Raw genomic sequence first — 72,089 nt, 5'->3', positions numbered from 1 at the left:
AACTTTCCTGAAGTCAGGGATTGTTGGAGCTTGGAATCAATTATAAAGCAAATTCCCAAGGTCTGTGCCTCTCCACACCCAAACACCCCCATCCCCCACTGCTTCCCCTCAACCCCCATTTAACCATCAAGGCAAGGATAGTACTGGCTCCTGTGAAGCGACCGGACTTTGTTGCTTTAAAAACACAATGTAACTATGTGGAGACTTCTTGATGGTGGATCTGTCACTTCAGTAGAATGTAACAGATGGAAATGGATGACTGGCCGGGATCCGCACGGCAGGAGTTCCGGAATCAGCCGGCACCAACACATTGGCTGACCTCTGGAGCAAAGGACTGGGACGAATGTCCATTCAATCATTCTCCAGACATTAATTAGCTGTCAATTACAGCAAATTAATCAACTCCTCGCCTAATTAAGCAATGTCAAGAGGCGGGCAAGAAACAGGCCTTTGTGTAAAATGCATGAGAAAGCACTTGTTGGCAAACTCACTTTTCATCAGCAATGCATCTCTTGCTTCATTTAGCATGTGGAACTAGGACTCAGTCTGGGGGGAGAAAAACAAGGAAATTAAAAATAATGCCCAACTGCATTGGCTGTGTTACAGAGCATTGAGAACACACTGCCATCTGTTTAGTCAAAGCTAAAATGATAATTTAAATCCCTGCAGGATTTCTGTATGTATGTATAACTTATAAAGGAAGTCTCTATTGTCCCAGCAAGTTTATCCACAAAGTAGTTGAACCGCTACAGACCCGTAAGTCCGCAGCTTCAATTTCCCCTTGTCCGAGCTGAGTTGGCTATTCCCGAGGCTAAATCCCAGAAGGAGGGGAAAGAATTGGACTCAGTGGAAAAATTAGCAGCGTTTCCACTCTTGATCGCTGTCCAGACACCTCCTGACGGGAAAGCTTGCCTGTGGATGAGCTCTTGAGCCAGTTTCACTGCAATGCCTTTCATGTCGGATAGCCACCTGGCTTCACAAATGGCAGAGCAGACGGCAACCGGCACCCATGTCTCAGCATCGCCATGTTTCTCAATAAAATGACAAAAACTGCAGAGGATAAAAAAGAGAGAATCTTACCACAAGCACCTCATTATGTAAGTCTCAGCATGGTTTTGGTCATTACCATAGGATATCCTGTTAAAGATAACGGGCTAGAAATTGGTGTGCACTATTTTGTGGTGTGGTAATCATGATTTGTGCCCTGCCTGTTGCCAAGGAGATAGACAGGATGCAAATTTCTTGCTGCCTGTCCATTTAAATCATAGGAGCATGAAACCTGCCGTGGCCCATGCTGCTGGCTGCATGCTCAACCTGGGGCTTAAGAGTATGCAAGGTGAGCACATGTGCCATTGAGCCTCCAACTCTTAAAGGCAGTCTGTCCCTCTTAAAGAGAAGCCGCACTAGATTAGAGAGCACTACTTTTGAATGACGTAAAAAATATTGAATGGTATAATAAAATGTTTAATATAATCACAGATTCTTTACACACTTAGAGAGGAGAACAGGAACACGTAATTTAGTTTTTAGGATGGTGAATTGTGGGTAGAGTTGGTCAACTCAAGGGATTTTAACAGATATTTGACAAATAAAATGTGATGATGGAATATGTGCTTTTTAAAATTCATTCATGAGGCATGGGCGTCAAAGGCAAGGCCAGAATCTATTGTGGCCCCCACCCCGGCCCTAATTTCACTTGATTAAGTGATGGCAAGCTGCCTTTTTGAACCACTGTGCTCCGTGTGGTCATGATACTCCAATAGCGCTGTGAGGTATGGAGCCCTAGGAATTTGACCTAGTGACAATGAAGGAATGGTGATATACTTCCAAGTCAGATGGTGCCTGACTGGATAGTTTTGGAACTTTGGGGTCTGCTCTTTGCACTGTAATGGCCTCTTCCAAGCCAGTATAATCCTGAGTTCCTACTGGAGTTAGCTTCTGCTGCAGAATGAAAGAGGAAATGATCTGAGATGAAGATACTGCAAATAGGTCACTTATTTAATAATCCATAGAAATCCCAACCTGCTCCAAATGTAATCCTCAACTAAGCACATTATTTCCTAACAAACTTGCCTTCGTCATCTGGATTTTATTCCAGGAGCCCTCCTCTGATCATTAATCTATTACTCTTGGAGTCACTTCTGACACTTCCTAATCTGTGAATAATACAAAAAGCTTCAGTTAGCTTTTTTTGGGAACAGCGAACAGTCTTGGATGGGATGACTCCATGTTGGATTTTCCCTCCTTTCTTGCAGGCAGTGCTCAGGTTCCCTTTCAACACAAAAGTCTCCAATGCTTTAGCATGAGTTGGAATGACATTTCTGTATTGCTGCGTTTGTTTAGGTGAGACATGTTATAATTGGGGAATTAAAATTTTCCCACTTTGACAACGTATTGCATTCTACTTGGTGCTGTCCAATAGGGAAGCACCATCTCTCTGATGTGATGGACTGAAAATCCCTTGGCACTAACTGAAGGAGAGCAAGGAATTTTTTTCTTTGTCCCAACAACCATTCCTCCCTGGCCAACAAAATAAACTTGCCACTCATTCATCTTATTCCTGTTTGTGAGATCTGGCTATCAGCGAAAATGTCCACTGTATTTCTCTGCCTTTCAAAATAATCAACTGTAAATAGTAAGAGGTTGGGCAGGGGTAGATGCTGAGAGGCTGTTTCCCTGGCTGGAGGGTCTAGAACCAGCCTATTACCAGTCTCGGGATGAGTAGTCAGCCATTTTTGAGATGGGGAGAAATTTCTTCGCTCAGTGTTGTGAATGCTCTAACCCAGAGAGCTTTGGATACTCAGTCCTTGAGTATAAACAAGACTGAGATCGATTTTTGGGCATGATAGGAATCAAGAGATAAGGGGATAGAGCAGGAATGTGGAGTTGTTGTAGAAGATTAGTCATGATCTTACTGAATAGCAGAGTTCATATGGCCTATTCTTGCTCCTATCTTTTATGTTCTTATGAAATGTTTTGAGGCATTTCTGAGATTTGATAAAATTATATGTAAATGCAAATCTGTCTTTCTTTCCTTTTCTGTTGTCACATGAAACATCCCAAGTGCTATGTTAGGACCATGCAACCTATGAAATTGCACAGGGTCCCAAAAGAGTAGTCCTGACCGCATCCAGTGCTAAGTTTATCTGGTACAATGTACGAGGCACTAAACCAGTGCTTTTCATTGCAAGATCCTCGAGCCAGTGTCAGCTTCCATTGACACCAAGGGCGGCTCCCCGACTCCATCCATCCATCCATTTTCAGTAACCCTTTATCCTCAGAGTGTCACGCCGAGCGGAGCCCAACCCAGCATTTTATTCCTATTTATTTTACTTTTAACATTAAAAAGTGTGCACTGGGCCTATCAAAAGTCAGCCTTCTTTACATGTCACATTGACTACATGATACAATGTGCGCCAATAAGTATATCTAAGTATGTGCATTGTTTAGTAACAGTTATATTCCAATGGCAACCATAAGTGTCGTGAATTTTTTTTAGCCCAATGAGTTACTGGAGTAATAAGCAATGATAATTTAGTCATTGATGTTGCTCTCACACTGCCGGTTTTTTGCCAAAGTGGCCCTTGCTTGAAAAATAATGAAGACAACTGCAATAAACAAAACATTTTCACAAGGTCCCTGCAAGACAAACACAATCCCGGGGTTAGATGCATACTAAAGGCATACCTCGCACCAATGACATCAGTATCACTTCCGTACACCCTTCCTACAATACCTTCTGTGACCTATTTATGGATGCATTGAAACTACAATTAGAACATTGATTCTTTGCACCAACACTTATAGAAAGAACTTGAATTTATATAACTTTTCACATCATTAGGACATTCCCAAGTGTTTCAAAGTGAATGAATTCTGTTCCGAAGTTCAGTCACTATGCTATTGTCGGAAAACTGGGCAACAAATTCACACAACCAGGGCCTCCAAATAGCATTGAACGAATGCCTGATTAATCTGTTTTTTTTTGGTGGTGTTTATTGCAGGATACTTTAAAGCTTTGTCTACAACTCTAAACCAGTCTACAACCAGCCACCGGATGAGGGGTCAGCCATTTGAGTACAATGTACAGGGGCCTAAACCAAACATTTTTACAAGGCATCTGCAAGACAAACACAACCCCTGGGTATAACTATACTCATCTCCATCAAAGGTGCTTAATGTATTTCTGAATCTCTTATTGTTTCAGATCACTGATATGATGATGCACACGTGTTGCCCCTATTGTTGTTGCTTTGTGGTGCTATATGGCTACTCTATGTGCAACTGGGGTGAGTGTACTTTTTTTCATATGGAATGAAAAACTTCTCTTTATATATATCAAAAATGTCCAAGAGTCACCACAATAAATTATTATCTTTACCTTGCATTAGAAGGAGATGTTGTATTTTCATGGTGCAGAAAATCAGGACACCCGGAAACATTCAACTAATGAAATATATTTGAAGTGTAGTCACTGTTGTAATGTTGGAAACATGGCAGACCACCTGCACACAGCAAGCTCCCACAAATGGCAATGTGTTAATGTCCAGATGATCTGTTTAAGGGATATTTAAGTGATAAATATTGGCCAGAAAACCAGGGAGAACTCACCTTCTGTTCTTCAATATAGAGCTATTGGATTGTTCACATCGACATGAGAGAGCAGTTGGGACTATCGGCTCCTGAGGTAAGTTTCTGAGCCAGTTCCCCTGCAACAGGTAAGATATTCAGCTCCAAAATAATACAGAGACTGTCTGACAGAGGTTAGCTTGGAATTCAGTTTGGTATTGAAGTTCTTAATCCTTCATTGGACTCAAATTAATTTATCTGAAATAAACCTTTTGTTTTCAAAATGAAATATATATTAAAAGAATTAGGGCAACTAAAAAAATTAATCTTGTAATGAAAGCAATTTCAAAAATGAAATTACAAAGTGACGCAGCCAAGAATGGAAGTCAGGAACAAGAAGGGGAAAGGAACGGAAATGGACTTTGAAGAGGGTTACCACCATTTTTGGAGTGATTGAGCCCAGGTGAGGACAACCATACTTGACAGGACAACCTAGTTTTTGAGTATTGTGTCTGGAATGATCTAAAATGAAAATTTGGACATCAAATATTTTTTCTTCGTCCACAGAATGTGGGTGTCACTGGCAAGACTATCATTTCTTGCCCAACCCTAATTGCCGTTGACTGGGTGGTGGTGAGCCACCTTCTTGATTGTTGTAGTCCCATGTAGTACAGAAAATCTCACAGTGCTGTTAGGTAAGGAGTTCCGGGATTTGGACCCAAAGGTGTTGATGGAACAGCCGATATATTTCCAAGCTGGGGTGGTCTGTGTGACTTGGAGGGGAACATGGAGGTAATGATAATCACATGCATCTGCTACTCTTGTCCTTCTAGGAGGTAGGGGTCGCTACTCTTGTCCTTCTAGGAGGTGCTGTCAAAGAAGCCTTGGTGAGTTGTTGCAGTGTTTTTGTAGATGGTACACACTGCTGCCACTGTGCACCTGTGGTGGAGGGAGTGAATGTTTAAGGTGGTGGCTGGAGTGCCAATCAAGTGCAGCCTTTGTCTTGGATGGTATCAAGCTTGAGCTGCATTCATCCAGAGGCAAAGGGTATATTCCAACATACTCCTGACCTGTGCCTTATGGATGGTAGAAAGGCTTTGGGAGTCAAGAGGTGAGTCAGTCTCTGCGGAATTCCCAGCCTCTGACTTGTTTTTGTAGCCACCATATGTATTGATGTGGATGGTCCAGTTAGGTTTCTGGTCAATAGTAAACCCCAGGATGTTGACAGTGGGGAATTCAGTGATGGTAACGTCATTAAATGTCATGGGGAGAGGGTTAGAATTTCTGTTGTTGGAAGTGGTCATTGCCAGGCGCTTCTGTGGTGCAAATGTTACTTGCCACTTAACAGATCAAACCTAAATGAAGTCCAAGACTTACTGCATTTGGACATGGACCGCTTCAGTATATGAGCAGTTAGAAATATCACTGAACATTGTGCAATAATCGGGAAACATCCCCACTTCTGACCTTATGATGGAGGGTAGGTCACTGATGAGGCAGCTGAAGATGGTTGGGCTTAGGACATCATCCTGAAGAACTCTTGCAGTGATATCCAGGGGCTGAGATAATTGGTCTCCAGGAACAGCTTTGTGCTAAGTAGGACTCCAGCCACTGGAGTGTTTTTTCCTGATTCCTATTGACATCAATTTTGCTAGGGTTCTTTGGTGCACACTCAGTCAAATGCTGCCTTGATGTCCAGAGTAGTCACTCTCAACTCTGGAATTCAGTTCTTTTGTTAATGTTTGGATCAAGGCCAAATAACCCCAGTGAAACCCAAACTGAGCGTAGGTGAGGTTATTGATGAGTGAGTGCTGCTTGATAGCACTGTAGATAACCCCTTCCTTCACTTTGTTGCTGATGGGATGGGGATTGGTCAGATCAGATTGAACTTGTCCTACTTTTTTTTGTGGACAGGACATACCAGGGCAATTTTGCACATAGTCAGGTAAATTCCATTGTTACAGCTGTAATGGAACAGTTTGGCTAGGGGTGTGGCTAGTTCTGGTGCACAAGCTTTCAGTACTGTAGCTGGGATGTTGTCAGGGCCCATAGCCTTTGCTGTACTCAGTGCATTCAGCCACTTCTTCATATAATATGGAGTGAATCAAGTTGGTTGAAGGTTGGCATCTGTGATATTGGGGACTTCAAGAGGAGGCCAAGATAGATAATTACTGTTTCTGATGTATTTCTACCACCCAAACTCTGTGTTCCCATCTAATTTTTGATTTGGCAAAAGGTAACTGCACTGCATCATTTTCAGCATGGAGCAACTTGAAAAGGACATTTTCTGATGCAAATGTATTATTTTGAAATTAATGATATAATTACATAATCAAATTAAACAGTGGAAAGATCTTTTGCGACTGCCCTACAGGGATAATGGTGCTCCTTTTAAAAATCTAGGATAGACTCCCCCAGTTTCCTTGTGGATTAATGTGCCAGCCATTGCAATGCAAAGATAAAGGAAGCAGAAGCTGTGGAGTTTTGTTTCGCTGGTTCATGCTGAGATACCTCATTACTGAAATAGTAATTGTTGGGGGATGTACAGTTGGATACAGCCCTCCAGAGCTAAAGAGGGAGAAGGTTGGCCAGGATTACTTCTCCTATTCCTTATTCAATACAACAGCTTGCATTTATATAGCATCTTTAGTGCAGTAAAATGTCCCAAAGCACTTCACAGGAGTGTTACCAAACAATAAATTGACACTGAGCCGCATAAGGAGATAACAGGACATGTGACCAAAAGCCTGGTCAAAGAGGTAAGCCTTAAGGAAAGAGAGAAGTAGAGAGGTTTGGGGAGGGCATTCCAGAGCTTAAGACTTCAGCAGCTGAAGGTCTGGCTGCCAATGCTGAAGCAATGAAAATCAGGGATATGCAAGAGACCAGAATTGGAGGACTGCGGAGTTCTTAGAGGTGGTTACTTAGATAGGTAGAACAGGCCAAGGGGGTTCAAAAACAAGAATGAAGATTTAAAATTTGACACATTACCACACCAGTAGCCAATGTAAGACAGTGGCGATGAGTGAATGAGGCTCACTTATGCAGTGTCCTTACCTGGAAAGTGAGTGTATGTCTCCATGGTGAGTGAATGTGAATAGGACTGGATTCACCCTAGGATACTTTCTGCAATTGCTTAGCCCACAACATCTCATGCCTATAGATGGCCCCAAAGGATGTTCATGATCTTTGGAATCACTAGTGAGGCCAGCATTTGTTGTCCAAACCTAATCACCTTGAACTGATTGGCATGTTAGGTGATTTCAGAAGGCATTTAAGAGTCAACCACATTGCTGTAGGTCTGGAGTCACATTCATGCTAGGGCAGATGAGGATGACAGATTTCCTTCCTTAAAGGGGCATTAGTGAACCAGATAGGTTTCTTATGAGCATTGATGATAGGTTTATGGTCACTATTACTGATTTTTATCAATTTTAGATTGAATTTAAATTCCACCAGCTGCCATGGTAGGATTTGAACCCATGTCCTCAAAGGTTTAACCTGGGCCTCTAGATTACTAGTCCAGTAGATGTTATCACTATTCTACCATCTCCCATTACAGCAGTGACTACTCTTTAGGAAGTATTACATGGGCTGTCAAGGATTTAGGGGTCATGAGAGGCGCTAAATCAATGTAAGTTCTTTCTTTCTAAGGGGCCAAGAAGGTTTCGCAAGGGGCACTATGTGATTTACTTTCACTGTCTGAATTCGGAGTGGAGGGATTGTAAAGATTAGAAAGTGAAGCAATGGTAAAAAGCCGAGGGCACACGTTTGGGGGCGGGTTAGTAGCAGTATCACACTGGGCTCAGGCACTGCCGAAGCCGTGAAACCAAACAGGGGACACTGCTGCTTTAAGTGTCAATGAGGAGTTCGAGACGAGCTGCGTCAGTGAATAATTTGTACTGAAGAACTTTCCCTAATAACGATTAGAAAGCCGATTTAAGAGTAGACGGATGCTGTAGGATTGCAATGTTAATGAGACTCAATAAAAAAAAAAGCCACGGAACAAAATCGAGCAACAGCTGTTTGGTTTTTAATCTCTAATGCTTAGATCTGCCCTGGAATAGGATAGAACAGCGTGCAAACAGCGGACTAAATCTTAGCATAATCTATTATTACTGCATCCTCCTTATGCATGTAAATCAAGAACAAGTCATTTTAATTTCAGGGCGGAGTGTTTAAAATCAGCCATAAACTTTCAGATCAGATTAGATTGGGATTTAATCCCCGAGCTCTGCGTCGTTAACCCTGTGACTGCCACGGCGCCGCCACAAACAAACCCATCACCTCTTGAGCGGTGGACATTGCTCAGGATGCATCAAGGGCTATTCCAGTCTCACATTGTCAATGGGAAATCAGACAGCCGCCATTCGAATTTCACTTGCTCGGTGTCCTTTTGATTTCATTCTCCTCACTCATTACCCGCTGTAGTATGTGTGTGTGTAAATCTGGGCATGTATACATATATGTGTGTATAAATGTTTGTGTTGTGTGTGTGTGTGTGTGCATGGACATAAGAACATAAGAAATAGGAGCTGGAGTAGGCCCTATGAGCCTTCAATCTTGCTTCACCATTCCATATGACCATGGCTGATCTTTGACCTCAATTCTACCTTCCCACTCCATCTCCATATTCCACGATTCCCTTAAAGTCCCAAAATCTATCTGTCTTGGCCTTGAATGTCCGCAAGGAAGGAATATCCATGGCCCTCTGGAATAGAGAATTCCAAAGATTCACAACCCTTTGAGTGAAGAAATTCCTCCTCATCTTAGTCCTAAATGATCAACACCTTATCATGGGACCTTTCCCCCAATCCACTACCCCCCCCTCAATTTCTAGACTCTCCAGCCAGGGGAAACATCCTCTCAGCGTATACCTTATCAAGCCCCCTCAGAATTTTATATGTTTCAATGAGATCACCTCTCATTGTTCAAAACTCCAGATAGTATAGGCCCAATTCACTCAAACTCTCATCATAGGACAACCCTCTCATCCCAGGAACCAATTGTGACAATCTTTGCAACGCTGACGACAAGTCAAGGATATCTTTCCTTAGGCAGGGAGATCAAAACTGAGCACAGTACTCCAAGCGTGGTCTCACCAAAGCCTTGTACAATTGTCACAAGACTCCCTTATTCTTGTATTCTTTGAAATAAAGGCCAATATTCCATTGGGCTTCCTAATTGATTGTTGTAGATGTAATTTATCTGGATTTTCAAAAGGCCTTTGATAAAGTCCCCTTTAGATTAATAAGTAAGGTCATAGAATGTGGACTCAGGGGACAAGTGGTAGAATGGATTGTGAGCTGGCTTCGAGATAGAAAACAGAGAATGCAAGTAAAGGGTAGCTATTCAGAGTGGCAGAAGGTAGAAGTAGTGAAGTGCTGTTCCATAAGGAGCCAATGTTGAGATCACTGCTGTTCACAATTTACATTAACAATTTGGACTTTGGAACCCAAAACACAGTTTCTAAATTTGCAGGTTACACCAAATTGGTGGGCTGTGGGTGTGGAGGGTGGGGGGGAGGGGTGTGGGGTGGGGCGGGGTGGCGGCTGAGGTAATGGTGGGGGATAGTCAATACTGGGGGGGACTGCAACAAATTATAGGAGGGTATTACTACAATTTCAGAATGAGCAAAAAATTGGCAAATGAAGTATAACATAGATAAATGTGAGGTAGCACATTTTGGGATGAAGAATGGGGGTGTCACTTATTACTTGGAAGATGCGAGTCTAGGTGGAGTAGAGGTTCAAAGAGATCTCAGAGTACAATTACGCCAATCACTAAATGTTTATCCACAGGTTAGCAAAGTTATTTTAAAAAAGCAAACCAAGCATTAGGTTTATTTCTAGAGGAATAAAATCCAGAAGTAGGGAGGTTATGCCAAAGATGCATCGATTCTTGGTTAGCCCACACTGGGAGTGCAGTTCTGTATCACCATATTGTAAAAAGACACTGGAGAGTCAGCAGAGAAGATTTGTAAGGATGATACCAGATAGTGCAATCCCCACAGAAACTGATAACTTTTAATAAGATATTTGAATTTCCAGTAACTGTCTGGAAGGATCACACAACAAGATTTCAAGTTTTAAGACTTTTATTGTACCAAACAACTCAAAATAACATTGGATAAACAATAAGATAAAAGCAAAATACTAATAATATGGATGCTGGAAATCTGAAACAAAAACAAAAATTGCTGGGAAAACTCAGCAGGTCTGACAACATCTGTGAAGAGAAAGATAGAGTTAACGTTTTGAGTCCATATGACTCTTCTCCAGATGAAGAAGGGTTATACGAACTTGAAACGTTAACTCTGTCTCTCCACAGATGCGGATTGACTAAACAGTGTTTTTGTAGACAACTTAAACTCTAGACTACAGAAAAGTTTCCCCTATTTAATTTTTAAAATGACCAGAAGCCCCTTGCCATGGTTATACATTAATCTGTCCCCTAAGTGGACAATTCATTCTCCAGAAACGTGTCCAAAGCTATTGCAAACTCCCAAAAGCTTGCTTCCTCTTTTTCTTTTCCTGCCAGATAATTTCTAATCCCCAAACTGATTTACACAGTAAGGGTTAGCCTGGAGATTTTCCCCTCCAGCCAGAGCTAAGAGAATCTTCCAGCCTTGTTTAAATCCTCATGATCTTGACCTTTTCAATCTAAACATGAGCTCCCGCCCCTATTCTGCATGGTGAACAATGGAGACTGGCTGCCTCTATCTCTCTGCTCTCTCTCTCTCTATCTCTCAGGTTTTTGCAGACCGCCCTATCTGTGAGGTTCAGGGATGTCTTAAGAAAACTCTGTAAGCCAATATTACAATGGCTTTCTATGGCCTGTTTCTCTCTCAAAACCTATTTCCATGGCAATGTGAAACACATGGGCCATTTATCCAGGTGGAAATGCTGATTAACTATCTTCTAAAGCCCCAGCTCCGTTCTATCTTAGAATTAAATATACAGTTTAAAGTATACACTTTATAAAGTCAAACATTCCTAATATCTCCCATTGAGACTTAAAGACCAACAGTCTACCCAAGGTCAACACAAATGTTCTCCCTAATGTCTACAGGTGTGAATATCTTGCAACTAGCCAGTAAAACAACCTTGTCCTCCCTGTTCCAATAGCAAACAAGCCATCCAGTCTTATTGTCAAGCAGGATTTGAAGTAGTTCACATGATCCTCTTCACTATTCCATTTTAACTTAAGTTAAACAGACAGTCAAAAAGCATCAACTTATAAACTTCATATTTGTGAAGTATACATAGCAGGAAAGGATTCATGGCATGGGTCTTGTCTTTTGAAAAAGTAAGGCCAATGAATGACATAATAAAGGTTTCCTCTTGTGGAGAAGAGCATAACTAAAGGTCATCAATATAAGATATTCACCAAAAAACCAAAAGGGAATTTAGAAGAAACTTCTTCACCCAAAGAGTGGTGAGAATGTGGAACTGGCTATCACAGGGAGTGGTTGAAGTGAATAATATAGATGAATTTAAGGGAAAACCAGACAAGTGTATGAGGGCGAAGGGAATAGACGGTCACAATGGTAGATTTAAATGATAAAAGACTGGAGGGGGCTCGAGTGGAGCACAAACACTGACATGGACTGGTTGGGCCGAATGGCCTGTTTCTCTGCCTTATCCTATGCATGTATGTATACACCTGCATGCTACCTTTCTGTATGACTACAACCAAATCTCTCTGAGCAACAACACTTAAAACATTCTCACCATTTAAGAAATATTATGCTTTTCTGTTCTTCCTACTAAAGTGAATGACCTCACATTTCTGCATATTTGACTCCATCCACTCCATTTACTCAACCTTATTGCACACTCACTTACCCTGTCATGTCGCTTTGCAGCTTTTTGGCTCCTCGCAACTTACTGCTCTGCCTAGCTTTGCATTGTCAACAAATTTAAATGTATGACTCTCAATACCTTTTTCTAAGTCATTAATGTAATTTGTAAATAGCCGAGGCTCCAGCACTGATCCTTGCTGCACCCTACTAGTTGTAACCTGCCAACTTGAAAATGCCTTCGCTCTGCTTTCTGTCCATTAACCAATCCTCTATTCATGCCATGATGTGGCCCTAGCCCTTATCTTCTGCAATAATCTTTTATGTGGCACCTCATTGAATGCATTTTGGAAATCTAAGTATAGTACATCCACTGGTTCCTCTTTATCTGCCCTCTAGTTATGTTCTGAAAAACTCTAGTAAATTTGTCATCCATGATTTCGCTTTCATAAAACTATGTTGACTCTCTTTAATCATTTTATGATTTTCTAAGGTCCAGATTTTCACTCCCGAGTTGGGTGCACAGAGATGGAAGAATTCCCAGTTCTGCAAGCCTGATCTTTAACAGTTGCGGCCCATAGTCCCTATTTTTGTTCCGGGGATGTAGGCTGAATTAGAAGTTGGGCCCGCTGCCCCTGAAATGAGTACAGAGGCTGCTTGGGGCGGAGGTGGGCTGGGCAGAAGACCCGCCTCTGTGCTCCAGTACTTAGTTGGCTTTAATTTACAAGTGCTTAAAACAAAATACAGCCCTCCAACCCTCACCCCTACTTCCCCTCACAGCCATCATCCCCACACACTCCCCGTGCCCCATCCATGCCAACCTATGCCACTTCATGCACCCCACTCATTCCCCCATGGCCCCTCATACCAGCTATGTCAACATATACCCCTCTACCAACCCAATTCCCCCTCATTCCCCCATGTCACCCTAAGCCTCCCCACTCATCCATATGGCCCTTTATAGTCCCTATTCCAATTTAGAGTCAACTCATGCCCTCCACGCACTACTCTGCCTTACCCTCTCCATGCCAACTCACCGGGTATCCACCATAGGCAAACATTAGAAGCCATACTGACATAAACTAAAGTTATATGTTTGTGGATGATGTCACTATTTTAAACAAAAAACATCCCCATTGATCAAAAGAAACATTTAACACGTAAAAATTCCTTCGACTAGTCTCTTATGAAACCCAACTTTTCTATTCTGTAACCACTTGGAGCTGTCAGTCAAACTGCTTACTTAACAGGCACTTCACTGTGACATTAGGTTAGTTTGCAAAATCAATCAATGCAGCACGAATTCTATAATGATACCCCTCAGGCTTATATTACCAGACTGAATGAACTATCAAGCATTTCTTTCCAAATGTAACACCTAGCAGAGTTAAACCCCTTGACAATTTGACAATTCCAATGAATTTTTACAGTTCTTTGACAGTTTGACAGGTCTTTGACAGCTTGACAGCTCCAATGAGTTTATGTATTTGTTATGCACAATCATGTTTACACTTAACAATCCCAAAGGGTGCTTCACCTATCCCAAAGGCATCACAGGAACATATTCAAAGTGGTAGCCTGGCTAAGCAGATGACTCCACCAAGTTCAGACCAGCTCTTACCTGGCCTAATCTGCACATGCCAGGCTTCACACCCCTGCCTACCAAAATCCCACTTCAGTGGAGGCAGTTAATGATTTAAATGGCCATCTGCCTTCATAAACCGCGCATGTGCAAACTTCAGCCTGACTCCAGGCCCTCCCCGGCAAAAATGGGAAATGCCATGTTCAGGGTGGGATTTAGGATTTTTTGCCATTTCTGCAATTTTTGCCATGATGGAGTGCCTCTCCACCATGGCAAAAATTTGGGCCTAAATATCTTGTTAGCATCTCCTTAATGTTAGATCCCAGCATTTTCCTGATGACAGGTGTGTGCTAACTGCCTTCTACTTCCCTTGTTTCTCTCTCATTTCTTTCTTGAATATCAGTGTTACAGTTACTGTCTTCAAATCCACTGGGTCTGTTCTACGATCTCAAGAATTGTGATAATCACAACCAAAGCGTCCACTATATCTGCAGCCACCTCTTTTAGAATTCAATATGTAGGCCATCAGGTTGAGGGAATTTGCTGGCTTTCAGTCCCTCTGGTTATGTTCTGAAAAACTCTAGTAAATTTGTCATCCATGATTTCGCTTTCATTAAACTATGTTGACTCTCTTTAATCATTTTATGATTTTCTAAGGTCCAGATTATCTAGCTTATCTAGCACTTTTCCTCTACTGATATTAATTACATGAAGTTCCTCACCTCATTAGCCCCTTGGTTCCCCATTTTTTGGTATGTTTTTTGTATGTTCAACTTAGAAAAGAGATGCAAAATATTTGTTTAATGTCTCTGCCATTTCCTTATTCGCCATTATAATTTCTCCAATCAAAGACTCTAAGGGATCAAAATTTAATTTTGCTATTCCCTTTGTGTTTACATACTTGTAGAGCTCTGACAATCTGTTTTAATATTCCTGGCTTGTCTACTCTCATTCTATGTTTTCCTTCTTTTTCAATCAATTTTTGGTTTTCCTTTTGTTGCTTTCTAAAACTCCCCCAGTCTTTAGGCTTACTATTATTCTTCACAATGTCGTAAGCCTCTTCCTTTATTCTAATTCTATCACTTTTTTTTAAGTCAGCCACAGATGCATCAATTTTCCTGTGGAATTTTGTTTACCAACGATATGTATTTTTGTTGAGAATTTGGAATTATTTCTATAATTGTTTGCCACTGTTTACCTACTACCATATCTTTTGATCTATTGTCCCAGTGAACCTTAGCTAACCAGTCCCTCGTACTAATGTAACTGGGCTTATTTAAGTTTAGGACTTGTTACAATTTTAAATATGTTGTTATCAAATTTAATTTGAAATTCTACCATACTTTGATCACTCTGCTCCATAGGATCCTTTACCAAGAGATTACTAATTAGCCCAGTCTCATTTCACAATCCAAGATCCCTGATTGGTTCCACAAGAGACTGTTATAGAAAACTATTTTGAATGCATTTTATGAACTCATCTTCCAGATTACCTTTAGCAATTTGATTTGTCCAGTCTATATGTATATTGAAGTCCCCTGTCATTATTACAGATGAAGAGCCTTTAATTTAAATTTATTACCATTTTACCCTGTTTGGACCTTATTTGCTGACGCACTATTGCCATTAAACTTTATATTCCTTCCTTCCACACTCTACTTCTCTTTACCCAAATGGCTGCATTGATCTATTGCCTTGATTTTTCTCTTTAGATTTCTAAAGTTCCCTTCACCTGAACCCACCTCTCCCTTTTTAGTTAAAACATTTACAGCCCTAGTTATTCAATTCACATGGACATTGATCCCAGACGATCTAAGTGGCGTCCATCTCAATGAAACACTTATCTCTTTCCCCAGAATTGGTCCCAATGCCCCATGAAGTGAATCCCCTTCTTCCTAGATCAGTCTGTGCCACATATTGAACTCTTGGATCTGCTTGACCCTATGCCAATTCACTCTTGATCCAAGCAGCAATCCCGAGATTGAGGTTCCAGTTACTAATTTAGAACTTGCTTCTCAAACTCCATCCACAAAACCTCATTCTTATTTCTACTGATGTCATTGGTTCCTACATGAACCATGGCAACTGGATCTTCCCCCACCCACTCTAACTTCTTCTCTAGCATCTTCTCCTTACCCCTGGCACCAGGCAGGTAATACAATCTTTGGAACTCCCATTGGCTGCAGGAGAGAACAGTATTCGTTCCCCTGACCATACCAACCCTACCACTAGCACAGAATCACAGAATCACAGGCAGAAGAGGCCCTTTGGCCCATCGAGTCTGCACTGATACGTGAGAAACACCTGACCTACCTACCTAATCCCATTTACTAGCATTTGGCCCATAGTCTTGAATGTTATGACATGCCAAGTGCTCATCCAGGTACTTTTTAAAGGGTGTTCTGCAACCCGCTTCCACCACCCTCCCAGGCAGTCCGTTCCAGACTGTCACCACCCTCTGGGTAATAAAGGTTTTCCTCACATCCCCCCTAAACCTCCTGCTCCTCACCTTGAACTTATGTCCTCTTGTGACTGACCCTTCAACTAAGGGGAATAGCTGCTCCCTATCCACCCTGTCCATGCCCCTCATAATCTTGTACACCTCGATCAGGTCGCCCCCTCAGTCTTCTCTGCTCCAACGAAAACAACCCAAGTCTATCCAACCTCTCTTCATAACTTAAATGTTTCATCCCAGGCAACATCCTGGTGAATCTCCTCTGCACCCCCTCCAGTGCAATCGCAGTCTTCCTATAATATGGTGACCAGAACTGCACACAGTACTCCAACTGTGGCCTCACCAAGGTTCTATACAACTCCAACATGCCCTCCCTACTTTTCTAATCTATGCCTTGATTGATAAAAGCAAGTATCCCATATGCCGTTTTCACCACCCCACGAACATGCCCCTCTGCCTTCAGATATTTATGGACACACACACCAAGGGGACCCAGCACAGATCCTTGTGGTACGCCACTGGACACTGGCTTCCAGTCACTAAAGCATCCTTCTGTCATCACCCTTTGTCTCCTACAGCTAAGCCAATTTTGAATTCACCTTATCAAATTACCCTGTATCCCATGTGCATTTGCCTTCTTTATAAATCTCCCATGTGGGACCTTGTCAAAGGCTTTGCTGAAATCCATATAAACTACATCAACTACACTACCCTCATCTACACACCTGGTCACCTCCTCAAAAAATTCAATCAAATTTGTTAGGTATGTTAGCACATTCCTTCTTTTCTCCTCCTACTTGGAATGCCCCCTGTACCACAGTCCCATGGTCATTTTGCCCATCTCCTATAGTCCTTGTTCTCATCCACACAGGTAATAAATACTTTGTACCTATTGGATAAGTTCAAGGGTCAAGGCTCCTCCATCACTACATCCTAAATCTCCATAACTGCCGGACTCGCAGTCACACCCTTCTATCCCTGACCAGTGACTAACTTTAATGTGCCCAAAGGATATGCTTGTCTCCTAGTACAGAGTGTCCAGGTGACTTTCCCTCTTTCTGATGCCTTGCAATGTCTACAGCTCAGATGCCAGTCCAACAAATCTGAGCAAAAGTTTTCCTCGAGTTGCAGACATTCACAGCAGATGTGGTTGTTTGGGATCTCATGGTTCTCCACCAACTCATTCATTTTGCATTACAGCACACCACCTACCTAGCACCACACCCCACCGCAGCCCCCCCCCCCAACCCCACCACCACCCCCACCCCCCACCACCAGGTCAACCTAACTTTATTTTATTAACATACTTAGTTAAAATTATTATTTGTATAATTATATTAATTAATTAATTATAATTATTTACATGATTGATTTAATATATTTTCTCAGCGTTGAGTTTAAACCTCTTCCCTAGTTTAGACAGCAAACAAAGCTGTAATAATTGCCAACCAATCACTTGCCTGTGGCAGCACTCTGTCATTTATATCTGTTGATTTGGAATTTGCCACTGCACAACTTCCTGCTCTCACTGCTTAATCCCAGTTCCTGCCCTGACTGCTTAATCCTAGTTTTCTGTTCTTACTATTTAACCCCAGATTTTTGCTCTCACTACTTAATCCCAGTTTACTATTCTCACTGCTTAATCCCAGTTTTCTGTTCTCACTTCTTAATCCCAGTTTCTATTCTCACCGCTTAATTCCAGTTCCTACTCTCACTGTTTAATCCCAGTTTTCTGCTCTCACTGTTTAATCCCAGTTTCCTGTTCTCACTGCTTAATCCCAGTTTCCTGCTCTCACTGTTTAATCCCAGTGTTCTGTTCTCACTGCTTAATCCTAGTTCCTGCTCTCACTGTTTACTTTCAGTTCCCACTCTCGCTGATTAATCCCAGTTTTCTGCTCTCACTGTTTAATCCCAGTCTTCTGTTCTCACTGCTTAATTCCAGTTCCTGCTCTCACTGTTTAATTCCAGTTCCTGCTCTCACTGTTTAATCCCAGTTTCCTGCTCTCACTATTTAATCCCAGTTTTCTGTTCTCATTGCTTAATCCCAGTTCCTGCTCTCACTGTTTAATTTCAATTCCTGCTCTCACTGATTAATCCCAGTTTTCTGCTCTCACTGTTTAATCCCAGTTTTCTGTTCTCACTGCTTAATCTCAGTTCCTGCTCTTGCTGCTTAATCCCAGATTTCTGTTCTCACTGTTTAATCCCAGTTTCCTGCTCTCACTATTTAATCCCAGTTTTCTGTTCTCATTGCTTAATCCCAGTTCCTGCTCTCACTGTTTAATTTCAGTTCCTGCTCTCACTGATTAATCCCAGTTTTCTGCTCTCACTGTTTAATCCCAGTTTTCTCCTCTCACTGCTTAATCCCAGTTTTCTGTTCTCATTGTTTAATTCCAGTTTTCTCCTCTCACTGCTTAATCCCAGCCCTGCTCTCACTGTTTAATTCCAGTTCAGCTCTCACTGATTAATCCCAGTTTTCTGCTCTCACTGTTTAATCCCAGATTTCTGTTTTTGCTGCTTAATCCCAGTTTCCTGTTCTCACTGTTTAATCCCAGATTTCTGTTCTCACTGTTTAATCCCAGTTTCCTGTTCTCACTGCTTAATCCCAGTTTTCTGCTCTCACTATTTAATCCCAGTTTTCTGTTCTCACTGCTTAATCCCAGTTCCTGCTCTCACTGTTTAATTTCAGTTCCTGCTCTCGCTGATTAATCCCAGTTTCCTGCTCTCACTGCTTAATCCCAGTTTCCTGCTCTCACAGCTTAAACCCAGTTTCCTGCTCTCACTGTTTAATCCCAGTTTCCTGCTCTCACTGTTTAATTCCAGTTTCCTGCTCTCGCTGATTAATCCCAGTTTCCTGCTCTCACTGTTTAATCCCAGTTTCCTGCTCTCACTGTTTAATCCCAGATTTCTGTTCTCATTGTATATCCCAGTTTCCTGCTCTCACTGTTTAATCCCAGATTTATGTTCTCACTGTTTATCCCAGTTTCCTGCTCTCACTATTTAATCCCAGTTTTCTGTTCTCACTGCTTAATCCCAGTTCCTGCTTTCACTGTTTAATTTCAGTTCCCGCTCTCACTGATTAATCCCAGTTTTCTGCTCTCACTGTTTAATCCCAGATTTCTGTTTTCGCTGCTTAATCCCAGTTTCCTGTTCTCACTGTTTAATCCCAGATTTCTGTTCTCACTGTTTAATCCCAGTTTCCTGCTCTCACTGCTTAATCTCAGTTTTCTGCTCTCACTATTTAATTACAGTTTTCTGTTCTCACTGCTTAATCCCAGTTCCTGCTCTCACTGTTTAATCCCAGTTTCCTGCTCTCACTGTTTAATGCCAGTTTCCTGCTCTCACTGCTTAATCCCAGTTTCCTACTCTCACTGTTTAATCCCAGTTTCCTGCTCTCACTGTTTAATCCCAGATTTCTGTTCTCGCTGTTAAATCCCAATTTTCTGCTCTTACAGCTTAATCCCAGTTTTCTGTTCCCGCTGTTTAATCCCAGTTTCCTGCACTCACTGCTTAATCCCAGTTTCCTGCTCTCACTGTTTAATACCAGTTTCCTGCTCTCACTGTTTAATCCCAGATTTCTGTTCTCGCTTCTTAATCCCAGTTTCCTGTTCTCATTGTTTAATCCCATATTTCTGTTCTCACTGTTTAATCCCAGTTTCCTGCTCTCACTGTTTAACCCCAGTTTCCTGCTCTCACTGTTTAATCCCAGTTTCCTGCTCTCACTGTTTAATCCCAGTTTCCTGCTCTCACTGTTTAATCCCAGTTTCCTGCTCTCACTGTTTAATCCCAGATTTCTGTTCTCACTGTTAAATCCCAATTTTCTGCCCTGACAGCTTAATCCCAGTTTTCTGTTCCTACTGTTTAATCCCAGTTTCCTGTACTCACTGCTTAATCCCCGTTTCCTGCTCTCACTGTTTAATTTCAGTTCCTGCTCTTGCTGATTACTCCCAGTTTTCTGCTCTCACTGTTTAATCCCAGTTTTCTGTTCTCACTGCTTAATCCCAGTTCCTGCTCTCACTGATTAATCCCAGTTTTCTGCTCTCACTGTTTAATCCCAGTTTTCTGTTCTCACTGCTTAATCCCAGTTTTCTGTTCTCACTATTTAATCCCAATTTTCTCCTCTCACTGCTTAATCCCAGTTTTCTGTTCTCATTGTTTAATCCCAGTTTTCTCCTCTCACTGCTTAAGCCCAGTCCTGTCCTCACTGTTTAATTCCAGTTCCTGTTCTCACTGCTTAATCCCAGTTTCCTGCTCTCACTATTTAATCCCAGTTTTCTGTTCTCACTGCTTAATCCCAGTTCCTGCTATCACTGTTTAATTTCAGTTCCTGCTCTCGCTGATTAATCCCAGTTTTCTGTTCTCACTGTTTAATCCCAGTTTTCTCCTCCCACTGATTAATTCCAGCCCTGCTCTCACTGTTTAGTTCCAGTTCCTGCTCTCGCTGTTTAATCCCAGTTTTCTGTTCTCACTGCTTCATCCCAGTTTCCTGTTCTCACTGCTTAATCCCAGTTTTCTATTCTCACTGTTTAATCCCAGTTTTCTGTTCCCACTGTTTAATCCCAGTTTCCTGCACTCACTGCTTAATCCCAGTTTCCTGCTCTCACTGTTTAATTTCAGTTCCTGCTCTCACTGATTAATCCCAGTTTCCTGCTCTCACTGATTAATCCCAGTTTTCTGTTCTCACTGTTTAATCCCAATTTTCTGTTCTCACTGCTTAATCCCAGTTTTCTGTTCTCACTATTTAATCCCAGTTTTCTCCTCTCACTGCTTAATCCCAGTTTTCTGTTCTCATTGTTTAATCCCAATTTTCTCCTCTCACTGCTTAATCCCAGTCCTGTCCTCACTGTTTAATTCCAGTTCCTGCTCTCACTGCTTAATCCCAGTTTCCTGCTCTCACTGTTTAATCCCAGATTTCTGTTCTCACTGTTTAATCCCAGTTTCCTGCTCTCACTATTTAATCCCAGTTTTCTGTTCTCACTGCTTAATCCCAGTTCCTGCTCTCACTGTTTAATTTCAGTTCCTGCTCTCGCTGATTAATCCCAGTTTTCTGCTCTCACTGTTTAATCCCAGTTTTCTGTTCTCTCTGCTTAATCCCAGTTTTCTGTTCTCACTGTTTAATTCCAGTTTTCTCCTCTCACTGCTTAATTCCAGCCCTGCTCTCACTGTTTAATCCCAGTTTCCTGCTCTCACTGTTTAATCCCAGTTTCCTACTCTCACTGTTTAATCCCAGTTTCCTGCTCTCACTGTTTAATCCCAGTTTCCTGTTCTCACTGTTTAATCCCAGTTTCCTGTTCTCACTGTTTAATCCCAGTTTCCTGTTCTCATTGCTTAATCCCAGTTTTCTGCTCTCACTGTTTAATCCCAGTTTCCTGTTCTCATTGCTTAATCCCAGTTTTCTGCTCTCATTGCTTAATCCCAGCTCTGCTCTCACTGTTTAATTCCAGTTTTCTGTTCTCATTGCTTAATCCCAGTTCCTGCTGTCACTGCTTAATCGCAGTTTTCTGCTCTCACTGCTTAATCGTAGTTCTCTGTTCTCACTGTTTTATCCCAGTTTTCTGTTCTCATTGCTTCATCCCAGTTCTTGCTCTCACTGTTTAATCCCAGTTTTCTGCTCTCACTGTTTTGTCCCAGCTCCCGCTATATATGAGTATATGTGTGTAAGTGCGTGCATTTGTATGAATGTGTGTGTATGATATGTATTTGTGTAACTGTGTGGGTTTACATGTGTGTTTGTGTGGACGCATGAGTTTGAGTGTTCTTATGGTGTGTATATGTGTGTGTGTGTTTATGAGAGTGTGTTTATTTGTGTGCATATGTGTCTGATTGTGTACATGAGCTGTGTGTGTGTGTGATGTATGTTTTTGTGTATATTGGTGTGTGTATACGAGTGCCTAAAAGTATATGTGTGAGTGAGTGTGTCTATGTGTGTTTGTGGTGTGTACATGTGTCCGAATGTGTTTGTATCTGAGTGTGCATGTGTGTCAGAGTTTGTGCGCACGAGTGTATGTATGTGTACGTGCACCGGTGTATGTGTGCTTGGGCGTTTATATGAATGTTAAAATGTGTGTGTATCTGTATATATGCGACTGTAGGCGCTGAGTGTATGAATGTGCCTACATGAGTGTGTGTATATGTGAGTGACAGTGTGTGTGTGTATTTATTTCGGTTGTGGGGACATTGGGTATCTGCAGTGCGGGGTATTCAGTGCGGAAATGAACACTTCCTTGTTCGCAGTGCCGCCGGGTTGTCTAATGATTTACTGATTCTCTGGCATCTGGTATCCACCTGTTAACGGTGTCACTGCCGTTTGCTCCCTGCCCGTTGCCTCCATATCACCTCCAAACTGCAACAGTCGGCTTTCTCTTTCTGTAGCCAACCTTGTGTTAATTTCTCTCGTCCTCTCTTGCACATTTTCTCTTTCACTGCCTCCCATTTGTTTTTTGCTTCCGTTTTCCTTCCCCCATCTCTCGTTTTGTGGCCTCATATTCTCTCTGCTTTTCCCCTGGTTCTTTTATTCGCCTTATTGCAGTATGTTCATATAATCTGTTAAAGATTCTATTGAAATGCCTGTGTCCTTGTTAAATGTTATTTAAGTATTTCTTTTCTCGTCTTTGGTGACCTTTTCGACCCCGTTCTCATTAAAAAAATATATTTTATTAGCTCTGCCTATATTTTTTTATATTTCCTATTTTGTGTCATATATTCACAGCGCCTTTTGTCTATTGGTTATTCGACCTTTATTTTGATACATTAATACTTCGGTCTGTGATGCACTCTTCCATCAAATCCTTCCCTGGATTACTCTTCCACCCCCCACCCACCCCGACAGACTTGCATCTCTCCCCGTATCCCCCTCCATCACAAAAGCGGGATTAACAAACAATCCTAATAAAACCATCATGGACACGGAGTTGTGCTAACCAATTATTCGCCAACGATTTTAGGGGAGAAAAATGGAAGATAATGTAATAATTACTGATTAGTGGGGATTATTGTGATATAACTGGAGGAACTGAACATTCCCTTCATTGGGGTTAATCTCTCGCAATCCGGTATAATCATGAAAGGAAATCACCCGTCCTCATGTGTAGATTTCACTGTCTCTCATTTCACTCCATCTCTCCCTTTTTTTTTGTCTCTTTCTATCTCTCGCTTTGTCTGTTTCTTTCTGTCCTTTCCATCTCCTCCTCTATTTTTTCTGTCGACCTCTTTCCACTCATTCCCATCTTTGTTTCTATCTTGTTTTTTGATCTCTCTAACTCGTTTTCTTCCGTATTTCTCTCTCTCTCTCTTTCTCTCGCTACTTTTCCACTCTCGTCATTGTGGAGAAGAAATTGGAAGATTCCCCGTCAGGAAGCAAAACTCAAACGACATCATCCACCCCCTCCTACCCCACCCCAACCCCGCCAATCACTGTGCCCGACAGCACGTCCCGTACCCCCACCCTCCACTCCGCTCATCTTCAATCAAGAACCCGTTTAATTCTTCAAAATAGGAAATTACTCAGTAAATGGGAGCTTTAGACAGTAATTATTTATTTGGCTAGGAAAATCCTTCAGAATGAAGGAAGGGACGAAACCAGTTCGCATGTTGCACCCAACAAAGCAAATGTAATATCAAGCAGATAATTTGATAGTCAAATCCACCAGAACGCCCCCTTTTCTAAACTGTAACAAATTACTACAAGATAAGCTGATTTACTCATAACATTTAGAACGAGGAATTTATCCGATATAAAAAATCCCTCCGAGGAACTGATGTCAGGATTAACGTTCTTTGATTAGTAGAGAGAGGAAGAGAGGGAGAGAGAGGGGGAGAGGGTTGAGGGGAGGGAGGTGGGGGGGGGGTGGCGGGTGGGGGGTTGGTATTCTCTACGGGGAAAAAGCGCTCTGTGAAAGTATGGATCTTATAACTCGCGTTCATTTTTGTTTGTGGATGTGTGTGGGGAGGGAGGACAGTCAAAACATAAATGGCTCTGTGGAAAACAGGCTTAGCGATGGTTGGGAGTGAAAGCGAACCTTCAATCCTTTTCATTTCATTTCGAATTCAAACACGTTCACTACCAGAAATGGCCAAAAAAAATTGCAGCATTTTTCAAAGGAAAAGTAAATGCGACAATTTGAATGAAATTTAATTTTGCAAAGAATGCAAAACGAACAAACGTGAAAGTATATTAAAATCTTTTTTAAAAAAATTGATAGCGAGCGATGAAGCTAGGATTACACTGATTAATTTTCACAATTAACTAAGTATGTTAACATGGTCAAGCATATTCATATATTTAAGTATGGGTGTGTTAATATAATTATTGATTTACTCATGTAATTATTAAATATTAACTATTTTCGTATAATTAATCATTTCTACTTTCACTTCATGAGTTTCTGTGGCCGTTAATGTGAGAATTCGGCGGCCCTGACTTGCTAACAGATATCATTAAGTGTCGAACCTGGGATTCAGTTCACAAACGGAACTTTCTCGATACGAGAAAGCTGAACGAATAATTCGCTGCCACCCTTAAAATATTTTTTGATTTTTGTTTATTAAAAAGGAGACAAATCCAATCACTCGAATTTGACTCAAGTCTCCATCCACTAGCAATCCGTCTAAAAATTCCCGAGCGCCCGTAATTGCTGCTGTTGCTTGCGAACCCATTTAACCTTGTGCCGTTTATACCCGGGGAATGTAAATCAGGCAGAAACAAGGCAGGGAAAAGACGAAGAAGAATCTCTTCCACCAAATAAAACAGATAAATAGGAGTGGGGGTGGGGAGTGGTGAATGCTAATGAATTCAAATAGATTAACTGGACGGAAGCCCAGAAAGACTCCAGCTCAATTTAAAACAAAATCTTGCGAAGAGACAAATCGTACCTTAGATGCAGTTTATTTGCCACATCAGCCTCCCGGGCACAGGACTCAGGTTCAAATGAAAATCATATTTTGCAAGGATGACGACCTGAGACCTGACACATTGCAATTAATGTGTGTTTCAGTGGGTATTGGCGTGCCTTGTGATACAGTGAATGTGCGAAGATTCGTTGGAAAATCTCCTGAGATAGTGAGAGAGGGAACGAGTTGTTCTGGAATAATGATGTCTACCTCCCCTTCTAAAGCGCACACTCTTCTCTCTCTCCCCCACCCGCCCCGTCCATACATTATACACATGTGCATGGGTGTGTGTAAATATTTACTCCTTTGATTTCGTCTGCACCCGAGTCTTTCCCGCCCTTCATCAAATCATTTTCATTCCAATTGAAAGATCGCCGAAGAGCCTCGATATTTGCCCCACTGTTCTCTCACTTTTAAGGTTTTTTTGGGGGGGGAGGGGTAAAAGGGGGGTGGGGTGAGGAAGGTTACAAATTAATACTGCAGTATAACAGGTTAGAAATTATTCTAAGGCTTTTGGATAATACTGCAGGGGATGACAAGAGTTGAAAGGACCCGCGCAGGTATATATCCTGAACGAGAAGAGATCGACAGAATTGAACTCGTGGAACGGGGGGAAGCGAAAGAAAATAATATAGAAAGCGTAAAGGGAAAGGGCCCACCAAAAGTTGTTGAGAACTATAGTGAAAGGGGTGCTGAAGAGATTTAGATTCAGTGTTTAGATTCAGTGTTCAATATGTTGGTTCGACACCTTAAAGATATCAATATCAACAGTCAAAGATACAAAATGCATTGATATTTACACTGGGGTCTAAAGCAACTTTGTTAATAAGCGGTTGTTTCCTATAGAGCAAGACAGGCTGAAAAAATGCTAGCTGCAAATGTTTGGGCTGTGGTGCTCGAGCGACATAAACAACCATGGTTCCCTCCCCTTCCCCAACACGTACACACACACACACACACACATAGCTTGTTTGCATTCCTGTCAGGCTGATAACCAAACAAACAAACCAAGTGCTTGAAATATCGATCGGGATGTTGCAAATTTTTGTTTATTTTTTACCCCCCCCCCCTTAGAAGAAAATTCTCAGCACGACCAAACGCGCCTGGGAACTTAAGGGGAAGAGAGGAAAGAAACGGGGACATTGTCATTTTCTTTCATCCACCCATACCGCCCCCCCCCCCACCCCCCGAACAGAAACTCAAAGGCAGAGATTTATGATTGGAGAGAGATGGAGAGGTTTCCTTATGGTGAAATGAAACAGATTGAGTGAAAGCGGGTTCTCTGCCCAGGAGAGAGGGAGGGAGAGTATTCCTGGATTCCTAATTGATCCCGTCCTGCTGATTGGTCGCTGATGTTGTTGCCTCCGATGGGTTTGTCCCGTTAAATAAATAGGGAATTTCTAAAGGGATCGGAGCATTGCACATTGGACAGTGCACTTGGGACCAGTGGCGAGGGGAGGGAGGGAGGGAGGGAGGGGGGGGCCAGACAAAATTAAACCCCAGGCTGAACGACTTGCCAAAATGACGGGGAAAGAGGAAATGATTTCAGCGAATTTTAGCAAGTCCAAAACTATTTCGATTTCCCAGAATCTGATAGGTAACGAGCGGTCAAAAGGCATTTCTGGCTCCGGGAATACGTCGAGGTGCACGGGTTTTGGGATTCAGGAAATTCTTGGACTGAATAAAGACCCGCCCGCGCCGACGCGGATGATCTCCGATTCCCTGCCGGCCACGGCTCACCTGGTGGCGGCAAGGACGGTGTTGACACCCGCTGGGGTGGGGCTGGTCGGAGCCGCCGGCCTGCCGGCCTTTTACGGGCAATCTACCTTCCTGGACGTGTTGTCGGAGCACCCGGGGGTCCACGCAGCTCCTCCCGCTCACCTGCAACCCCTACGCCGAGGCGCAATCCACCTGGAGACCAGTCAGGAAGTCAGTTCAGGTGAGAGAGAGAGAGAGAGACAGAGAGTCCGCCTGCTCCATTTCAGATATACCTAAACTGATTTGGGGGCAGAAATCACCCAGTAGCTTAATTTACTAAACAGATGTTATTGGAATCAGAGTAAGAATCTCAGAGGACCCAAATTTAATGACTCGCTATTTTCAAGAAATTGTTACCTTGAAATACATCGAATGTGCAGAGATTTTAGAACAATTAAAAGTGAAAATTATTTACTTTAAATTTCCACCACTACGTTTTAATTATAAACCGGAAACGTTGGCCGATCATGTTTCAATTCTACAACAAACTTTTTTTTTTAGTCAGCCCGGATGTTTTCGTTTCAACAGACATTTCGGTGAATATATATTCGATTTTAGCAGATACCATGTAGAGTCGTTGAACTTTATAATATTAGTAAAATGATTGTATGGGATATTAACACCACAGCCAGACTAAACATGGAATCACAAATACTACTAAATGTTCGCTTGCATTTTCCTGATGAGACCGCTTTGTATTGTGGAGTCAGTGTTTTCTATCATTTCCGTACTGTTCAAATGCATCTTTTAGCGTGGTTATCATTATGTTGCACCCAGTTCTAATGTTGGGACATGCTCGGTACAATGGTAAAGTTGATAGATGTGTTGCTGTAAAGAGAAAAGATTTACATAGAGGCTTTAAAAAAGAAATGTAAATTAGAATATTACATCCGATGAATCGGAAATGTTGTAAATTTTGAACTGGAAATATCTAATGTACTGTTTGAAACCTGACAATTTTAATCCAAACCCTGGTCAAAACTTTGAAAATGCTACGTTTTTAGTTCTATGTAATTGTGCATCCGCAGGTGCATATTAATCTTGGTTAAATCTGCGGGCTGTACTAAACAGTTGTTTTTTTGTTTGCTTGTTAATGCATTGGAATTTGAAAAGGAAACATCTAGCGTTTACAGTATAATGCCTTAGCCCTCGTCCCCGGTTTAAGAGGGACGGTATCCCGTTGCTCAATTTGAGCGGGGAGTCCGCTTCCAAACACTAGTGTTGTTATAACTCAAGGATTTTGCCTATAAATAAATATTATTATAACAACACACCTGTGTGTTGATAGATTTAATCTCTCTGTGTAAAATGCAGCAGTATATATAAAATCATGGTACATGTATCAAATAATACTTACCTATTACACAGGATGATCAGTACACATTTACTTTTCTTTACGATTTTAGACCATGCAATGGGAGAGTTTTTATTTACTTGCCAGACCCAAGCTGTACACGCAAGCCTCCGTTTCTCAAATCTTGAGCTAGCGAACAGAAGGTTGCACTAAATGCACTGATGGGTTTTGTAAATTGTCTTATTATCTCGTTCAGCAGTGGTATGGGTGTAACGCGTGAGTCCTACAATGCGGTTAGAGATTAAACGTTGGTGTTTCGAGAGGGTGGCTGTAAATTAGCGCTGTGTGGCAGTAACTAAATTAAAAGTTGGACCATACTGGAGCCTTGATTTTAAGTTGGGGAGAATCACTGGCGTTACTGTCTGTATTCTGCGGGGTTTGAACTGGGGGTAACTATCTGGAGCTTCTGGTTCAATTCAGAATTCAATGATGGGTGTTGCAGGACTCCGGCTCCACTCGGTATAAAATACAAGTGGAAACTATCAGCACACACCACACATCTAGAAGTATGGATTGTACTTTCAGCTTTCGTTCCTGGCGGGCCGCCACGTTCTCGTTTGATTTCGGATTGTGAAGCCTGGAGGAACACCAGCCGTTGATCGCAGATGATATTTTCCGTTGTCTGAGATCTAAATGTGCAGGATTCGCTTAGATACACGCGCGGGATTGCATTTAATGCTATTTCACAGGACAGTATGGGATATGGCATGTAAGAGATTATGGAGGGTGCATGGTGCTTGGGATGCTGTATATATTAAAGCGTGTAAAGGATTGCACATGATAACAGGATTTGTAGGAATTTGTGTGTTATACAGGGTGCTGGCTTTATAAACTGGTCTAGGAATTTGACTTCCAGGATGGTAAGACTGACTACAGAATTATATGGGGAGTTGGACATATAGACTTGTTTTGTATGCAGAGTATATAGGATTGCATTGGCGCACGATGTATTCATTGCATTGACTACAGGCCGAAGTTTGGATCAACAGTATACATCATTGCTTTGTTGTATACAATACATGTATTGTTCATAACAATGTATAGAAATCTGGAGGTGAGAGCGAATATCATACTGTAAAGCCGGCATCAAAGTAAGCAAGATGCTGGGTGTTAGCGCTGTACGTAATACATTAAATATAGAAAGTTGCACAGAATACATGATCGGCATGTTTTTATAGAATGATCAATAATAGTGTATACTTGTGTGTAAAGTACCTTTATGCCACAGTATAACATACAGAATGTAAGCTCCATTAGATACAAATGCTTAAATTGTATGCTGTTCGATGGATTGTATGGGATGTATGATATACATATATAGGATACATATAAAATATTGTAAGACGGTGAGTAGAGGTTGAAAATTTAAGAGCATTCAGCAAATGATATATAAGATTTTACAGGGTGCTGGTTCCATATGGTTAATACTAGATGACTTAAGAAGTCCAGGAATATGTAGAATGCAAACTATGGAGTGTATGTTATTTTGACTGCTGTTGTCTAAGACAGTGATGGTGTATGATGCAGGGTATATGGAGTTGCGGGATAATATAAAAATCATCTAAGAGCGAAGGAGTATAGGTTGTGGATACACACGGAATTGAGTGTATAGGGTTGTGATTGGATTCACGATAGGTTAGGAAGTAGGGTATACGTGAAGTGGACACAACTCTAAGGACGTGCGAGATTAGTCAGGATTGTATAGGATACAGCAGAGGTACAAAGTATTGCACAGAATATTCGACAATTCCGGGGCATGGGACTGGGAGAGACAAGTTATTGGGGGAAAAAATGAGGGGCAAGCGTGTTCTCTCTCATCTGGTCCAGTGACTGTACCTTTTGGCTTAATAGCAGACCAGTGTGCACACTGTAACTGATGGTAACTGCAGTTTTGGATAGGACAACTGCATTCCTTGTGCATAATGGCAAGCATATGTATTTTCTGTAGAGCGTTTAATTGTGTAGGGTAGATAGATTCTGTGGTGTGGAGTTGATGTATTGTGCACGATAGAGAGCGTAGCATTGTGTAGGGGAACGCGCAGGATGGTATAAGCAAGTACATTGTTTGCACTGATGAGTTGTATCAGCTGGTGAGTGTATAAAGAATACTAGTTGTGTAGGGTTATATGAGATGCTGGATAATTATGAAGGTATAAGATACCGAGTGCATACAATAACTTGTCAGCTTAAGACAAGCAAAACGTCTCGAGAAACTTCGCAGTTGGGGTGTTGGACCGAATCAGGATGGAAGGGAACACGACAGCAGGTGACCAAAGGTGAAGCGGAAGACGCCTCTGAAGATAGATTGCGATGAGAAGGGGTTTAGTGAGAGGTCCAGTGGCGGCACTAGTCTCTGACACCGAGAGCAGGATGGACATCGGCGCAGGAACACACAAGGTGGACGTGAAGTGGCAGGAGGGCTGGAGGACATAACAGCAGAAGGTCAAAATAATATACAAATCCTAACCCTAACCCGAATGCAGTTTACATTCTACATATTCCCGGACCCACTGAGCCACACGCAGCCGGTATAACCGTATAGAACCAGCACTCGTACAAAATCATACATATTGTATGCTGAATTCCCTGTCCTCCACTCATCATCTTCCAGTATTTTATATGCACAGAGGCAGACAGAATGAGACCAGGAGGGGATATGTAGCTGAGCATGTGGATTTTGTGCTCAACACATTGAGGAACGAACAACCAATAGAAATGGGCATGGGGAGAGGTTAGAGATGCATGAAACTTTGTACTGGGAAAGACACAGATGAGAGTATAGACTTTTACTGGGCTATACATCCAAACATCCTATGCAAGAAGATGTATATTTTGGGTTGTATAATATATTTGGACTGTATACTGCAGAGTGTACAGAGTTTTGTATATGATGCTGAGTGTGTAGAGATTTGTATACGGTGCTGTGTACAGAGATTTGTATATGGTGCCGAGTGTATGGAGATTTGTATATGATGTTGAGTGCATATAAATTTGTATACGATGCTGAGTGTATAGAGATTTGTATATGACGCTGGGTGCACAGAGATTTGTATACGATGTTAGGTGTATAGGGAATTAATTGTATATGATGCTGGGTGTATAGAGAATTGTATATGATGCTGGGTGTATAGAGAATTGTATATGACGCTGGGTGTATAGAGAATTGTATAGGATGCTGGGTGTATAGAGAATTGTATATGACGCTGGGTGTATAGAGAATTGTATAGGATGCTGGGTGTATAGAGAATTGTAGGATATTGGTTGTATAGATGATGATATGAGGGTTTTCAGTTTATGAGTTATAAAAGGTTCTGAGTGTATAAACTTTGGTAAGATGTAGGATACTGGATGTAGAGAAGTGTAAAAAGAGATGCTGTTGTTTTGGGTCCCAGTCATTGCTTACCTCCGCATTGTGTATATTGATAGTTGACAGTCAGCTTTCCCGTCCAGAAACCATTAGGGTAACCAGAAACTCGACACTTTAAAAAAAAGATTAACGGCCTTTTCGTTTAACCGCACAGTGGACAAGCCAGGAGCTGAACCAGTCTAATTCCGAGAGTTGCAAACAGGGAATATAACTTGAATAGGCTGCACCTTATCAGCGTGCCCCGAGACAGGCACATCCCGCGCCCGCCTGCTCCAGGTAATCCCAAACCGTTATTCATGTGAACGGGGAGCAGGCAGGACCACTGGATCGGGCCATGCACACACCGAGAGATTTAAACGTCAGGTTGTAATGGGAAAAAAGGACTGAGGGGTGTGAGGGAGGGAGTGGAGGGGTCGGGATGGCGTGGTAGTGGGTAGTGGGAACTGCTCATTTTCACGGCTAGGCTGTGATTGTAACTGCAGAGCGAATTCCGAATTGCTGGTGCAATTCGATGATGGTTTATTTGGTGTGAAAGTTGTGGACTGAGAATAGAAGGCCTGGAGGAGGGGAGGTGGGGGGTGGGGGGGATGGAGGGGAGGGGCGGTGTTGGTGTTGGTGTATATACTAGTGAAAGGCCTGTCAAAGAGATGGGGGTGCAGCTGGTAACCGGGAAATGGAGGGGGAAGCGGAGTAACAAAGCACAGCGCAGTGATGTCGAATCGGAAAAGAGGTTCATGGGGAAGGGGAGAATCGGGCAGGAGTAGTGGGACTAGGCGGGCTCAGCAAAATTACGCAGGAGTAATAGAATTGTACACGATTAACAGGATTAGACTGAAGCAATATGGCTTTATGGGTATATCATATAGAAATAAGGGTAGGCCTAACTGCTTTACGGGAATAACAAATATTAAGGGGCCATGGACCTGTAAGAAGGTTATAGGAGAGTAACAAGGTTGTACGGAAATGACAAGTAGGGTTGAGCTATACAAGGGTGGGCAGGAGTAACAGACTCAAGTTAGTCCGGGAGTAACGAAACCAGGAGTGATGCAGTTTTGCAAAAGTTACAGGTTATGTCGGAGCAACTTGAAGCTGTATTCCAGTAAGTGTCACCCAAACAGAAACGTAGCACCCGTTAACAGAAACAAACACAAAGCTTTTTGCCGGACTTCCATCGAACGAATCTGAGAATCTTCAATTTCCCTCCTAATGATATTCGTTCAGTCAAACCCACCCCCTCCTGCTCCCCAAATCACAGTTATATTTTACTTGGAGTTTTTAAGATAAAACTTGCTGTCATATGTTAAAGGAGTCAAACACGGAGAAACTACCTAGAACTGACTGGCCCCTCGGGTAGAACTCATTTCGGTGGAAATTCGAATAGCAGACCTGCATAAATCCCCGACAGGATTATAAATATAAATCGCGGGGCAGGGTGGGGGACAGTGTTGCTCTGAAACACTGGCACCTAGAATGACAAAAATACACAGCAACTTCTAAATTCATGAAAGGACTGAGAGGAATCCCGGCTGAAGTGAGCCAGTTTGAATGTTGGACATGATGGGAAGGGGGGTTACAGAATGGCAGCTGGGCTTTGCTAGTTTGGGGAGTTTGAAATGGGAGCATCATTCCATGTATTTATCAGGAACTCCCTGAGAACTGCTCACGCCCAAACACCCCGCTCTCGCTCACTTCCCGTCCCATTTACCCGATTGGCTTCTTTAGGTGCTTTTTAAAAAAAGACTCGAAGAAATGCCTTTCACCGGCCTGTTTAACCGGAGATTCGGGGGCCACGTTGAATTAGAGAACCATCCCCAAGAGAAGGCATTGGACCGCGTGAGGGTCGATTTGATTTACTGATAATTGGACCAAGGATTTGGAAAATTCAGTTCCTCCATCACATTAAACGAGCTCCAGCCCGGGACAGTAAGACACTGTACACGTGTATCTTTGTTTCTCCTGTACACGAAGAGGAACCTTTTGAGTCTCTCTATGGAATGGAATTGGCTCACTAATAATTCCATAAAGTCCCATTCTTAGTCCCATTTTCCCCACTATAAATATAAATCGCTTTACTCTTTATCCTTATCCTACCCAGAGTTAATCTACAATGATAAGCTCCCTAAACAACTCCCATCTGTTCTGATGAATTAAATAGACCATGCATTTATTAAAGGGACAATTTATTTTAAGAAATAACATTTTGGGGATAGCATATATGAGTAATTTGAGACAAGACGTGTGGTGAATGTAGCATTGCTTGGAAAGAACAGGTAACTTTAGATCTATGGATCCCAAAGCTCCCTAGCACTGGAATTTGCCTGGATCTACAGACTCATTGATAGAGATTGATTACTTTGACTAGTCAACAACCCCATTATTGCTCTATCGTGCCACGAGCAGGACGGTAGAAGGTGAAATAGATCCCCTTTTTACAAAAGAAATCTAATAATTTCTATTAATATTTCTGAAGAGAGAGAGAGAGATATTGACGAAGTTTTTGGTCCTGGACTCAGCAGGACAAACACAAGAATGTCAAATTTCAAGCGTTCGCAAATGTTGTGACATTGGGCTCAACAAAATTGCAGTAACCCTTTGAAATTTGCAATTCTTGCATTTGTCCTGACGAGTGCAAGAGGAACAACTTTGGCAATGTCTCCTCGGCAATATCCAAATTCCGTACTGCTAAGCGACAATTTCGATGAAATCAACCCCACCACACCACCCCCCAACCTTTTTTTTATTTGTTTGCCCCGAGCTATCTTTAGCCCCTGTGAAAACCCCAGCCCCTGAGAAGTGTCATTTGAATTGAGCGCTCACCAGGTGGAGGCGCTCCACCGTGTGAGGTTGGGCTCACACTCGTCGAAATGGTTTTTAATGAAGTGAGAGATTTCATATTCAGCAACCGCAGCCCACCAGCCCGCCCGAAGCAGGGGTAGCTCCTGTCACCCTGAAAACTGCCGGCGTTCAGCTATTCACATACTTATTCTGCTATTGCGAACATTTTTGGACCGGGCTACACCTTAAATCGTTAACATGTATTTTCTAAAGCAATAACATCGTCGTTAGTTAGTGTTAAATGTGACTGGGATTAAACTTCCATAGCTGGACAGAGGCATCCCTTTCCCTACAGACACAGTAAACCGTGAGTCAATGGTGGGTAATGCCTGGCATTTTAGATTCCAGGATAATATTTGACCGAATGTCATTTTAGAATGCAACATTTATATCGAAATTCCAATTCAAATCTATTCCTTTCAGTGGGAGGGGAGAGATGGAACTCGCATAGCTCCAGGTTTGGTCAGCGCCGTTACAGGTCGGAGCTAACACATCCTCCTGGAAATGTACTTTTTAAACATGATTTCGAGGAAGAATTTCCAGAACAGGGTTTATTCCCATTTTAAAAGAAAAATAACTGCTTTCGGTACAGAATCGAATAAAGACTTTAATGAGAACTCGCCCCATATCAAATCATTTTCCAAATCAGGATTTTAAAAAACTACCAGATAATTAATAATGGAGTAATAACGAAAGTAATATTCTACAATCATAGAGTACCACAAGGCCATTCAGTCCATTGGGCCTGTTACTGGGTCTTTGACAGAGCGATCCAATTGGGTACACTACCCCGTCCCCCCAAACCCCCACCCCGCTCTTTGCCCATCTTACGGAGAAAATTTGAATTCCGACCCAGGGACACCTTTTAGCCGCGTTAGCAGAAAGCTTCATTTGTATTTGAATCGTTCAGGAGTGTCCCTGCAGTGACATATTCCCCACACCACCCAGCCTCTGATGCTCAGAGCTGGTCCTGGATCCGGCCTGGCTCCCTTCCCAAGTTCCCTCTTTGTGCCGACTCCCAGTGAGACATAGGCGCCACCCAGCCTGATCCCATTCCACCACCCACCCCCCAACCCGACATCTTCCTCCCGCGAGGGATTTCCCGGCCTTTCTGCAAATCCCCGTGCTGCTCCCTCCCGGTAACTCAGACTGGAATTCAAACTGATCTCCCACCCTCTGCTAACGAGTAATACGAAGGGGGCGGCGTGTTGGGGGAGTTACAAAAAAAAACAATCATTTTTTCAGCATACTGTAAATAAATAGAAACAAGGCATTTGCTGGATTTGGCTCCAATTCCCAAAGGAAACCAATTTCCACTAGGAAATGAAAACCAATGAGATTCGTGGGCAAATGTGAATCAAAAGACAATCGGCACCCTCCGCTCGCCCCCGCACACACACACACACACACACATAAATATACACCTACAGATACAAAGGCAGGCACACACAGTGTCACACATACATACACACGCACCCATACATATACAGGCACATTTACTATTTACTAATGTTTACTATTTACATGCACATATGCTCACAAATACGCAGACATATACACACAGACAACAGATACATATGCAAATACAATATTTCAGGCTAAAATCACTTTTCCCAACTGCTTTGGGGATTGCTCTAGTGAATTTGTTGAATTTTATTATGCTTCAAAAAATCATTTAGTAGTTTTCTTTTTCATTCAAGAGATGTGGGCTTCATTGACTACGCCAGCATTTATTGCCCATTCCTAACTGCCCTTGTGAAGCTGGTGGTGAGCTGCCTTCTTGAACCGCTGCAGTCCATGTGGTGTAGGTACACCCACAGTGCTGTTAGGGAGGGAGTTCCAGGATTCTGGCCCAGTGACAGTGAAGGAACGGCGATATATTTCCAAGTCAGGATGGTGAGTGGCTTGGAGGGGAAGCGGTGTTCCCACAAATCTGTTGCCCTTATCCTTCTAGATGGTAGTGTTCGTGGGCTTGGAAGGTGCTGTCTAAGGAGCCTTGGTGAGTTTCTGCAGTACATCTTGTAGATGGTGCACACTTCTGCTACTGTGCGTCGGTGGTGGACGGAGTGAATGTTTGTGGATTTGGTGCCAATCAAGCGGGCTGCTTTTCCTGGATGGTGTCCAGCTTCTTAAGAGTTGTGGGAGCTGCACTCATTCAGGCAAGAGGAGGGTACTCCATCACACTCCCGACTTGTGCTTTGTAGATTATGGACATGCTTTGGGGAGTCAGGAGGTGAGTTACTTGTCGTGCAATTCCTAGCCTCTGACCTGCTCTTGTAGCCACAGTATTTATATGGCTAGTCCAGTTCAGTTTCTGGTCAATGGTAACCCCCAGGAAGTTGATAGTAGGGGATTCTGCAATGGTAATGCCATTGAACATCCAGGGGTGATGGTTAGATTCTCTCTTGCTGGAGATGGTCATTGCCTGGCACTTGTGTGGTGCAAATGTTACTTGCCACTTGTCAGCCCAAGCCTGGATGTTGTCCAGATCTTGCTGCATTTGGACATGGACTGCTTCAGTATCTGAGGAGTCACAAGTGGTGGTGAACATTGTCCAATCATCAGCGAACATCCCCACTTCTGACCTTATGATAGAAGGAAGGTCATTGATGAAGCAGCTGAAGATGGTTGGGCCGGGGACACTACCCTGGGGAACTCCTCCAGTGATGTCCTGGGATTGAGATGACTGACCTCCAACATCCACAACCATCTTCCTTTGTTAAAAGCAAAACACTGCGGATGCTGGAAATCTGAAACAAAAACAGAAAATGCTGGGAAAGCTCGACAGTTGGAGTCATACCTAACACAAAGGAAGATGCAGCAAAAACAAAATAATCTGGAAAAACTCGGCAGGTCTGGCAGCATCTGTGGAGAGAGAAACAGAGTCTGTATGACCCTTCTTCAGCTCTGAAGAAGGGTTATACAGATTTGAAACATTAACTCTGTTTCTCTCTCCACAGATGCTGCCAGACCTGCTGAGTTTTTCCAGATTTTTTTGTTTTTGTTGCATCTTCCTTTGTGTTAGGTATGACTCCAACTAGCGGAGAGTTTTCCCTGGTTCCCATTGACTCCAGTTTTGCTGGTAAGGAAGGTTATACATTCCAGCACAAAGCACCAACCAATGAGCAATGTTGCCCCAACCTTGGGCATGACTCTAGGTTTCTCATATGAAGAAGCTATACCTGACATTGAACAAACCATTACAAGAGGAAAATAAACTGAAAACACAAAAACAAAACATCAGGCTGTATTGACACAGTGTTTATCTGTATGGTATTTTATAATGCCAGGCTTAAAATACATTTTGACATATGTCTATTACCAAAGCTATCTCATGATATTTTAAGAACTACGTTAGTAGATCTTGAGATAGGCTCAATTAGGTTATGAGACTGGGTCTCAGTCTATGAGGCTCAGATGAGAGACTGCAGTCCCAGCCCTGTGCAGTTGCCACTGCCATAATTTTGGGTGTACAGTTTTCCTTTTGTTAGCCCCCAGCAGTTTTCTTCTTCTATAAGTGAGAAATCCAGACCAAAGCTTTAGTGGAGAAGATGGGGAAACAGCGGCATCATGGTAACATCACCCAGAGGCCCAGGCGAATGCTCTGGGGACATGGGTTCAAATCCCACTACAGCAGCTGGGGGAATTTGAATTCAATTATTAAACCTGGAATTAAAAGCTAGTCTCAGTAATGGTGACCATGAAACCCATGTGGTTCACTTTAGGGAAGGAAATCTGTCCATCTTTACCCGGTCCAGCCTGCATATGACTCCTGACTCTCAGCAATGTGGTTGACTCTTAACTGCCCTCTGAAATAGCCTAGCAAGCCACTCAGTTGTATTCAAGAAGATGGCTCACCACCACATTCTCAAGGGCAATTTGGAACAGGCAATAAATGTTGACATCATTTCTGATGTCAACATCCCATTAAACAATAATTTAAAAAATGCCAAAGTTAAGTGCAGCAGAGATGAAGTAAATCAACAACTGGTGGTGGCTAGGTGGATCTAGGTTTGAACTATGAAAGCATAAGGGAAGACTGTGCAAAATATAGATTGGTAGACATTTCAGGCTGCCATTCCCCTCATCTTACCATGATTTTCAGTGTAGTATGGTGTGCTTACACTGAAAAATTTTAATATCTGAACATAAGATATAGGAGCAGGAGTAGACCATATGGCCCCTTGAGGCTGCTGCGCCATTCAATGTGATCATGGCTGATCAATGGCCTCAACTTCACTTTTCTGCCCACTCCCTATGATTCCCTGATTAATCAAAAATCTGTTTTCTTAGCCTTAAATATACTCGATGGTGGAGAGACCCCAACCCTCTGAGCAGAGAATTCCAAAGATTCGTAAGCCTTCCAGTGAAGAAATTTCTCCTCATCTCACTCCTAAGTAATGTGCCCCGAATCCTGTGATGACACCCTTGTGTTCTAGATTGCCCAGCCAATGGAAACAACCTCAGTATCTACCCTGTCAAGCCCCTTCAGAACTTGTATGTTTCAGTGTGATCATCTCTCACTTTTCTAAACTCATGAGAACATAAGCCCAATTTACTCAGTCTCACCACAGGACAACCCTCTCATTTGAGGAAACAATCTAGTAAACCTTTGTAGCACTGCCTCCAATCCAAATACGGTATATCCTTCTTTGACTGTGGAGACCAAAACTACACACAATATTTCAGGTGTGGTCTCACCAAAGTCCTGTACAATTGTAGCAAGACTTCCTTATTCTAGCGCTCCAATCGCTTTATGGTAAAAGCCAAGATGCAATTTGCCTTCCTAATTGCATGCTTTAATTGCATGCTAACTTTGTGTCCCTTGTATAAATACAACCAAGTCCCTCTAAATGTCAACATTTACAAGCTCCACACCTTTTAAAAAATGTTCTGCTTTTCTACTCTTACTGCCAAAGTGAATAACCTCACACTTCCCCACATCATACTTCATCTGCCACTGTGTTGTCACTTAACCTGCCTATATCGTTTTGTGTCCTCCTCACAACTTACATTCCCACATATAGCTTTGTATCATCAGCAAACTTAGGTAGGTTCTCTCAGTTTCTTTGACCAGGTCCTCAATATAGTTTATAAATAACTGAGGCCCCAGCATGGATCCTTGTGAAATTCCACTAGTCACAGCCTGCCAACTTGAACATGCCCTATTTATCTGTACTCTCTGCTCCCTGTCCATTAACCAATCCTCCATCATTGTTAATCTATTACCATCAATTCCATGAACTCTTACTTTGTGTATTAATTTTTGTGTGGCACCTTATCTAATGCCTTTTGGAAATTCACTGGTTTCCCTTTATCTACCTTATGAGTTACATCCTCAAAAAACTCCAATACATTTGTCAAACGCATATTTCCCTTTTGTAAATGTTGACTTTGTCTGAACAAACGATGATTTTCTAAGTGCATTATTAAGACTTGTTAAGAGATTCCAGGTGTTGGGCTAATTTCAACTTTGGTGGCTTTTTGCAAAACTGCCTCCCTGAATTGGTTTTCTTTGAGCTGAAAGTACTGTCATTAGTCTGCAGAATATGTGCCTTTTTATCGCTGTTATTTAAAACTTCCCACTATCCTACTTTCATACAGATTATAGATATATTGTGACGCTTCTGGCTCTAAGTCAGAAGGTTGTAGGTTCAAGTCCACTCCAGGACTTGAGCACAAAAATCAAGGATGCAACTCCGAGGAAATGCAGCACTGTGGGAAGCGCTGTCTTTTGGATGAAGTATTAACCTGAGACCCCTCTGCCCTCTCAGGTGGATGTAAAAGATCTTATGGCACTAATTTAAAGAAGAGCAGGGAGTTATCCCCCTTCTTCTGGTCAATATTTATTCCTCAATCAACATCAATTTCATGTATTGATTGCATGCTAAGAAATTAACTATAAATCACAAATAAGATAGTTCACTAAGAAATAATTTTCAATTGGTTATTAGATACTACTGATGCTGAGTACAATGAGACAGAATGGTAATTTGGTTTTAATATATCTTCAGTTTTGAAGTTCTATTTATATGCACTTCATCCTTCTTCCTGCAACAGTTTGATCTTTCAAATCACTTTAATTGATTAGGCATAGCCGTCTTCCAATATTTTGGCCGTGGGACTAATTATTTTCACATTCACTGGACCTGGCCAGAGGAATAAGAATAACTTCTTGCCACTATTTGAACTGTTACCCATAACCATTATCAGCCTTCTGTTACATAGGAACAGGCACAGACCATTCAAACATTTGAGTCTGTTCCATCATTTTGTTAGATTATTTCTGATTTGTATCTCAACTCCAATGCCATTGCTCCATATCCCTTAATACTCTTGTCTAACAATAAATCTGTTGATCACAACCTTTGAAAATGTCATTGCCCGGGGATTCCTAGTGTTTTGGGGAGAAGTGAGTTCCAGATGTCCACAACCCTTTTGTGTAAAGAAGTGCTAAATCACAAATGGTGTGGCTCTAATTTTAAGACTCTCCCTCCTCAACTTGTTTTGAATTTCCCCACTAGAGGAACTAGTTTCTTTGCACCTACCCTACCAGGAGGTAATGACACCCTGGTTGGTGGTAACTTAGCTTTATTTTTCACTGGCATTTAGAATCTGATGTATGGGCCGACTCTATCTTGGTTGCACCTGAAACAGAGTTTAAGGTTCATTCCGTGCAAACCTGTTTATAAGTTCAGGAGTGGAAGTAGCTCAGAATATGTTGTAAAATGATATGATGAAATTGTTGCACCAAGTATTCTGGGGTTCAAGGTAGAGGTCAAACCAAGTTGGAATTCAGATGCAACCAGAATCAGATGGCTGGAAGAACAAACCTGAACAATTGGATGTATTTATATAATCAAACATAGTCAAGCGTACCAAGATGTTTCACAGGGGCATTAGCCAACAAAATCTGACACCTATCCGCATGAGGAGATATTAGGACAGATGACCCAAAAACTTGCTCAAAGTTGTAGATTTTAAGATGCGTCTTAAAGAAGCAGAGAGAGGTGGAGAGGTTTATGGAGGGATTTTCAGATCATAGGAAGGGAAGACCACCACTGTTGGAATGATAAAATTTGGAGGTGCACAAGGGGCTTGAATTGGAGGAATGCAGAGATCTCAGTGGTTATAGGGTGGAGGAGATCAGAGAGACCAGGAATGGTGAGGCCTTGGAGGCGTTTGAAAACAAGACTGAGAGTTTTAAAATTGAGGCGTTGCTTGAGTGCGAATAGCTACATTGCATTGATTTTATTATACTGCTAACTGACAGCTGGCTTCTGTACACATTCAGCACAATTCTGATGCCTTGGGCATCTATTGAATGCCATCAGTAAAAACAGCTCAATAAAGTACACATTTCCAAATTAGATTAGGTTTTATAAAGCAAATTTAGCTGACATTTGGTTGGGGGTTGGGGGGGGGCGGTGGCGGTTGTGGGTGGGGTGGTGGTGGTGGTGGTGGGGAGACAAACCTAAAGTTTCTAGAACTCTCTATGCTATTTCAGCCACAGGATAGTATAACATTGTGGCGAAAGAGCGCTATGGTGTGTTGCACAAAGCTGCTGAAGATTTCTCCATACCAGTTAATTGTTCCAGTTTACAGCAGGTCATTCACTGCGTGAGCCTGTTCCGCCATGCAATCTTATCATTTACCTCAGCTCCATTTATACCTGCCTATGGTCCACATACCCTCCCTCACAAGAAACCTATCAATTTCAATCTTGAAAATTTCACCAGCCAGCATTCATGTACACAAATCTTGTTTGGTTAATTGTCCTCACCTTGCCCATATGTTCTAATGATGGTCTGGCCACACTTATTGACGTCACACTTTTTGTTGCCGATGCTTTGCACATTGTTATACAGGCAATTTAATAAGTTCTTATTTTATTATTCCTGCTTTTAACAGACATTTGTTGTTACATCTTATAATGTTTCTTGTACCAAGAGTAGTTCAGTTATGTCTATCGCTTTTCATAGTATGACCTTTGCTCTCATTCCTTTTTATTTTCTGTGTTACTATCATGTTTATCCTCTCCCCTCCTTAATGCTACATTATACCCCATTCCCGCCCCACTACTTTGTTGCTATAAAGTCCTTTCTACAGCCCTGATTATACTTTCCACTAGGACCTGCCCGAATCAGGTGAAGCCCTACCCAATGTCTAACTCCTTCCTGTCCCCGTTCTACTGCCAGTGTCCCATGAAATGCAACCACATCCTTTCGACACAAATCTTCCATCATGCATTACTTTCCTGATCTATTTGCTTGTAGGTCACTTAGGCTTCAGTTTGAGTAGTAACCCAGAGATTACCACCCTTAAGAGTCCCAATTTTACATTTTGTTTTTTAATTTTTCACTTAGAAATTGACCTGCGATAATGTTATTTTGAATTAATATCTGTGAGACTTGCAGTAGTAATTAAACAGAAACTATTTAGAACTCAATTCTATCATTGCCTTCATGGAGTTATGGAGTATATTTATTTGAATAGGTGTTACCATGTTAAAATAGTTGCCCCGCTTGCTTAAAATCAATCACATTTTACTTGTTTATTTGGATCAGTTGGATTTGGAGGCTTTTTGGCTGTTTGTTTATTTATCAGAATCATTTTTTGGGGTGGGAATGATGTATTTTGTCTGGGGTTGATAGTTTTAAGGCTGATTACATATTTGAATGAGTATTTTCACAGGCTTCAATATATTTAGGTATATTGGTGATGGATTTTATGATGTATTTGGCTGGGCTTAACAATAATTTTAGGTAAGTTTGCTAGTTTAATTGAATGGGTTTGGTCGGATTAAAAGTTATGATTGCTTAGCTTTGTGATATAATTGGTGGAAATGATGGTTGAAGTTGTGTTTGGCTGAGGTTGGTGAAGTTGAGTAGGTTTGTTTGGTTCAATATTTTATTGGGTTTGATGTTTTTAAGTAGGTTATTTGGTTGAATTCACCGTATATTTAGTTGAACTTGAAATACTTTAGTTTCATTTTGTATAATTAGGTGTATTTGGTATATTTTGGCGAGTTTTGTATGTTTATCTTTAGATGGGTTTTATGATTAGTAGATTGGGTGAGCTTAGGTTTCTTTTGTGTGTTTTTGGGGGTTTGTTCTTGTATTTGATTCTTGATGTACTTAGATGGGATTGAACGTGTTTGAATGGATTTGATAATACATTTTGTTGTGCTTGATGATATATTATTGGGTGGGTGTCTCGGCATTGATGCTGTATTTGGTTGGGATTGAAGCATTTTTAGATGTGTTTGTGTATCTGAATAGGTTAGATGAACTAATTGGAATGGGTAATTGGATAGACTGATTAGGTAATTAAATAGGTTAATGATGTATTTGGTGGTGTATTGGGATAGATTTGAAAGCACATCTGGGTATATTGAAGAGGTGTTATATTGTTCAACCTATTTGAGTGAGTCTTGTGGTATATACAGGAGTTCTGATGGTGTATTGAGTGGTTTTAATGTTTTTGGCTAGATTTTTGGTAGCTTCGCTGGCATATGTTGATATGCTAAGTGTATCTGACTGATTTGTATTGAGTGTCTTTTCCTTTGTATATTGAATTTAATGGTGTCATTGGGCTAATTTCATTGGTTTCAATGTATATTAGAATTGGTTGGCTATATTTGACAGTGTAAAAGGTGGAGTTTTGTAGCACATTTGGATGCATTTGAGCTTTCCAGTCAATGTAGCTGGATTTGTAGGGCTTTATTGGTGTCTTTCCTTGAGTATTTTGAGTTGGTTTGCTGCTGCATTTAGGTTATATGGATAGGTGTGATGGCAGCATTGGGTAGATTTGGTTTTTTACAGAGCATCATAAAATAAAACAGCTGAGAAGGAGGCCATTCAGCTCATTCTGACTGTTCTGGCCCTTATGAAAATATGCCCCACTCCCCTATGCAAATATTTCCCCTTCAAGAATATATATGTTGTGTATTTTTTAAATTTTTCCATGAGATGTGGGTGTCACTGACAAGGCTAGCATTTGTTGCCTATCCCTAATTGGCCTTGAACTGAATGGCTTACTAAGCCATTTCAGAGGACAGTTAAGAATCAACCACATTATGGGGGAGGTGGGGGGTCTAGAGTCACATTTAGGCCAGACCAGCAAATTTCCTTCTCTATAGGGCATTAGTGAGCCAGATAGTGTTTTTTCACAACAATTGAAGATAGATTATTGCTGAGACTAGCTTTCACTTCCAGCTATGATTAATTGAATTTAAATTCCACCAGCTGCTATAATAGAATGGGATGGGATTTGAACCCATGTCTCTAGAGCATTAGCCTGGGTTTACTGGGTTACTAGTGCAATGACATTACCACTACACTACAGTCTTCCCCCTTTGAGAGTGTGTTGATTGATCTTCTAAATTTTGGTATGGCCATCTGGTGCATTTGTTAGTTTAAGTTGGGTCTTGAGGACCATTTTGGAGAACTGTACTATTCTGAGTTGGTTTGCTGGTATGTTTTTTGGCGGATTTGAGAATACACTGGGATAAGTTTGCTGCAGTATATGGTTGGATTTGTGGGAACTTCAAGATAGGTTTGACAGTACATATGGGTAGGGCTGCTACAACACTTTGGGTGGATTTATGGATATATTTGCATAGAACTAAAGCATTGAACATGATTGATGCGCTTTGCTTGCCTTAATGGGTTTCCTCTTTTTTTGCTGGGTTTGTGGTTGAGGCAGATGGGTTTACAGATGTATTTTGAGTGGGCTTGCTTGTATATTTGGGCAATTTAACTGTATGATTTATGTATTTGTGGTTTACCTATTAGTAAACACAGGTGCTGTTCTTGTCATATTTTGGATTATTCTGGAGTCAGTCTCTACTACTGTCTTTCGACTAACAAAATTACACCATTGGAATGTTGCATTTCAAAGAAGTCACCCCCCCGCCACAAAATGAATTAGATTGAAAAATATAGCAGCTGATTGTTAACTATTTTAAAATATGTGGTGTGAATGGGGTCTGACTGAACCTCATGAAAGACCATCAGCCCTGGATCTTCAGTCAGCACTACTCCTAGAAAGGACATGGGAACGTTAACACTTCGGAAGAGAATACTGGGAAGAAATGTGACGTAGCTCCAAATTATAATTAGCATTGATATTAACAAATAGATTGTTTTGGAATATATGATAGAAAATTAAGAGTACCCTCAAAATCTGAGACGCTTTTGATCACTCACGGGATTTGACACACTCCTAGGGCCCCCCTGCAAATATTTAAGCACTGCTAAAGAACGTCTACAAATACTGACACAGAGTTAATTAAACTGACACAATCCTAGAAACCCTCAGCAAATATCAGCACTTCCAGCATTTTGCCTGCAAATATTGACACACTCGCTGGAGACCACGCATGCCCAGTGCAAAATTTACCTTTCCCCAGGGACCCCATTCAAATTGGCCGTATAACTTCAAAAGACAGTAAGATATCCAAAGGAATACTGTGCTTTAATTCTGGATATTGTCTTATTAGCATAATGCAATATAGAAATAACTTCGCTGCTGACTCAACAAATATAAAATGACCCCAAAATCTTGAAATCCCTAAGACTCACTCACAGACTTGCAGTCTGAATACATTTGCTTTAACACTCACTGTAATTGACCCATTTTCGCCAGTCATCATAAAGAGAATGATCCCACCGCACATTCAACACTGAGGAATTAAAAAGGAATAAAAGGTTTATACATTTTTGAAAATATTCCTTCCACCATCACCTATTTTGCTTCTATTTTCCCCGGCCAGACAAGTTACCGTTTTCCAATTTACAGTAACTATTTTAATTAAAATCACCGGAGAGTACGAAAAGAGGAAGAATTGCTTTTATTGTTATGTGTTAAAAAAATCAGAAGCATCTGGCGTGTTTTTAAAACCATATTTATGATGTTGCTACACAAAATCAACAGGGTCCCCGTCTGATCTCAGGTAATATTAACATTGTCCGAAACTCATAGAAACAAAGCATGGTTGAAGAAACGCAAAGTGCGGTTTGTTTTTGAAATACAGAAAACTTTGATTTTAACTTTGGTTTCAGGGAGACAGCAGACCATAATATTTAAAATGAGTGTCAGAGGGGTTTAAAGGAGATATTTAAGAGGAAAGGCGTGCAGAAACTAATGTAAACTCAACTACCAGATGCAATTAATTATTACAATTTAAATGATTACATTTAGCTGTGATTTAAATTCATTTTGGTTGCACGATGTCAAGTTCCTTTTTAAGGAGATACAAGAATCTCCATTGTGTAACCCCCTCCATTTTACAGCTCCATTTCCCAGGTGTTGACAGCTCGATCTTGAGTATCTACCCTTCTTTGTGAGTGAGTGAGTGAGTGAGTGAGTGTTTGGACTGGGGTGATAACAGGATCCAAGCCAGTTGGTGAAGTCAAAACTAAGACACAGAGCTTTTCTTTATTAAGAGAATTTATTGACTCACAGCTCTCCTACCACAAACCCAGTATCCCAGCTGTCCCCTATTTATACGTGCTCCAAGTACTTAATTAAACAATGCCCTTCACCTGTGTATCATAACAATATTATTAACATGCCATTAACATGGAAGAGGGAGAACTGGGCTGGTCTGAATAAGTCTATTCACTCAGAGACCTGTCGTGCCTCAGTTTGTTTCTTATTTATCAGAAGAGAAATCCCACGCTGGCAAATAAATTTTCTTTTTGAATTCGAATGAGAAGTGCTGTTTTAAATAAAAATTGCATATTAATTCACGGAAATGTCAATGAAATTGAACAGAGGGTGTTCCATTTTAACGACTGAATCTGTTGGAATCTTTTGTTTTCTATTGGAGCATATGAAACTGTTTACTGGGTGGCAGAGCTATACTGATTCCAACAATATTTTTTATTAAATGCACAGTGAAAGGTTACTTAATTTGTTTCACAGTGATTAAGAATCATGGAATCAAAGAATGGTTACAGCACAGGAAAAGGCTGTTCAGCTTGCTGTGTCCAGGGTGACTCTCTGCAAGAACAACACACATTGTCCCACTCTTCTGCCTTTTCCTCGTAGCCCTGCAATTTTTTTGTGCTTATCGAATTCCCTTTTGAAAGCCTTGGTTAATTCTGTCTTCACCACACTCCCAGGCAGTCCATTCCAGACCATAACCATTCACTGCAGAAAAAAGCTTGTCCTCATGTTGCAGTTGCTTCTTCTGCCAATCACTTTAATTCAGTGTCCTCTGCTTCTTGACCCTTCAGCCAAAGGGCAGAGTTTCTCTTAAACTACTTTGTCCAGACCCCTCATAATTTTGAACACCTCTATCAAATCTCCCCTCAACCCCCTCTTCTCTAAGGAGGACCAACTCCAGCTTCTCCAATTTCTCCACATAACTGAAGTTCCTCATTACTGGAACTATTCTCTTAAAACTTTTTGCACCTTCTTTAAAACCTACACATTCTTGCTAAAGTGCAGTGCCCAGAATTGGACACAATACTCCAGCTAAGGTTGAACTCGTATTTTATAAAACTTCATCATAACTCCCTTGTACTCTACTCTATGCCTCTATTATAAAGCCCAGAATTCCAAATGCTTTTTTATCCGCATTCTTAACCTTCTCTTTCACCAACACGTATACCCCCAGGCCTCTCAGTTCCTGCACCCCCTTTAGAATTCATGCTTTCTTTCCTTCTTCATTAATTAAATAATTAAAGGAGAAAATGTAATGAATATTGGGCAAATGATTTGGGTTAATTTCAGATGGCAAGCCATTGTAATATTCCAGTGTTTCATTCTGCAGCAAATCATGACACACAGCCCCTCAATCCAAATAATATACTGTTACACACCATGGGAAATGGTATTTTAAAATATATTTTACATGTGAAAACACTTTCTGTTTTAATTCAGATTCTGAAGACATTTCATCAAGTGACAGGAAACTTTCCAAATCCAATCTGAGCCAAACGAAAAAGAGAAAGAAAAGGCGCCACAGGTAAGTATTGGAGTTCAGGTCTGTAGACAGCTGTGTCTGTTTAATCATATCTGTTGTCATTCTGGATATAACTGTATTGAGCCTATAGTTTGTACGGACTGCATTTGCCTATCTGTGCTGCATCTTCCAGCTGTTTACCTATCATTACGCTGTTTCAGTTGTTCACCTCTCTGTGCTGTATTCCAGCTGTTTACCCTAACTGTGTGGCATTTCAGCTGTTTAGCTAACTGTGTGGCATTCCAGCTGTTCACCTATCCATGCTGTAATCCAGCTTTTTAAACAATTCATTTTTGGGATGTGAGGCCATTTGGCCCATGGAGTCCACGCCTGTTCTTTGTAGAACAATCCAGTCAGTCCCATTCCCCCGCTCTGTCCCTGTAGCCCTGCATATTTATCTCCCTTGAGTGTCCATCCAATTTCCTTTTGAAATAATTCATCATCTCTGCTTCCACCACCCTTGCAGGCAGTGAGTACTAGGTCATTACCGCTTGCTGCATAAAAGTTCTTCCTCATATTCCCACATTTATCTCCTGCCCAAAGTCTTAAATCTGTGTCCTCTTGTCCTTGTGCCATCAGCTAATGGGAACAGCTTTTCTTTCTCTACCTTATCTGGACCAGTCATAGTCTTGCACACTTCCATCAGATCTTGCCTCAGTCTGCTTTGCTCCAAGGAGAACAACACCAGCTTCTCCAATCTAACTTTGTGGCTAAAACCCCTCATCCCTGGAACCTTTCTGGTAAATCTCCTTTGCACCCTTGCAAGGACCTTCACACCCTTCCTTAAGTGCAGTGACCAACGATACCCTAGTTGTGGCCTCACCAATGCTTTAGAAAGGTTCAAAAGGTTTCACTAGGGACATCAGCAATTAGCTTCATGGGGTGGCTTGGGAGAGATTAGGATGAAAGAAAGAATAAACTGCAGGGTCTCATAAAAAGCTAGACTGTGTGATGTGACATCTGCTTTTAGGCACGAGTGCAGCATATTAAACAAATGAGTTAATATCTGCATCATAACAGCAACTTCATCCAAACTAAGTAGCAAGTTTCACTGCGCTCAATATCTGGATAGAAGTGCTGGGGGAGGCTCAGTGTTCAGTGTTGCCTGTGTATGGCTCACAGCCTGCTAATTCTCTTTTCTTTCTAATTTTAAGGACTATTTTCACTTCTTATCAGTTGGAGGAGCTGGAAAAGGCATTTAACGAAGCTCACTATCCAGATGTCTACGCACGGGAAATGCTGGCCATGAAAACAGAGTTACCAGAGGACAGGATTCAGGTAAATTGAGAGAGAGTGAGAGAAAAAAAACAATAATAGTCGGAATGACAATCAAATTGAGAAATACAGATGGAGAAACACAGTGAAAGAGACCAGAGTGAGAGAGACAGAAGGAGGGAAAGAGAGACAGATGGAGAGACAGAAAAAGACGGATACAGCATTCTCAATATGTCTGAGCACCAGTACCTTATGAGGCTCAGGCTTTCATGGCAGGTTATTACTGACATCTGCAGCCTCCTGGAGATAAATGGGGTTTTACTGCTTCACTGTGGACCTCCTGGGCATGCAATGCCAGTGACCAACATAGTGGCTATCGCTGGAGGGCCACCCCCTACTCTCCCTGGAGTGCTGTGCAGGAGAATGCTGGGGAAGTCAGAGTGTGGGGCTTTGCATCTGAAAGTGGGATGCCACCCACCACTGTGGCCATTATTACCCCTTGAACCCCTTGGCGCACTGTATCCAGTTTGGAGGGAAGACACTTCTGCCACTCACTTCCTTGGCCACTTCTTTCCAAGTTTGTTTGGCTTGAGAGGCTGACCTCTCTCTCCTGTCCACATGGAACAGCACTTCACATCAGTCCCTCAGATCCCGCAGCTGGACCTCTTGTCAAAGAGTCAAAGACCCAGGGCAGCCATCCCAGGTCTCCTTTCCATTGCTGTGGTTGCTAAAGGCTCAGGAAGCGATGTCAAATTCAATCAGGAGACCCCTGCTTGGGTCTCTTTGAATAGAAATCCAGGCCTTGAGTGTGGGTGAATTGCCCTTGAGAAGGTGGTGGTGAGCCAACTTCTTGAGCTGCTGCAGTCCATCTGGTGTGGGTACTCCCACAGTGCTGTTAGACAATTCCAGGATTTTGATCCAGCTACAGTGAAGGAATGGCGATATAAGTAAGTTCGAAGTCAGGTTGTGTGTGGCTTGGCGGGGAACTTGCAGGCGGAGGTGTTCCCAAGCTTCTGCAGCCCTTGTCCTTCTAAGTGGTACAGGTCATATGTTTGGAAGGTGCTGTCGATGGAGCCTTAATGAGCTGCTGCAGTGCATTTTGTAGATGGTACACACTGCTGCCACTGTGTACGGTGGTGGAGGGAATGAATGTTTAAGTTGGTGAACGGGGTGCCAATCAAGCGGCTGCTTTGTCCTGGATGGTGTCAAGCTTCTTGAGTGCTTTTGGAGCCACATTCACCCAGGCAAGTGGAGAGTATTCAACACACTCCTTACTTGTGCTTTGCAGATGGTGGGCAGACTTTGTGGAGTCAGGAGGTGAGGTACTTGTCTCAGAATTAGGATGGACCTGATGGGTTGCATCCTAGGACATTAAAGGAAGTAGCTACACAAATAGTGGATGCACTGGTAGTAATCTTCAAAGAATCCTTAGATTCTGGAAAAGTCCCAGAAGATTGGAAAACTGCCAATGTAACACCCTTATTCAAAAAGGGTGGGGGGGGGGGGGGGGGGTGTGGGTGAGCAAAAAGCAGGAACTATAGGCCAGTTAGCTTAACATCTGTCATTGGAAAAATGTTAAAGTCTATTATAAAGGATGTAATAGCAGAGCGTTTTAAAATACATTATATAATCAAGCAGAGTAAGCAGAATTCTTTGAGGATGTGACAAACAGGATAGATAAAGGAGAACCAGTAGATGTAATATATTTGGATTTCCAAAAGGCGTTCGATAAGGTACCGCACATAGGGCTACCTAATATGCCTATGGTGTTGGGCGTAGTATATTAGCATAGATAGAAGATTGGCTAACTAATAGAAGACAAAGAGTTGAGATAAGGGGGGCATTTTCAGGATGGCAAACTGTAACTAGTGGAGTGCCACGGGGATCAGTGCTGGGGCCACAATTATTTACAATATATATTAATGATTTAGATGAGGGAAGTGAATGTACTCTCACTAAGTTTACGGATCACACAAAAATAGGGGGGAAGGTAAGTGGTGAGGATGACACAAAGAGTCTATAGAGCGATATAGAAAGGTTAATTGAGCGGGCAAAAACTTGGCAGATGGAACATAATGTGGGAAAATGTCATTTTGGCAGGAAGAATAGAGGAGCTGAATATTATTTAAATGGAGAAAGACTGTGGAAAGCCTCAGCACAGAGGAATTTGTGCATGTATCCCAAAAAGCTAACATACAAGTTCAGCAGGTGATAGGCAAATAGAATGTTGGTTTTTATATCAAAAGGAATGGACCAAAAAAAGGGAAGTCCTGCTAAAACTATACAAGGCACTAGTTAGATCACACATAGAATACTGTGAACAGTTTTGGTCCCCTTATCTAAGGAAAGATATACTGGCATTGGCGGCAGACTAGAGAAGGTTCACTAGGTTGATCCCTAGTATGGGGGGATTTTCTTATGAGGAGAGGTTGAGTAGGTTGGGCCTATACTCATTGGAGTTTAGGAGAATGAGAGGCAACCTTATTAAAACATAGAAAATTCTTAGGGGGATTGACAGGGTAGATACTGAGAGGTTGTTGGAGAGTCTAGGACCAGAGGGCATGATCTCAGAGTAAGGGGTTGCCCATTTAAGAAAGAGATGAGGAGGAATTTCTTCTCTCAGAGGTTAGCAAATCTGTGGAATTCTTTACTGCATAGGGCTGTAGAGGCTGGATCATTAATTTAAGTATATTCAAGGCTGAGATAGACAGATTTTTAATCAGTAAGAGAATCAAGGGCTATGGGGACAAGGCAGAAAAGTGGAGTTGAGGATTATCAGGTCAGCCATGATTTCATTGAATGGCAGAGCAGACTCGATGGGCTGAATGGCCTGCTTCTGCTCCTGTGTCTTATGGTCTTATGGAATTCCCAGCCTCTGACCTGCTCTTGTAGCCAGGCCATGAGATTACAGATTGTGGCTGAATATAATTCTGCTACTCCTGGCGGCCCAGCACGCCTCATGGTTGCCCAATTTTGAGCTGCTAAATCTATTCTGAGTCTATCCCATTTAGCAGGGTGGTTGAGTATCACAGCTGAAATACTTTGTGTGGGGAAACTGAATATTTCAATACAGTAACAGGTATTTTCTGTCAAATGTACACAAGGTAAGACATTAATCCATTTAGAAAACATCTAATTATTGGCAGACATATTCTTTATCCTGAGTGCCACCATATATGTATTTTTTGAATAAAGGGGAGCTGGAGGGGACAATCTTGCTACAAATATATATATTGGAGAGATGCAGTGGTAGCAGAGCAACATTAACCAGCCTTTATTTTTGTTCACTAGTAGGATGTGAGCATCACTGGCAAGATCTGTATTTGTTGCCAATTCTGAATTACCCTTGAGAAGGTGGTGGTGAGCCACCTTCTTGAAACGTTGCAGTCTGTGTGGTGTAGGTACACCTACAGCGCTGTTAGGGAGGGAGTTCAAGAATTTGGCCCAGTGGAGGAATGGTGATATAGTTCGATGTCAGGATGGTGTGTGACGTGGTGAGGGACTTGCAGGTGGTGGTGTTTCCTTGTGTCTGCTGTCCTTGTTCTTCTAGGTGATAGAGTTCATGAGTTTAGGAGATGCTTTTGAAGGAACCTTTGCGAGTTGCGGCTGTGCTTCTTGTTGATGGACATAACAGCTGCCACTGTGAGGTGGTGGTGGAGAGAGTGAATGTTTAAGGTGGTGGATGGAGTGTCAATCAAACGGGTTACTTTGTCCTGGACGGAGTCAAACTTCTTGAGTGATGTGAGAGCTGAACTCATCCAGGCAGGTGGAAAGTATTCCATCACATCCCTGACTTGTGTCTGGTGGACAGGCTTTGGGGAGTCACGAGGTGAGTTACTCGCTGCAAAATTCCCAGCCTCTGACCTGCTCTTGCAGACAAAGTATTTATATGGCTGGTCTAGTTCAGTTTCTGGTCAATACTAAGCTCCCCTGGATGTTGATGGTGGGGAATTCAGCATTGGTAATACCATTGAATGTCATCTCCAGTGCTATACTAAATAGGTAAACTTATCCATAGTCAATTACATTTGGTTGGGTAGGAAGAGGTATAGCAAAAATCAATAGGTACATGGACATGGACATTTGAGCATATATAGATTTACATACACTGGATCGAAGGACAGATTCGGGTCAATAAAATAGGTAAATATGAAAGAAGGAGCTTTCATTATATGGCACCTTTCATGACCTTAGAATGTCCCAATGTGCTTTTCAGCCAATGAAGTACTTTAGAGGTGTAGTCCGTGCAGTAATGTAAGGAGGACACATGTCCTAAATGGAAATGTTCTTGGGTTATTGATGCAAGAGAGAGATCTTGGGGTTTTACTGAACAATTCACTTAAAAACAAGAGAACAGTATTCTCAGACTGTTAAAAAAACAAACAGCATGTTGGAATGCATAGCAAGGTGTGTCCAGAGAGGTCATTTTAAAACTGTGTTTGACCCTGATGAAACCATATCTGGAGTGGTCTGAGCAGCTTTAGTTTTCCTATTTCAGTTAGAGGAGTGAATATAGAGAGGCGGTAAATGGTTAGGGAATAAATAAAGAGGAAAGATTGACTGATCTGGGCCCTTTGTTGCAAAGGGAAGACTAAGACAGGCTAAGATAGAAGTAATTAAAATTATGAAAAGTTTGGACAAATTGAATCCAAATCAGCTTTTCTGTTATGTACAAAATTTGGCACAAGGGTCAAATTTGCAAATTAAGGACAACAATAAAAAATGGGAAATAGAGGAGGAGCTTTCTTACTGAAAAGGTGATAAGTATGAAGAACAGATTACCAGCACAGAGGCCAGAACAAGAAAACTTCATGAGTTTCAAAAGAAAATAAACTGGTTATTGTTAATAAATGAGATTCACTAGGGATGCACAAAGGCAATAGGGCACAGTGAGTGTACCTACAGCACATGGACTGCAGCGGTTCAAGAAGGCAGCTCACCAGCCACCACCACCTTCTCAGGGGCAGCTAGGGATGGGCAATAAATGCTGGCCTGGCCAGCGAAGCCCACGTCCTGTCGATGAATAATAAAAAAGCTGAGCTGAAGGTCTTGTAGAAAAGTAGATGGATGAATATTGTCTTTGGGCTAGTTACATGACCACTCAGCAAACTTCACTCCTGTTTATGATGCAAGTTTAAATTGCCTCCACATTATAGATGGATGATAGATCCACTACGGCAGATGGTATTGCTGATAATGGATAGACTATGGATCAATATATGGATGGATACATTACAGACACTGTAGATATAGATCTATTAAGAAACCTTTGTCATTTCCCAGGTTTCAAATTAAACCTACTAAGTGAATTTAACAATTTAATTTGAGAAAGAGACAAAGCATCACATTTTATTTAGTGACCAAACTCAATGTGATATTGGCATGTCTTTGACAGGGATTGCAAGGTGTCACAATACTGGATTTCAGATGGTTTATATGTAGAATAATGCATTTCCGAAAGTGAGTTCTGTTAGATGGACATATGAGGCCTGGTATCTTGTGAAGAGGGACTGTAACCAGATTCACGTATTTACTTAAAACCAGTTTATTTGCACCATGTATACATGTACAAGGTGGGAAGGGGTTCAGGTGGTTATATCTATAGGATATAAGATAATATATATATAGGATAATAGATACTTGGGATTGTGTTACAGGTTGGAATCTAATTGAGTGGTTCAGATTCTTTATATGTAGAATAATGGATACCTGGGTGTGAATTACAGGCTAGAATCTAATCAAGGGGTTAGATGGTTTATATATAAAACAATGGACACCTAGGAGTGACTAAAAGAAACAGGAAGAACTTGCATTTATATAGCTCACAAAATCCTCGGGATGCTCCAAATTGCTTACTATTGAAGTAAGCAGATCACTTTATGTAGGGAAACATTGCAGGAGTGAGATAAATTATCTGTTTATTGGTGTGATTGTGGCCAGGGCCACATGCAGCAGCGGGAAGCCAATGAAGCTAATGCCAATGAGCAGCCATTTTTAGAATTTTACCGGTAGTCCATGGGCTCCCCACTTTGTTGCATCTTGTGAGCTCAGAGGAGGTGAGGACACAGCGGGTGCAGGGAATGTGTGCAACATTCACTTTGAAGGACCCAATGGGCAATCCTTGGGCCATCTGCCTGCAACTATATGTGGTTCACCAGCAGACGGATCTGCTAGACCGTGCTGGGTCTGAGGGATTGGCTGCCAGCCCCATTGTCAGGATTGTACCTGCTCCCTGCTCTCCTGGTCTATGCAGCTCAGCATCACAGAGCCTCTGCAGCAGGTCTGCTGGTTACCCTTCACTTTGGGCGCTCTGATTAACTTGGCAGGCACAATGTGACAGTGAACGGGGGTCAGGACCAGCAGACATTAGTTGGCAAAATTCGGCCCTGCACTCCAGAAGTTCTGAATTGGCTGTAATATGTTTTGAGACATCCTGAGGCTGTGAAAGGTGCTATTTGCAGGCGAGTCTTTAGATTATGTTGGTGAAATCCTGGATTGCAGCTTGAACCTTGAAGTTTTTGATTAAGGGAATAGTGCAACCACTGAGCTAAAATGACATTTAAAGACAGTAATGCAATAGGCTTAAATGGTAATATACTGAGTGAGTGAAGTCCGAATTGTGATGAGATAATTCCCTGATGGGGATAGCTGGTCACATTAAATTACTACTGTCTATGATGATATTACTAATAGTTTTCTCTTGTCCTGCTGACACACATCTGGAGCCTTCTCCACTGGACTTACTTCTACAGAGAGTGTTGGCAGACTATTCACATTGCGGATCATACTGTTCTTCCCCGAGTGTTCATACCTACACACCTTCCAGAAGACTCACTGGCTAAGTGTCCAGAAATGGGATCACAGTTGGAATTCCCACTGCCTATCCCAGGAATGACTGAAGCCAATCGTAGTTCCAGTCTCAGCAGAACTAAAGTTTAAGAGTGCCCATTGAGCCATTGATAAAGCCTTTCAGTTAATAACTGGTGAATTAGAAGGGCATGGATCCTAATATAACTGCTAGTAAATGATTGCTGATTTTCCTCACTGCTCTTTGAGGCTTCTGCAATGTCCCCTGCACTGCTCTCCCTCCTACATCACCTGGCAGTCTGTGATTATCTGACAGACGCACTGTTCTAGATCACAAGTAGTCCTTGCTGTATTCAATATTCCCCCTATCTTCCCATCCAAGACAAGGTACCAGTTAACTTTGTCTTTAATGTGTAATCTTGTACCGTTTTCTTTTGAATGTTGTTTATGCGTCAGCCTTGAAAGACTGTTTGATAGGTAGGTTGGTGCTATGGGCAGTGAAATGGATATGTCTCTGGAGTTTGTCTCGTGTCCTTGAGGTTTAATGGCTATTTGGATGGTGTAAGCATCACTCCTTCAGTAGTGCACCGGAGTGCTCACGTCTCTGGAATGTACCTTTTTTTTATTCATTCACGGGATGCGGGCTTCGCTGGCTGGGCCAGCATTTATTGCCCATCCCTAGTTGCCCTTGAGAAGGTGGTGGTGAGCTGCCTTCATGAACCACTGCAGTCCATGTGGTGTAGGTACACCCACAGTGCTATTAGGAAGGGAGTTCCAGGATTTTAACCCAGCCACATTGAAAGAACAGCGATATATTTCCAAGTCAGGATGATGAGTGTCTTGGAGAGGAACTCATGACCTCCTGACTCAGAGGCGCCTTTGAAAGAGGGTTCTAATATTAGATTTCCCATTTAAATTTTCCCTCTTTTCCTCTATGGTCCAAGTATCCCCATATGATGGAATGTATATTACAATTTTGGTGGTATAAACAGGCAAACCTCAATATTTCAAGCTCATTTGGACTCATAAGTTGTTTTCTTCCCTCCCCCATTAAATTAATATTTATTCTTATTGAGGCTTAACCTTGTCTATTGTGTCACCCTGGAATATTGAGTAGTACTCTCACCTCTCAATCAGAAGGCTGTAAGTTCAAACTCCACTTCAAAGTCCTGAGGAGAGATGTTAAACTGAGGCCCTGTTCGCCTTCTCAGGTAGATATAAAAGACCTCACTACTCTATTTTGAAGAAGGGCAGGAGATTTCCTCCTGTTATCCTGAACAACACCTAAAACAGATGATCTAGTGTTTATTTCAAAGCTGTTTGTGGGAGCTTGCTATGTGCAAATTGGCTGCTGCGTTTCCCACACTACAACCGTGGCTACGTTTCAATATGTACTTCGTTGGCTGGAAAGTGCTTTGGGATATCATGAGATTGTGAAAGGTGCTATGTAAATGCAAGTTCTTTCTTCCGTTGCTGTCTAAAACAGCGTTCCTACAAGGATTGAAAGGTTTGCTATAATGAAGCAACACCAGTTCATCGAAATTTTAATAAGTGGAGAAAGTAAAACACTTCCCCATTGATGGGCTAAGTAGTCACATCCAATGATTGGATGTAACAATGGACTTATTGCTGCAGTGCAGTTAACTTGAGCCCAGTCTGCATTTTGTGATTAGCACATTCATTCCTTTAGCTTCACTGTAAGCCAGTCCATGTTTTGTGAAGAGACCCATCCATTCCATTACCTTGGTGAATTCCACTCCAGGTGTTGGGTGGCTGAAATGAAGGTGCTCAGAGGTGGCCTTTCACCAGCAGCGCTTGGGGTGAAGAAGATGATGTGAACAGTATATCCAACTACTTGAAATGGAAGCATATCCTTTATTCACTGAAGTTGCAACCAGTGTTGGAGGCATGAACCATTAACACATTTATTCCATTTATGTGAAGTTTTTAGTCAAATTTTATACATCATTCCAAACTCTGCTTAATAAATAGCAGCACTATGGAACATTTGGTCTAATAGTAAAATGAATGGTAGCCACTAAAAACTAGATTGCATGGGGAAAGGTGGGGTTAAGGAAGGTGGTGCAGCGAAGGTTCACTAGATTGGTTCCTGGGATAACAGGGTTGTCCTGTGATGAGAGGCTGAGTAAATTGGGCCTATAGTCTCTGGACTTTAGAAGAATGAGGGGTGATCTCATTGAAATATATAAGATTCTGAAGGGGCTTGATAGGGTAGAGGGCTGTTTCCACTGGCAGGGGAATCTCGAACATGGGGGGCATGGTCTCAGGGAAATTGGCCAATGAGGAGAAAATTCATTACTCAAAGGTTGTGAATCTTTGGAATTCTGAACCCAAGAGGGTTGTTGAACATACTTAAGGCTGGGATAGACAGGTTTTTGGTCTCAAGGAATCAAGGGATTTGGGGAGCTGGCAGGAAGTGGAGCTGAGGCAGCAGATCGGCTATGATTGTATTGAATGGCAGGATAAGCTCTAGGGACCATATAGTCTACTGCAGCTTCTATTTCTGATGTTCTTATGAAACACCGAGTGCTTTGGAGTGATGATGTGTAGGAATAATGAGCGTTGGAGCAACACTGACCATCCTGCCACCAGATCTGCTGAGTTTTTCCAGCATTTTCTGTTTTTATTTACCTCATCCAGCTCCCGTTCAAAGGACTGCGTTATTTGCCACTGTTTGGTAATTCATTCAAGAAGCTGATGGTTCTCTGAGAAAAGAATACTCCCTGACATCTAGTCTAACTCTTTTCATCTTTTATACTAGGAGCGCCATAATCTCCATCTCTAAAAGAGAGATTCTTGCCCTCTAAGTCTCTTCAAGAGAATAAATTTCAGCCTTTCACCCTTGTATGCTCCTTTAAGAGAGGTACACTCAGCCTTGTGTTCCCTTTTAAGAAAGGGAGCCTCACCCTTGTGTACCCCTTTAAGAGAGGGAACCTCACCCTCATGCAGTCCTTTAAGGGAGGGATCTTCACCCTAGTGTACCTCTTTAAGAGTAGGAGCTTCACCCTCATGTACCCCTTTAAGAGAGGGAGTCTCATACCCATGTATCCCTTTAAGCGGGAGAGCCTTAGTGAAATTGAGTCTCAACAGTTGAACCCCCTTTAAAGTCAGAATGTTTCACTACTCGACTCCTAAATTTAGCCAAGGACGTCATGATGGAAACTGTTGGTTGAAATGGGTATAGATTTGGATGGTGGACACATTAAGAGTCAGCACTCAAAACTTACACAGAAACATTTATAATCATCACAAATCTTGCATTTTAGTTCAGCATGGTGAAAATTATTTAAATTGCAGGTTTTTTAAAACAAAACAAACACTTACCTTTTCACAGGTTTTTTTTGCAGCAACAATAAGCCCTCAAGGATCTGTCCATTGGGCCGTGCCCACCAATAAAATAGAGAAAAAAACAAGGATTTAAAGGGAACTCATAGCTGTTTGCATTCAGTCCAATCTCCATGGCAGCCATTGCTAGAGTGTTGTTGGAGCTGCACACACCCGGGCAAGTGGAGAGTATTCCATCATACTCCGGACTTGTGCCTTGTAGATGGTGGACAGTCTTGGGGGGTCAGGAGGTGAGTTACTCACTGCAGAATTTCCAGCCTCTGACCTACTCTCGTAACCACAGTATTTTTATGGCTAGTCCAGTTCAATTTCTGGTCAATGGTAACCCCCAGGATGTTGTTGGTGGGGTTTCAGTGATGGTAATGCCATTGAACGTCAAGGGGTGATGGTTAGATTCTCTCTTGCTGGAGATGGTCATTGCCTGGCACTTGTTTTAGACATCATCTAAGTTATTTCAAGCTTCTTTTATGCAGAGGAAATCACAGTGTTGATATGTGGGGACACATTTTTACTGCTTTAAATAGTTATCATAAAATGCTCATGCATGCATAATTTATTCAGTTAAAAAGTGGTTGCCACCATGTTGCTGATGGGACAGGCTGGAAGAGGAGTTAAATCAGTCCATCACACATGGGTGTTGTACTGATGAAGATGCGGTGTCTTGGCGGTAGCAAGTACCTTGCCCAATGGCGTTCTGTCTTCCTGTGCAACGGTGTTGAGGAATTATGTCACACAGGCTAGTGGGAGTAGCTTGGCTCTATGGAACTGTCCGCTGCTGAGAGGGGGGAGATTCAGTAAAGTGGAACTTTGCTGGTTGATGTTGTAAGCCTCTGGGTGAAGTGATCTTATTAAGCGTGGCAGCAAATAGCTACTATTGGTATCTGTGCTCAAGGTTTATAGAGAGGAACAATGAGCCCAGGTTCTTCCTGGATAGGGCAGGTGGCAAGTAGCTCATTGACATGTCGGGGTGAAGAATGGCCACTTAAGCAAGATAGCAGAAAGCGGAACATTTCTGGAACCAGACTGGGGAAAGGAAGTGGGAGGAAAATTGGAGTGGAAAAATATTCTTTCTGTTCCTGAGTTGAACTTGAAGTGGACTGTCCATGTTGGTTTCTCACTTTCCCTTGGCACCATTTTGATCTTCTATTAAAATGGCCACCACCTACCCTCAGGTGTCATTTCATTGTTCGGAAGCCATGAAACCTCATTATTAGAATCCATGTTTGTGCCATTGACCAAGCTGATAATGAAAGAACAAAATACTATTTTTAACGTGCAATAATGAATGAAAACGATTGCCTTGGCCTGCCCTGCTTACATAGTCAAGAGTCAGAGGAAGATTTAGCAACACTTCCACACTGGCCTTGACACCATTGCCAACAATGGGGGTGGCAGAACCTCTAGGTGACCTGCACTAAACAGGTGTCAATAACACCCTCCCCTTCCCGCAGGCCCCATCTCAGTGGCATCTCCCAGGCCCCATCTCAGTGGCATCTGATTAAAATATAAGTGAGAGGGAGAGAGAGATGCGATAAATTATACCAAACGATTCCTCACATCCAACTTATCAAGGAGTCGAGGACACGAGGTGATTTCTAAAATGATAACAGCCTTAATCAGGCAATCAGGAGGAGAAGATTATGTCCTGACCCGTGCCATCAATCTGCCAGCGATTTAATTTCATTTCCATTACAGAGTAATTCTGAAAATTTCCACCACAAAATTAACACCCAATTTTCCCATTTTAATTAGTTAAATCAGAAGATGTAGCTGTCCCCCGGGAGGCTGTGAGGTGGGATCAGTTAAGATGAAAATGATAACTACATGGCTGTAATTAGGACGGGTCAATGCATCGTCTCCCTCGAGTCAGGCTAGTTTAATTTCCCGTGATATTTGAGCGGCTGTCGCTAAGCTGTGCCATCGATTGATGCAGAAATTAACTTATTTTTCAATCAGATTCCGGATGCCCCCTGGGTCGCTGCATGCCTGCCTCTTTTGCAGTTGAAGCGATTTTTCATCAGCGGCTGTCTTTGATGGGGAGAGGAGCCGTCATGAATTACAAAAGAGCCTTGAATGATTTTGACAATTTTTTTTACCCCCCCCCCCCCCCCCCCGCTCCCTCCCCGCATCATCATCATCATCATCAGCAACAACAACAGCTTAACAAGGTAGCAGTGCCTTGCCAGGCATTGAACCGATATCTGCAGAATCTCTCGCTTCTCCGGCAGTAGCAGTGATTGGCACTTTAACAACAGGCAGCAGCAGGTTAGGCAGCTTCATCTTGATCTCCTATTAAACCTACCTCTGGGGAGAGCTTTTTAAAATTAATTTTGGTGTTAAAAACTTAATTATGATGTGTTATTTTAAAATTGAAGCTTGATAGGATTTTTTTTTTAATCCAAGCGCCGTAGCCCATGTCAGTGTAACGTAGAACTGTTAGCCTCAGTGGGTGGTGTAGTGGTAATGTCACTAGACTAGTAATTTAAGTAACCCAGGCTAATTCTCTGGGGGCGTAGGTTCAAATCCCACCATAGCAGCTGGTAGAATAATAAAATTAGGAATTGAAAATAAGTCTTAGTGATGGTGATTGTCATAAAAACCCATCTGGTTCACTAATGCCCTATAGGGAAGGAAATCTGCCATCCTTATCTGGTCTGGCCTATGTGCGACTCCAGACCCACAGCAATGTGGTTGACTCTGAAATGGCTGAACCAAGGGGCCCAATTTAGGGATGGGCAACAGATACTGGCCTTACCAGTGATGCCCACATCCAATGAAAGAATTTAAAAGAAAAGTGGGCAACACTCTCATCTCTGAGCCAGAAGGTAATTTCCACTTTAGAAATTTGACATAATTCAATGACACTCCAGTGCTGTGCTGCCCTTTGGATGAGATATTAAACCGAGGCCCTGTCTTCCCTCTCAGGAAAAGATGCCATGGCACTATTTCACAGAAGAAGAGCAGGAGAGCTCCCCTGGCGTTTTGGTCAAAATGTTCCTTCATTCAATATCTAAAAACACAACCTATTGTGGGAACATGCTGCGTGCAAACTCTTTACTGCATTTCTTACATTACAATGGTGACTACACTTCAAAAAAGAAAGTTTCCTTGGCTCTAAAGCACTTTGAAATATCCTGATGTTGTGGACGGTGTTATAGAATTGCAGGTCCTGTTTAAGGCTGCCGTGGCACAATTTAATTTTGCCATTATGATGCACCAACGCCAGGAATTTATTTTGGGTGCGTTGGGAGAAAGGGACTGGTCCTTTTGATCTGTTGTTGTAACTTCCTTGGAAATCCTGGATGCACACATCGGATTACCCCCAACCTCCTGGTAAAGTTCAGGTGGCTGATTGGGAGAACTCCTAGTTTTTGTTACATTTCCTGCAGTAATACTCCTGTGTATATAACTATAGGAGTGTTATACCATGGCATAAAGAATTATTTGGTATTGAAGTGTATTGGTTCCTGATGAGTGAGGAAGTCACGTTCTGCTTTTGCAAGTCAAATGAACAAAGTATGATGATAAAAGTGTATTAGGAAGAGTCAGTGCTTTTTGTATTTATGTTTACATTTAAATGACTTAGATATTGGAATACAGGCTGGGATTTTACCTCCCTGCCGCCGTGTATCACCCCCTGGTGGATGTAGTGAGCCATTTAAATCTGTTCATTTCGGCGGGACCATTATATCCCACTGGGTGGGAGGGGCCATAAAATCCTGGCCCCAGAGTAAAATTTCAAAATTTGCCAAAGATACCAAATTTGGTGGAGTGGCAAACAGTGAGGATGATCCCAATATGTAGGTAGGCTAGTAGAATGGGCAGACAAGGGTAGATGGAATTTAATACAGAGAAATGAGGTAGAAAGGATAGAGTGAGGCAATATAGACTAACTGGCACAGTTCTTTACCATAGAGGACTGTAGAGGCTGGGTTATTGAATATATTCAAGGCTGAGATAGATTTTTAATCAGTAAGGCAATCAAGGGTTATGGGGAAAAGGCAGGAAAGTAGAGTTGAGGATTATCAGATCAGCCATGATCTCATTGAATGGTGGAGCAGACTTGATGGGCCAAATGGCCTACTTCTGCTTCTGCGTCTTATGGTCTTATAGTCTTAAAGTTCTAAAGAGTGTACGCGGCCAGAGGAACCTGGGAGTTCATTTTAGAAAGTCGTTAGCCAACCAAATAAGATCTTGGCCTTCATAAGTAGAGATATCGAGCACAAAAGCAGGGAAGTTACGCTGAACCTTTATAAAGTTCTGGTTAAGCCACAACTAGAGCATTGTATCCCGTTCTGTCCAGTCACCATATTTTACGAAATACTTGAAGGCTCTCAAGAGGGTGACAATGAGACTTACCAAAATGGTTTCAGGGGTGAGGGATTTTAGCTACATGGTTAGGTTGGAGAAGCTGGAGTTGCTCCCCTTGGTGTACAGGAGCTTGAGGGGACATTTGATGGAGTTGTACAGGTTTGAATAAGATAGCCATGAGGAAACTGTTCCCATCAGCTGATGGTACAAGGACCAAGGGGCAGATGTGAGCTTTGGGCAAGAGATAGAAGGGAGGTGTAAGGAAGAACTTTTTTTTAATGGAGCGAGTGGTAATGACTTGGAACTTACTGCCCCTGAGGGTGGTGGAAGTGGAGACAATCGATGATTTCAAAAGAAAGTTGGATGGGTACTTGAGGGAAATAAACTTGCAGGGCTACAGGGATAGAGTGGGGGATTGACTGGATTGCTCTACAGAGAGCAGGCATGGAGTGGATGGGTCGAATGGCCTCCTATGTTGTAATGGCTCTCTGACTGACATGAAATGCTCAATTTGTGCAGGGTTTTGTATTTTGCTATTTAAAAAACTTGAAGTCTACTTTTAATCTGAAGGCATATTTGCTGGAAAAATATTGAATTGTCCAGTAGTTTGAGTTAAGAAACTTAAATTCTTTGTGCTATTTAAATATGGTGTGCTATTTATTTTTATAGAGTGTCAAAGTGGGAAAATATGATAAATAGGGCACTTATCACTTTGTATAATACTTGGCGATAATTTATGAAGAATAACCAATGCTTGGCATAAAATTTAAAGTACAAACTCAGTTCGATCTAAACATTCTGTTAAGATTCTTTAACTGGATGTGGTTATTGTAGGTTAGAGCATTCTGGCACCTGTTTGATTGTATTTACTGCACTCTAACTGCACTCCACCAGCCCTGAGTGTATATAATAAAATAAGATCTGCAGTGCTCAGAAAACAAAACAAATATGCCCGATTTTAAAAAATAGTTCTTCAACATTTTGCAGTTTGTAGAGCTAGTGCCTGAGCCCTGTGGGGGCCCCACCCTGGCTTTACATCTATAGGACTGGGATTCAAATCCATGCTAATTGGATTTATCCCAGGAGTGACCTGTCAATCACATTTGGACCATGGGCAGTTGCTGTGCGGAAGGGAATTGTCAAACCCATCATTCAGCAGGGCGAGGCGGAGGTTGGAAGTTTATTATTGGAATACAGCACAGTGAGCATCTAATCCACACTAGGGGGCCGATAGTCCAGTTTGCACCATGCCTGGGCTATTCAGATACTCCGTGTACCTGTGGGAATGAGCTGACCCCCACCTGATGATAGTTGAGGTTTGCGGATTTTCCCTGGTGCTCTGGGCCTGTCACGCGAGGCCCACCGAGACCTCCGGGGGCATGTGTGGCTGCTGGAAGTACAAGCACCAGCAGCCATTCGAGGGCTGCTGGCTGCCCTTTAAGCACTGACAGCATTTTCCATGTGGGGTAGATGCTGAGTTAGTGCGAGGGAGAGTTGGCAGGCTGGCGATGGGTAGATGTGATAGGGGCAGTGAAGGACTGATGGTGGACACAGGGCAGAGGGAGCAATGCTGTCAGTGAGCACTGGCAGGCAATCTGTTTCTGCCTGTTCCTATTGTGCTCTAGGCATCTAGAGCATAGCTGGGGCTCTTTTATATTATTGGGCTGTTCTCACATTTTAAACTTTCAGGGGCCTTAATGAGTCTTGCACACGGTTTTTGTGTGGACTCCCAACACTCAGCAGGCTGGTCCTGCACATTAATATGCAGTAGGCCTCAGGCTTCTTGGGTCTGACACTGGCCCCCCATGTGACTCAAAAACACTAGGTTCAGAAAGCCAGTGCACAAGTGAGGAAATAACTCCCACTGATATCTCTCACTTTGCCTCACAGGAAACTTATAGAATAACTTCAAAATGAAGAAACTGTTTCATTGCCTCAATTTTAAAATTCTTATCCTTGTGTTCAAATCCCGCCATGTCCTCGCCCCTTCCTATCTCTCTAATCTTCAGCCCCACAACCCTCCGAAATATCCTCCAGTTCCAGCCTTATATATCCCTGATTTTAATTGCTCCACTATTGGTTGCCGTGTGCCTTAAGGTGCCTGGGCCCTAAGCCCTGGAGTTTTCTCCCTAAATCTCTCTACTTAAAGTTGCTCCTTAAAAGCTACTTCTTTAAGTCATCTTTTCGACCACTTGTCCTAATATGCCCTTATATGCGGCTCTGCATTTGACTGAAAATCACCTCATGACCCGACTACTATGCTACTGGTGCTATATAATAGAACATTGTTGTTATTTTGTTCAACACTGAGCCTTAGGCTGGAAGTTCCTTGCCCCCAGCTGGATGACGTCGTTGTTATAACTCTCTCCTACCGCCCCAACAGGTGTGGTTCCAGAATCGTAGAGCCAAATGGAGGAAGCGTGAGAAATGCTGGGGCCGCAGCAGTGTCATGGCTGAATACGGGCTGTACGGAGCGATGGTGCGGCACTCCATCCCACTGCCGGAATCCATCCTGAAGTCAGCAAAGGATGGGATCATGGAATCCTGCGCCCCGTGGCTTCTCGGTAATTGTTTTTCTGCATCACAGCACTGCTTGAGACACACGTTGACGTGGAAATAGAGGGTTTTTAAAATGGGGGACTGGGCTTCACGCACTGACTGATGGACTTAGCTGCAGCAGGCAATATAAGACAGCCCAGAATGAGGCCGCTCAGCCCTTCATGCCTGTTCCAGCTCTTTAAAAGAACAATCCAGTTAGACCCATTCTCCTCATCTTTCCACATAGCCTTTTTCAAATATATATCCAATTCCTTTTGCAGGCTACTATTAAATCTACTTCCACCTCCATTTCATGTAGTGGGTTTCAGATCAGAAAAACTTGCTACGTAATAAAAATTCTCCTCCTCTTCCCCCCCCCCCACCCCAAGTTCTTTTGCCAATTATCCTAAATCTGCTTCCTGTGGTTACTGAGCCTCCAACCAATGGAAACGGTTTCTCCTTAATTACTAAATCAAAACTCCTCACAAATTCGGATTATGCACAGGGCAGAGCAAGATGTCAATGCAAACTTTCACTTTGTGCTTGAAAATGGCTCCCAGTGTTTTTAATATGAACAAACTCTGGGCAACAGAGGGGTTTCAATTTTGACCTCTTGTCATGTCTGGATCCAGACCGATGGAGTTTAAGGCTCTCGAAGGATTCAATGTGAAAGTTATTTGGGCAGCTCTTTGTGGGCAGGGGATGCAGCACAAAATTGTCCTTAATTGACCACCTCGCTCCAAGATGGTTTCTGTGGGAAAAGGGAAATGTCATGACGCATGACACTGGGTGCGGGGTAACTGTTCTGAGGTTGAGATGATTAATTGAAAAGGAAATTGGATGGGCTCTTGAAAGGAAGAAACTTGCAGGGCAGCAAGGAAAGATTGGAGGAATGGGACTGAATGGATTGCAGCACAGAGAGCAGGCATGGACTCGATGGGCCGAATGACCTCGTTCTGTGGTGTAGACTGAGAGTAAGATCGAGGTGGAGTAGGGAGAGTTTTGCTATGCATCTTGCCATGCTTTACCAACCTGCAACAGTTTGCCTGCAGTGAGAATATAAAACTTTCCTCATCTCTCACAGGTGAGAGCCAATATTCACACACACAAGGCAAAATAATATTTTCTGCAGTCACCTTTTTTGGCTCAGCTTAAGTCAAACATCTCAAATTGGGGAAATAAATAGCCATGTATCAACTGGGCTGGAAAATCGTTTTCAACACTGAACGTTCAGCTAGTTTTCAATCCAACCACAATCGATAAAATGAATGTTTCTTCTATAAGACCCAATAAGAAATGAGATTGGGCCAATGGAACCCCAATTCTGGGTGGATGGAGTCTATTGCGTTGTAACAAGCATGATCCAGTCCTAAGCGACAACAAATTCTAATCGGGGCCTAGTTTTAATTCTCTGTAAGTGAGTGGGTTTTGACTGAGTTAAAACCTGCTTCAACTTTAAGGGCAGAATTTTATGGTTACCTGCCGGTGCACGACCTGTAACATTTCCCGCATGGCTTTCCGGCTGGCGCCAACCAGTTCGCAATTTTACTTTGGTGGCGGGGGGGCAAACGAGCAAGCAAGGCCGAGGCTGGCCCACCCACCCTCACCCCAATTGAGGCCCGGTTGGCACCTATGGGCTGTTTTCCAATTTTGAGGCTGGTGGGAGGAATTCAGGGGCGGAGGGAAGCCTGGTAGGTCACTCTGCTTGCGCCTCTGTGGTGGGAAGGGGGTCACCTTCCTCAAGGGCCACTTTTCCACATCAGGCAACCCTCCCACCCCCCACCCCCCAATAAGGTCTGGCCCCTGCAGGTGCACCTTCCCCCGCTGGCCCCTCCATCAAGACTCCCAGCCCCTTTACCCCTCCCCCAACCCCGGGTCTCAATTACCCTCCCCACCATGAAACCCCCACGCTTACCTGGTTCTGGACTCCAGGGGCAGGATTTTCAGCTCGGCGTGTAGGCTTGTACCCGACACGCACGAGTGTGAAACGGCGCACGATGGGCGAGCGTCCCGACATCATTGTGCACTCGCGCAATATTTCGGTTGGTGTGCATGCACGAGAGTCGGCAGAGAGCCTGCAGACAATTAAGAGGACTGTTAAGCCCATTCATCAATTCATTCAATTGAAGTTTTTACTGCCTGTCCAACCGTCTGCCTTAAGGTGGGGAAATAGGCCAGGAGGCCTGTGCATTTTTTGCGAAACCTCTTCCATGGGCGGGATGAGGTTTCCAACAGTGACTAGAAAAAATTTTTTAAAATTTTAAACAGTTTTCACACGTCCCTGTGCATGTGACAGGGTCACGTGAGGGTTCATGTTTTCCTCATTTTTAAAATCTTTATTTTTCATGCTAAAAATCTTCAGCTCCCTGAAGCGGCTCTGTGCCTCCAGAGAGCTTTCACTGAGCGCACACACCACCCCCACCCAGCGCACGCGCACATTTCAGCGCTCGTATTCCTCCCTCCCCCCACCCTGGCAGTGCTGAGGTTATCAGGGTGTGTTTCACGCTGGCTGGTCAGGGCCCGATTACTGGTGGTGGACAGTTTCATGGCCGTTCCCGGGCCCAGCTGACGAGGGGAAAATCCTGCCCCAGGACTTAGAATGTGGGGACTGCTTGTAGTTCCAGTCCTGGCCACCGCTGCCACTGGCGCTGTTAGCGGTGCCGATCTGCCAGCTCTCTGAGACGGGACTCCCTGTTGACTGAAGGAGTGTGGAAATCTCATCTCCATGCAGTTAACACGCCTCGGAGTGTTAAATTGCTGTGGGTTGCTGTGGGCTGCTGTGACCGGCAGGGGTGTGTTCCCTGTTGACTCTTTGGGTGGTGGTGGAAGGTTGGGGTGGGACCCATGCCGTCCAAAAAAAATCCTGCCCTAAGACTCACTCCAATGGTTTAGAGGAATTGTAGTCATTGGCGTAGTAGGAATGTTGTTTCTTGGTAGGGCTCGTGTACATGTTTGCAGCAGAATTACAGGAAGTAAGCAATGTGCTGACAAAAAACATGTTTCTTTCCCAATCCTGGCAACCCTCAGCTTGATGGATAGAGAATTCTTTAGTACTTCCCTCCAATTATAGACTTTAAGAAGCAGCCTTCACATTCTGTGGTTTGCTCGGTGTCTTGTTTGCTTGTTGCGTATATTTAAACAATTGCAAATTAAAGAATTTTGCAAAAGCACGTGCTCCAACACAAATCATCTTCCATTTCAGGTCTTCTTTCCTTCCTCTGCACTCCCATTAACCAACCCGTCCCTACCCCTCCTGTAGAAACCCACCAGACTTCATCAAAGCCACACCTATGAGGAGGTCAGAGGTATTAATCACAAGGGTTTCCCAATATTCAATGGGTTGAGAGTAACAATTCAAATCGTTTACAATCCAGAGAACAAGACACAATCAGCCGGTTGTCCCAGTGGAGACAATTGCCTGTATGATGCCCATGTGTGAAATCTGACTAACCTTAGGAATTAAACATCATTTCTTTCCTTGGATCTTAACTGCTGTATTATTTAGAACCCTTTTTTTCTTCAGAGGCACTGGTATTACTGTGGACAGAGAACCCCTGCTGTAAACAATTCCTCTACAATTTTTTTTCACCACAGAGAACGTGTTAAATTTTTTTCAGAAACAAGAATAAAACATTAAATCCATTAGTTATACATCTGAAAATGGGTCAGAACCAATTTATTCCCCACGGTGTTTAGTGGAATTAATTCTTTCCCCTCTTTCACTGTTGAGGTGAAACAGCATTTTATATTAGTGGAAGTATTGCAGTTATGACAAAAAAAACCTGCAGAACATATCTGTATCGGGCAATCATGGAACCTTTTCCTCTTGCGTTCAGTGGTATCAAAATAAATAGCGACTCCCACATGTTCGATTTGGAGGTGAGTTTATCAGACAACCGCTTGGCATAACAGAACTGTAATATTACTGAAAAGAGAGACATGTTGCTGAAGCTTTTTGTCTTGCACTCATCAAGACAAAGGCAAGAATGTCAAATTTCAAATTTATAAATTGTTGTGATCATTTGAAATTTGGCATTCTTGCCTTTGTCCTGATGAGTGCAAGATGAGAAGCTTTGATAACATGTCTCTCTTTGCAGCAGTATTAGAGTTTATCAGTTTAGAGCTAAATGCAGAATGTTCCTATCTACAATCAGTGGCCCACAGTCCCTGGATAAACCCTATTTAAAGACAGAAAGTCAACTATCTCCTCATTAACTATTTCTGAAGGCTAAATGAGGTCTTGTTTGGGACAAGAGTCTCAACAGTGACACTTGGAATGGGCAATTTTTGAAATTCGGTTATGGGATGTGGGTGTCAGTGGCTAGGCCAGCATTTATTGCCCATCTCTAATTGCTCTCGCTCAGAGGGCATTTTTAAGAGTCAACCACATTTGAAGTTTCATGTCTCTATACTCAGGTGTATGTTGCCCAAGTTTGGGTGTGGCCCTGGGGATCATGCACCCTTTTTACAAATAAGCTTATTCTCCGGTGAAACCTTTGTGTCTAATGACCTGACCTGACCTGTAGTGTCAATGTTAAATGAAGCCTTTAGCTCCCAGGTTCCTACTACAGTTTAATCTTGGCATCTTTCTTTGCTTACCGTTTTCAGTTCAAGATGGCTTACCAATGACCAGACGATTTTCTAAAACCGAGTACCAACAATTCTTTCTAGGAATGCACAAAAAGTCCCTCGAGGCATCTGAGGTGGTGAGGAAAGTGGAAGCTGAGCACAGCAGTCAGCCCAGCCAGGAGGACAAAGAGCGAGAAGTCAAGAACAAGGATTCCAAGACGGCCATTTCTAAAGAGGAACTGCGGGAGAGCAGCATAGCCGCCCTCAGGGCGAAAGCACAGGAGCACAGTGCCAAAGTGTTAGGAACGGTGTCCAGTGACGGTCAAGGCAAGATGGCGGAAGAGGACAGGCCCGAAGAGATGAAGAGCGAGCACTCAAAAGCAATGCAAGAAGAGATGTCGACTGAAAAGTTCTAAACTTTATACGCAAACTTTTAGCTCTTTATATCTCTGCAGTCTTTTATGATGCAGTATCCCCCAGGAGTGTTTAACGGAGACAAAATTTACACAACGTTGGCTCTGGCTTAACTTCAGGCCTCCCTCCATTTTATTTTTACGGAGGTTATTCTTGACAGATGTGTTTTTTTTTAACAATTTGTTGTTGGTATATTGACTTGTTATGTAACTATAATCTATAATCATTCATTCGGAGTTGCACCAAAGTGAAACGCTGGTGGATTATGGTAGGTTTAATTTTTTCCCTTT

At 42.4% G+C, this 72,089-nt stretch overlaps 1 protein-coding gene across 1 annotated transcript; it reads left to right on the top strand.

Moving 5' to 3' along the window:
* The first annotated feature begins 26,811 nt into the window (after positions 1 to 26,811).
* vsx2 (visual system homeobox 2) lies at positions 26,812 to 71,801 on the top strand. Its single transcript, XM_041214218.1, has 5 exons — positions 26,812 to 27,229; positions 48,498 to 48,582; positions 49,734 to 49,857; positions 66,662 to 66,842; positions 71,425 to 71,801. The coding sequence occupies exons 1-5, from the start codon at positions 26,812 to 26,814 to the stop codon at positions 71,799 to 71,801; spliced, it is 1,185 nt and encodes a 394-aa protein (XP_041070152.1).
* The last annotated feature ends 288 nt before the right edge of the window (positions 71,802 to 72,089 follow it).

The sequence above is a fragment of the Carcharodon carcharias genome, chromosome 20 (assembly GCF_017639515.1).
Source record: "Carcharodon carcharias isolate sCarCar2 chromosome 20, sCarCar2.pri, whole genome shotgun sequence".
NCBI classification, from domain to species: domain Eukaryota; kingdom Metazoa; phylum Chordata; class Chondrichthyes; order Lamniformes; family Lamnidae; genus Carcharodon; species Carcharodon carcharias.
This window is presented reverse-complemented; position numbering and strand designations above follow the sequence as displayed.

Bases quoted from the DNA above. Each gene is read 5' to 3' on its own strand.
- vsx2 (XM_041214218.1), top strand. From the start codon at position 26,812: ATGACGGGGAAAGAGGAAATGATTTCAGCGAATTTTAGCAAGTCCAAA. The intron at 27,230-48,497 runs GTGAGAGAGAGA...GTTTTAATTCAG, and splicing joins CAGTCAGGAAGTCAGTTCAG to ATTCTGAAGACATTTCATCA. The intron at 49,858-66,661 runs GTAAATTGAGAG...CCGCCCCAACAG, and splicing joins TACCAGAGGACAGGATTCAG to GTGTGGTTCCAGAATCGTAG.